Source organism: Henckelia pumila, chromosome 3 (assembly GCF_033568475.1).
Source record: "Henckelia pumila isolate YLH828 chromosome 3, ASM3356847v2, whole genome shotgun sequence".
Taxonomy (NCBI): Eukaryota; Viridiplantae; Streptophyta; class Magnoliopsida; order Lamiales; family Gesneriaceae; genus Henckelia; species Henckelia pumila.
Genome location: NC_133122.1, coordinates 29,505,456 through 29,577,544, shown reverse-complemented (window position 1 = coordinate 29,577,544; position 72,089 = coordinate 29,505,456). Strand labels below are relative to the sequence as shown.

At 36.7% G+C, this 72,089-nt stretch overlaps 5 protein-coding genes and 1 pseudogene across 5 annotated transcripts in view; 3 read left to right on the top strand and 3 right to left on the bottom strand.

The window, feature by feature from the left end:
- LOC140886615 (G-type lectin S-receptor-like serine/threonine-protein kinase At4g03230) overlaps window positions 1–3,453 on the bottom strand; it is a 10,045-nt gene extending 6,592 nt beyond the window's left edge. Inside the window, exons 1-3 of the mRNA XM_073293287.1 lie at window positions 3,248–3,453; window positions 2,942–3,152; window positions 2,718–2,858 (exon numbers count right to left, since the gene is read on the bottom strand). Of these exons, the coding sequence (XP_073149388.1) occupies window positions 2,718–2,858; window positions 2,942–3,152; window positions 3,248–3,379 (484 nt within the window). The 5' untranslated portion in view covers window positions 3,380–3,453. The remainder of the gene's footprint in view (window positions 1–2,717; window positions 2,859–2,941; window positions 3,153–3,247) is intronic.
- A 2,988-nt stretch (window positions 3,454–6,441) lies between these two features.
- Window positions 6,442–10,595, top strand: LOC140888359 (uncharacterized; annotated as a pseudogene).
- A 13,348-nt stretch (window positions 10,596–23,943) lies between these two features.
- On the top strand, window positions 23,944–24,363 carry LOC140888357 (secreted RxLR effector protein 161-like). Its single transcript, XM_073296036.1, has one exon. The coding sequence runs from the start codon at window positions 23,944–23,946 to the stop codon at window positions 24,361–24,363; it is 420 nt and encodes a 139-aa protein (XP_073152137.1).
- Window positions 24,364–43,763: 19,400 nt separating this feature from the next.
- On the bottom strand, window positions 43,764–47,143 carry LOC140887025 (inositol oxygenase 4-like). The gene is made up of 10 exons (XM_073294026.1): window positions 46,984–47,143; window positions 46,735–46,882; window positions 45,621–45,702; window positions 45,299–45,503; window positions 45,055–45,167; window positions 44,614–44,736; window positions 44,437–44,506; window positions 44,251–44,329; window positions 44,061–44,142; window positions 43,764–43,965 (listed from the first exon to the last, which is right to left on the bottom strand). Exons 1-10 carry the CDS (start codon window positions 47,012–47,014, stop codon window positions 43,939–43,941), a joined length of 960 nt encoding a protein of 319 aa, XP_073150127.1. The 5' UTR covers window positions 47,015–47,143; the 3' UTR covers window positions 43,764–43,938.
- Window positions 47,144–51,374: 4,231 nt separating this feature from the next.
- On the bottom strand, window positions 51,375–56,877 carry LOC140890530 (T-complex protein 1 subunit gamma-like). Its single transcript, XM_073298382.1, has 13 exons — window positions 56,803–56,877; window positions 56,574–56,635; window positions 56,138–56,210; window positions 55,917–55,984; window positions 55,595–55,664; window positions 55,024–55,092; window positions 54,862–54,933; window positions 54,397–54,470; window positions 52,813–53,475; window positions 52,615–52,740; window positions 52,010–52,114; window positions 51,850–51,924; window positions 51,375–51,755 (listed from the first exon to the last, which is right to left on the bottom strand). Exons 1-13 carry the CDS (start codon window positions 56,825–56,827, stop codon window positions 51,564–51,566), a joined length of 1,674 nt encoding a protein of 557 aa, XP_073154483.1. The 5' UTR covers window positions 56,828–56,877; the 3' UTR covers window positions 51,375–51,563.
- A 939-nt stretch (window positions 56,878–57,816) lies between these two features.
- Window positions 57,817–63,860, top strand: LOC140891904 (probable DNA primase large subunit). The gene is made up of 19 exons (XM_073300573.1): window positions 57,817–58,053; window positions 58,251–58,312; window positions 58,425–58,528; window positions 58,619–58,700; window positions 58,808–58,867; window positions 59,051–59,108; window positions 59,197–59,216; window positions 59,496–59,579; window positions 59,665–59,729; window positions 60,208–60,256; window positions 60,332–60,379; window positions 60,479–60,568; window positions 60,809–60,868; window positions 61,000–61,059; window positions 61,514–61,588; window positions 62,317–62,402; window positions 62,898–62,991; window positions 63,082–63,189; window positions 63,611–63,860. Exons 1-19 carry the CDS (start codon window positions 57,909–57,911, stop codon window positions 63,629–63,631), a joined length of 1,371 nt encoding a protein of 456 aa, XP_073156674.1. The 5' UTR covers window positions 57,817–57,908; the 3' UTR covers window positions 63,632–63,860.
- Window positions 63,861–72,089: the final 8,229 nt, after the last annotated feature.

The following is a 72,089-nucleotide window of genomic DNA, read 5'->3' as shown; positions in this document are numbered from 1 at the left end:
CTCTGGTAGCAGTCCACTGAAGCTTGATAGGTAGTCAGCATGTCTATCCCCAGAATACAATCGAAATTGTCCATCGCAAGGACCATGAGATTCGCCAACAGAATGTTCCCCTCGAACTCTAAAGGGCAACACATCACTAGACGCTTAGCCAAAGCAGATTGGCCCGTCGGAGTAGAAACAGACATCATTACGTCTAGTGCAATGCATGGTAACTTATGCCTCTTAACAAAACGTGCAGAAATGAAGGAATGAGATGCACCAGTGTCAATAAGTACAAGAGCAGGTATACCATAAAGCAGAAAAGTACCTGCGATGACTTTCTCATTCTCCTCCACTGCCTGATCATGTCTCAGGGCAAACACCTGGCCAGAAGCTCGTGGCCTCAAATGAGAACTCCCAGCAGGCTGTCCCTGCGACCTCTGCTGAACGGTGGCCTGAGAACCAGATCCTGAACCAGAACCAGAACTGCCTCCCTTAGATAGTGGACAATCCCTCCGGATATGACCTACCTCGCCGCAACGAAAACAAGCTCCAGAAGCTCTACGGCACTTGTCGGATGGATGGTTCTTCCCATAGTGATCACACTTGTTCTTCCTACCAAAACGGACAACACCAGCAGAGCCAGAGGAAGAAGAAGTAGATCCAGACTTCTTGAAAAATTGGGCACGGGGACCCAAAGAACTAGCAGGTCTCGACTGAGAGAAAGACCTGTTCCGCCGAATGCTGTCCTCCGCCTGGTGACAACGGCTCACCAAACCCTCGTAGGACATGTCGTCGCCAACCGCCACACGGTCATGGATCTCAGGGTTAAGGCCCTGAAGGAACATGTTATACTTCATATGGGAGCTGTCAGCAATCTCCGGTCAATAAGATAACAGATCGAGAAACTTCTGCTGAAACTCCTCGATACTCATGGCTCCCTGACGCAGACTCAGAAGCTCACCTGCCTTTTCCTGTTGGAGAGCAGGAGGGAAATACATCTTATAGAAAGCTGTACGAAACTCGGCCTAGGTGGCCACTCCTCTAGCCAAAACCAAAGGTGCAGAAGTAATCCTCCACCATCTGTGGGCACGTCCCTCTAGAAGATAGCCCAGTGTCTCCATCTTCTGATCCTCGGTGCAGTGCAATGTCTGAAAGGTCATCTCCATGTGTTCCAACCAGTTCTCAGCTTCCTCCGGAGGCTCACCTCCAACTAAGGGCTTAGGACCCATAGATAAGAATCGACGCACAGTGAAACGCTCTTCGTCATGATGACGATGATGCCGTTCTCGACGACGCTCTCGGTCGGCATCGCCCCAACGACCGCCTCCACTTCCGTGGCTACTCTCATCATCGTAGTTTGCCATCTACAAAAATACCTCATGATGAGACTAAATCCCAAGAATACTTTTGCATGATCTGATACCATAAATGTAGTGACCCTTACCTGGTTCACCTACTAAACAGAACTTAGGCATGCAATTGATTTAATTAAATGGATATAAGAATAAAACTGCGGAAACCATAAACAATATACAATCCCAAGGCAAGGAATCTGTAAATACCCAAATATTATACAACCAGATCGAACAGCTGAATCAATCTAATAACAACAGAATAAAACCTAGGCGAAGCTCCAGCTGGCCAACAACTGCCGAGCCCCTCTTGGATCTACCCGCCTCGTCCAATCGCAAACCTGCCCCATGGAATAGGGTGTCCAGAAACACAGAGTACGAGACGTGAGCATAAAACGCTCAGTACGAGAGTATGAGTATACATGCATGCAAAGTGAATTCCCTATAAACTCGAGGTCAAGGATCAGATAACAGAGACAGATCGGGCCCTGGTATGTAGCACGCTGTGTCGTCGCTTCAGGAGGTGGCTCCCATACCATAATACCAGTGGATATGCCGGACCCAAATCGATGGAAGTCCAACCACTAACAGGATAGGGAAAAACCATACTAACAGACATCTCGAAGGAGATAGCTCAGTATGCAAATGAATGCAGCATAAATCAATCACATATAAATCATGCAGTCACATAATACATGCATACTCAGTCAGGATATCTCGAACAGTACTTTCGTACCTCAAATCAGTGCAAGCTCTACCAACTCTAGGTACACGCCTATAGTCTGCTCTACACTGCCAAATGATACTACTATCATTAAAGTGCTCTAAAAGCCTTAACTAAGCTATTGCATACTCTTAAATATTTGTAGGAAGCAAAAGCTATACCTTCGTCCATCGTTAGCCCTTTGATGTCGATGCCTCCAGAACTTGGGCACCACTCTGCTATGACTTCCGAACGCCTTGACGACTCCCGGGTAAAGCCTAGGAAGGCTAGAATAACTCGAATATGACTAGAATAGAGAGGAAATCCGGAATTGACAATTGAAAATGAATTTTCGGTCTTCTATTTATAGACAACGATTGGAGCCTCCGAACCTCGATCGGAACGTCCGATCCTGCCATAGGAGCTTCCGAAGATCCTGATCTGCCACGTGTCAAAATATCACTTGTTGACTTCGTATAGGGGTGATCGGAGCTTCCGATCCTGATCGGAGCTTCCGATCCAACCACACGTCATGCCTGACGTAATAACATCGGAGCTTCCGATCCTGCATCGGAGCTTCCGATCCTGTTCGGAGCCTCCGAACTCACCTTCGGAGCTTCCAAATTCTTCCCAATTAATTATGATTAATTCCTTAATTACTGATTTTGGTTACGGGCTACTACACAGAATGTTGCTTGTTTTCAAATCCTTGTGAATAACCCTCAACCTTGAATCTTGATGAAGATAAAGAAGCCCTCGAGCGATCCCTAAGATAATCTCGAATCTCTTCTTCGAGTCAAGCAACAACCTGTTTTCTTCATCTGAAAGAAGAAATTATTATTTCTTTGATGCTAATATTATTCAAGATAAGGATTGCTAAAGTACTACTAAGTAAATGTCCTACCAAATATGAAGGCATCCAAGCTTCTGTTGGGCATGTATTCATATAGTAAGATTTTTTCGTGTTTGTTGAGGCTGTATCCTAAAAGTCTCACAAGGTTTCTATGCTGAAGCTTCGAGATCAAGACTACTTCATTTTGTAATTCCTTGACGCCTTGACCGGAGCAAATCGACAACCTTTTCACCTCCATTTCTTGTCCTCCCGGAAACTTTCCCTGTTAAAATTTATACCACTAGCAGCCCTTGTTGCATAAAAAAGAATTGCCTTTTTTTTCTTTCGAATTCAATACTATGAGTAGCAATATCTCACCTTATAGACAGGCCCAAATCCACCTCGCCCGAGTTTATTAGCATCAGAGAATTTATCAGTAGCAGATAAAATGATATCCAAACTATAGAAAGGTACATCAATGGCCTTCGTGCTGTCCTTTTCGATATTCATCAATTCATTTGCATTTCCTTCATATTCATGTGAAAAGATCACTGGATCCTTTTCATTAATGTTCCCTTCATCGTATAGAGAAATGGAATCGTTTTTTTTTTCAAAAAAAAAAAGAAAAAAAGATGGTAATAAGCTCGCATTATTTTCTTCTATGAGATATTTTGTGCTTCAAGGCAGAGTACTATTCATTCAACATTCTATGTTCAACTTATGCGAGAAATCAAGAAATGAACCATTACTGAAAATTCTAACACTTACCTTTTCCTTTGAACAACCAGCTTGTTCGACGCACGATGATGATGCAGCATAAAATAAGTAAAACCCCGACTACAGAAACGATGGAAACAATTACCTTCTCCTTTCTTCGCTCATTGTTTGTTGATGCTGAAGAGTTTCCAAATTCAGTAGTTAGAAAAATTTCTTGAAGTAATAATCCAACAACATAATACTGATTCCCAGTACACCTACTGATGCGATTACGGATAGCTCGCATGTTGATCACATGGTTAAGGACCCGATGGAGATGCCTCGAGGACCAATTACGAGAGGTCGAGCTAAGAAGTTCAAGGAAGCACTTTAATCATTGATGATGAAATGTCAAGAAAGCATTGGAATGTCTGAAGAATACTTTGGGGAATGTTACAATCATATTGAAGTTCAAAGAAGTCAAGAAAGTAGAGAAAATATCAAAGAAAACACAAAAATAGGTGACAGGACCCGAGAGGCATGCATGTCCGCACCATTTCCAGCGCGCCCGCGCGCATCTGTGTGAGTTTTGAAGAGGATGGACAGAAGCCCATGCGCGCCCGCGCCTTCCTGACGTGTGCCCATGCCAGACAGACAGAAGCCCATGCGCGCCCGCGCCTCCTGACGTGCGCCCGCGCCAGAAGGACAGAGAGCTATGCGCACCCACGCGTATTCCTTGCATGCCCGCACCTCGTGTTTTTACACACAGTTCGGCATGTTTGTGTGTGTGCGAGACTTTTGATATTTTTGGCATTATTTTCTTATTTTGAGTCTTTTATTCCTACTAGGAAACTTTTAGGAAGACATGCGCGCCCGCGCGCATTTGTATGAGTTTTGAAGAGGATGGACAGAAGCCCATGCACGCCTGCGCCTTCCTGACGTGCGCCCGAACAGAAGCCCATGCGTGCCCGCGCCTCCTGACGTGCACCCGCGCCAGACGGACAGAGAGCTATGCGCGCCCGCGCCTCGTGTTTTTACTCACAGTTTGGCATGTTTGTGTGTGTGCGAGACTTTTGATATTTTTGGCATTATTTTCTTATTTTGAGTCTTTTATTCCTACTAGGAAACTTTTAGGAAGACATGCGCGCCCGCGCGCATCTGTGTGAGTTTTGAAGAGGATGGACAGAAGCCCATGCGCGCCCGCGCCTTCCTGACGTGCGCCCGCGCCAGACAGACAGAAGCCCATGCGCGCCCGCGCCTCCTGACGTGCGCCCGCGCCAGATGGACAGAGAGCTATGCGCGCTCGCGCCTCGTGTTTTTACACACAGTTCGGCGTGTTTGTGTGTGTGCGAGACTTTTGATATTTTTGGCATTATTTTCTTATTTTGAGTCTTTTATTCCTACTAGGAAACTTTTAGGAAGATATTATCATATCTTTAGATATATTTTTAAGTTATTTCGCGATATCTTTTATTATTTGTAGTTGTATTATAAATACAACAAAAACATTCATTAATGAGATAAAATTCAGATTTTGATATTTATCAATTAAAATTCTCTCTAGAATTTTATTAAGCTTTTGCTTACCCAAAAATCCAACTTATCAAAGTTTTCAACTTTGTGGCGTTTGTCGATTGATTATCCTCGTGGGTTGTCAGAAACAGGTTTTCTGAAAGTTCCGTTGTGATCAATTGTTTTTCTCTTCGTGATTGTTTGTTGCTAGTTTCAAGTAAACTAGATGAATAATCCAAAACCTTTACTTGTTTTAAAGATTGGGCAATTTCTTGATTTCTTTTATTATTGGATTGAGGGTACGATTTTAATATAGTCGTGTTTGCCTTCCATACATTAATAATTCATATCATTTGGTATCAAAGCCAAGGTTTTGAATCAAGTAAGTATCTATATTCATCTATCTCTGTTCTTCGCGTTCTTCATTCTTCTTATCCGTTCTTCATCGTTCTTCATTGGAATATTTCCTTCGTCGAGTTTCTGTGTCGTTTCTTTCAAACTTGTTATCCAAGTCTCGTGTCTTGTGCTACAAGTTATAAATTCAAAAAAAAAATGATTTGAAATCGGTCAAAAAAAAAAATAGAGACCGAAATTGTCAAAAAAAAATAAATAAATTGAAGAAACAAGATAACTTGTGGACAATTTTGTTCTTGTTCATCCTTGGGTGCAAGTCAAAAGTCGATCATCCATAATCTCTTATTCTTGTTTTGTCAATCTTCGAGAGTCGATCTTCAAGCGGCTAAAAGTTGTGCACTTGAGAGTTTGATTCACTATTATACCAAGCAAAAGCCTAAAAAATTGTGAGTGGAAAGAAAAAGAGTGATTGAGTGAATTCATTTGGAGGGACTTGTGAGAACTTGTGTGAGGAATTTTATTACTAACTTTTTCTTGCAGGTACGATGAGTTCTAATAGTCAAAATTTTTCAAAGGAAGATTTGAGTATGATGATAAGGAAAGCGATGAGAGCTGAGTTGGAAATGATGCATGAAAGAATAAGTAAATTTGAAGTTAGTGAGGATGATGAGAGTTTTGGTGAGAATTCGGGTAGGAATAGGCGAGGTCAGGAGGATGGAAGAAATAGAAGAGAAGAAATGCGAGGGAGATATACTGAAGGGGGTAGAGAAGATGGGAATATTAGTGGGATTAAGATGAAAATTCCATCGTTTCATGGGAAATCTGATCCGAAGGATTATTTGGAGTGGGAGATGAGAGTGGAATCGGTATTTGATTGCCACAACTACAGCGATTCGAAAAAAATAAAGTTAGCAGTTGTTGAGTTTGTGGACTATTCTCTAATTTGGTGGGATCAGCTTGTTACAACTAGGAGGAGAAATCGTGAGAGGCCTGTTGAAACAAGGGAAGAGATGAAGCAAATAATGATGAAAAGGTTTGTTTCTAATTACTATTATCGTGATATGTTTAAGCGATTGCAGAATTTGAAGCAAGGCTCGAGAAGTGTAGAGGACTATTCCAAGGAGTTGGAGCTTACTATGATTCGTGCTAACATTGAAGAGGATAGTGAGGCAACTATGGCTCGATTTCTGTGTGGTTTGAATAGAGATATTCAAGACCAAGTGGAGCTATGACATTGTGTGGATCTTGAGGAGATGGTACAATTAGCTATGAAAGTGGAGCTACAGCTTAAAAGGAGAGGCATTGGTCGAGTGTCCTCGGGTGGTGGAGCTACTACACCTTGGCGTCCAAACGTTGGCAAACGAGAGAATGTCAAGATAGTGTCCAAACCAAAAGTTGACACCAAGCAAGAAACGCCAAAACAAGAAGTTCAAGGTAAATCTGAAACTCCCAGTAATCGTTCTAGGGACATTAAATTCTTTAGATGTCAAGGTCTTGGTCATATTGCTAGTCAGTGTCCTAATAAAAAAATAATGATTGTGAATGATGGTGGTGAGATTGAATCAGAGAGTGAGGAGGAGAAATGATATGCCTGCATTGGAGGATCCCGATGACGAGGGATGTAATGCAGTTGTTGGTGAGTTGTTGGTAACTAGGAGAGTGTTGAATGTGCAACAAAAGGAGGAGGAAGAAAATCAAATGGAAAATTTGTTTCATACTAGATGCTTTGTGAAAAACAAAGTGTGTAGTGTCATCATTGATGGGGGTAGCTGTACCAACGTCGCGGGTAGTGAAGTTGTTGAAAAATTGAGTTTGCCTACTTTAAAGCATCCTCAACCATATAAATTGCAGTGGTTTAATGATAGTTTTGAAGTGAGAGTGACTAGGCGAGTTGTGGTGCCTTTCTCAATTGGTAAATATGAGGATGAAGTGATGTGTGATGTTGTTCCTATGCAAGCCTGTCATATCTTGTTGGGTAGACCGTGGCAATTTGATAGGAAGGTGACACATGATGGTTTTAAGAATCGTTATTCTTTTACTATGAAAAGAGAGTCTGTTGTGTTGTTGCCTATGACTCCAAAACAAGTATTGGAGGATCATTGAAAAAGAAAAAGAGAGAAGAGGCCGAAAAAAAAAGAGTGAACAAAAAAGTGAGATGACCTTAGAAAAAAAAATGAAAGAAAAAAAGATGAAGAAAAAAATGAGAGGAAAGAGGCCGATAAAAAAATATATATGGCCCAAAAGAGTGAGTTGCGAGAGATTTTACATGTGCATACCCCACTTGTGTTGATTTTCTATAAGGAGATTCTCCTTAACACAAGTGATATAGCCGGAAATCTTCCGAGCAGTGTTGTTTCTCTCTTGCAGGAATTTGAAGAACTATTTTCGGAGGATCTACCTCAAGGATTACCACCTTTGAGGGGAATTGAGCATCAAATTGATCTTGTGCCTGGAAGTGCATTACCGAATCGTCCAGCTTATAGGAGTAATCCGGAGGAAACAAAATAGCTACAAAGGCAGGTAAGTGAACTTCTCGATAAGGGATTTGTGCGTGAGTCTATGTCTCCTTGTGCTGTACCTGTTTTGTTAGTACCTAAGAAAGACGGTTCATGGAGAATATGTGTTGATTGTAGAGCCATTAACAATATTACCATCAAGTATAGGCATCCTATTCCTAGACTAGATGATATGTTGGATGAATTGCATGATTCTAGCATCTTTAGTAAAATTGATCTTAAGAGTGGTTACCATCAAATTCGGATGAGAGAAGGTGATGAATGGAAAACTGCTTTTAAAACTAAGTATGGATTGTATGAGTGGTTGGTTATGTCATTTGGGTTAACTAATGCACCGAGTAATTTTATGAGGTTGATGAATCATGTTTTGCGTGCTTATATTGGAAAATTTGTTGTGGTGTATTTTGATGATATTTTGGTGTATAGTAAGAACTTGAATGAGCATGTTGAACACTTGAGGATTGTGCTAATCACACTAAAAACTGAACAATTGTATGCTAATTTGAAAAAGTGTGTGTTTTGTACAAAAGAACTTGTATTTCTTGGTTTTGTTGTGAGTGCTCAAGGTGTCAAAGTTGATGAGGACAAGGTAAGTGCAATTTGAGATTGGCCAACGACTACTTCTATTGGTCAAGTTCGGAGTTTTCATGGTCTTGCAAGTTTCTATAGGAGATTTGTAAAAGATTTCAGCACTTTGGCGGCTCCTATGACTGCGGTGATCAAGAAGAATGTTCCATTCCATTGGGGCGAGGAGCAAGAGAAGTCTTTTGATATTATTAAGCAAAAATTAATTAATGCTCCTTTACTTGTACTACCTGATTTTGCTAATACTTTTGAAATTGAATGTGATGCATCAGGTGTAGGAATTGGCGGTGTCTTGATGCAAGGTGGGCGACCAATTGCATACTTTAGTGAGAAGCTAAGTGGAGCAGCGTTGAATTATCCTACATACGACAAGGAGTTTTATGCCTTGGTTCGCGTGCTCGAGACGTGGCAGCATTATTTGAGGCCAAAAGAATTTGTGATTCATACGGATCATGAGTCTTTGAAGCATCTCAAAGGACAACAAAAGCTGAACAAGAGACATGCCAAGTGGGTGGCGTTTGTAGAAACTTTTCCCTACATTATCAAGTACAAGCAAGGGAAGAAAAACGTGGTAGCAGACGCTCTATCATGTAGGTATGTGCTTCTATCTACTCTAGATTCTAAGTTTTTGGGATTTGAGTATGTGAAGGAGTTACTAGTGATCTTGATTTTGGAGAGATTTATGCGTCATGTTTACATGGTCCAAAAGATAAATTTTTCGTGCATGATGGATATTTGTTTAAGGAAGATAAGTTGTGTGTGCCTAAATCGTCCATACGTGACTTATTTGTTAGGTAATCACATGGGGGTGGTTTGATGGGACATTTTGGTGTGGCTAAAACTTATGATACTTTGCATGAACATTTTTATTGGCCACATATGAAGCATGATGTTGAGAATATTTGTGAGAAGTGTGTGACTTGTAGGAAAGCTAAGTCTAAGACACAACCATATGGATTGTATACTCCACTTCCTGTTCCTAGTGAACCGTGGGTAGATATTTCTATGGACTTTGTTTTAGGACTACCAAGGTCTAAGAAGGGGAGGAATTCTGTGTTTGTGGTGGTTGATAGATTTTCTAAGATGGCTCATTTCATTGCGTGTCATAAATCTGATGATGCATCCCATGTTGCGGACTTGTTCTTTAATGAAATTGTTAGATTGCATGGCATGCCTAGGAGTATTGTTTCTGATAGAGATACTCGTTTCTTGAGCTACTTTTGGAAAACATTATGGTGCAAGCTTGGTACTAAATTACTGTTTTCGACTACATGTCATCCTCAAACGGATGGTCAAACTGAGGTTGTTAATAGGACGTTAGGAACTTTGTTGCGTGCTATAATTAAAAAGAATTTGAAGAGCTGGGAAGAATGTTTGACATTTATTGAATTTGCTTATAATCGTAGTGTGCATTCTACTACGAGGTATTCACCTTTTGAAATTGTGTATGGTTTTAACCCATTGACTCCATTGGATTTGATGTCGTTACCTATGAGTGAAAGGGTTAATATGGATGGCAAGAAGAAAGCTGAGTTTGTGCGAAATTTGCATGAAAAAGTTAAGGCAAACATTGAAAAGAAGAACTTGCAATACACGAAGCAAGCAAATAAAGGTAAAAAGAAGGTTGTATTTGAACCGGGTGATTGGGTTTGGTTGCATTTGCGGAATGAGCATTTTCCGGAAAAGCGGCGTTCTAAGTTGTTACATAGAGGCGATGGATCTTTCCAAGTCTTGGAGCGGATCAATGATAATGCCTACAAATTAGACTTGCCAGTTGAGTATAATGTAAGTACTACTTTTAATGTTTCTGACTTGTCGTTGTTTGATGTAGGTGGTGATCGAGATTTGAGGACAAATCCTTTTCAAGAAGGGGAGGATGATGCGATTACGGATAGCTTGCATGTTGATCACATGGTTAAGGACCCGATGGAGATGCCTCGAGGACCAATTACGAGAGGTCGAGCTAAGAAGTTCAAGGAAGCACTTCAATCGTTGATGATGAAGTGTCAAAAAAGCATTGGAATGTCTGAAGAATACTTTGGGGAATGTTACAATCTTATTGAAGTCCAAAGAAGTCAAGAGAGTGAAAAAAATATCAAAGAAAACACAAAAATAGGTGACAGGACCCGAGAGGCATGCGCGCCCGCGCGCATCTGTGTGAGTTTTGAAGAGGATGGACAGAAGCCCATGCGCGCCCGTGCCTTCCTGACGTGCGCCCGCGCCAGACGGACAGAAGCCCATGCGCGCCCGCGCCTCCTGACGTGCGCCCGCGCCAGATGGACAGAGATCTATGCACGCCCGCGCGTATTCCTTGCGCGCTCGCGCCTCGTGTTTTTACACACAGTTCGGCATGTTTGTGTGTGTGCAATACTTTTGATATTTTTGGCATTATTTTCTTATTTTGAGTCTTTTATTCCTACTAGGAAACTTTTAGAAAGATATTATCATATCTTTAGATATATTTTTAAGTTATTTAGCGATATCTTTTATTATTTGTAGTTGTATTATAAATACAACAAAAACATTCATTAATGAGATAAAATTCAGATGTTGATATTTATCAATTAAAATTCTCTCTAGAATTTTATTAAGATTTTGCTTACCCAAAAATCAAACTTATCAAAGTTTTCAACTTTGTGGCGTTTGTCGATTGATTATCCTCGTGGGTTGTCAGAAACAGGTTTTCTGAAGGTCCCGTTGTGATCAATTGTTTTTCTCTTCGTGATTGTTTGTTGCTAGTTTCAAGTAAACTAGAGGTGAATAATCCAAAACCTTTACTTGTTTTCAAGATTGGGCAATTTCTTGATTTCTTTTGTTATTGGATTGAGGGTACGATTTTAATATAGTCGTGTCTGTCTTCCATACATTAAGAATTCATATCACCTACCATCGATACAACTTACACTAGATCCTTCCCATTTATAGCCTCGATTGCAATAGCATCTTTTCTGACCATCACCCTTGTCCTGGCAATGTGAATCAGGCCAATCTTTACAATCTCCCGAATAATTTCACGTTGGCTCCGACGGCATCCTCCAACTTATTTTGATCTGATTTCCAACTTGAACATCTGGATTGGCGTTACCAGTTTCTATGTAGCAGGAGTTAGTCACCGTGAATGGTGATGATTGGTCAAGCTTCAAATTTTGGATCGATATGTTTCCTGTTTTACATCCAATAGCTCCTTCTGAGTTGTATCGAATAACAAAACTACTAATATTTTTGTGAATTCCAATCACTGGATATTTGCCACTCAATGCGAGGAATCTGATTACACCGGTGGCGTTATCACAGCTGAAACTACGGTATAAAGGATCGCCACAGTCTGGTTCGGTGCTCAGGGGATAAGGTATCTGGTTCAGAAGACATGGCTCACAGTTTCGCGTGGATCCTGCAACAAACACATTGAAAAGTGATTATAGTTTCGCATGGATCCTGCAACAAGCTGAAATGTTGCAGCTTGGAAATTGTGGGCAGCAATATGTACGTGACTTTGCTATCTGGCGGCACAACTTGGTATATTGTATAGTTTGAACGGTTTGAGTTGAAATGCGCTTATTATCTTACTAAAACAAAATATGCTCATCAGCTTCACATCCAGAAATTTGAGTTGAGATTTATACTATTCCATACATTTTTCTTTAAACTTTAGCATATTTAATGAGGTGCATAAACATTAGAGCTAATGTGATTCAGAATCACCTGTGCCTGATGCGCGAATGGAGATCATGTTATCATCAAGATTGTCACCAATCTGAAGATTTGTAAGATCTTGCGTCCATATCCAACAATTTGGATGAGCATTGCCTGTTTCCCTACTCGTGTTATTATCGCTTCTGTGCAAATACGCCCTGCATTTGCAATCACTCAGACACTCCCTCTCGCATGATGTCCTCTTCCCAGCTGTGGAAGACTAATATTGACTTGGTATTAAGTTGCTATCAATGGTTGAGATCAGCCAAATAGAGTCAACCATGATCCAAAGGCCAGGATTGCTCAGTTAGTTAGGACGGTTAATTAAGCTTGATTAAAAGAAGCTGGATCTGAGATAAGCAAGATGACTTCCTGAAGAACTCTGAGCTATCGATATCTTTCTTCTCTCATGTTCATATTCTCAAAAATAACACTGAAAGGAATTCTTCCAGATTGAAGATTCAAGATCGGAGGGCATCTTAATAGAGCTGAAAACTTCGAAGATCTTATAGTCTGTGTGTTCTTGTTAATGTTTAACACAAGTTTTTGATTAGCTTGTGATTATTATTTCTGAGGATTGTATTGAACGTGATTTTGGTTGGTGATTAGTGAATTCATATGGGTGAATCCCAGAACCTTGGATGTAGGATTTGATCATCCGAACCAAGTAAAATCTCTGTGTCTTTATTGTTTGTGCTTTCTATTATCTTACTTGGTGATTTCTTGTTCATTGTTGCTTCGGGGATTCTGGTCATTTGTCCATTGGATTTGGGTTCTGCGTGTAGATCTTAACAAGTGGTATCAAAGCCTCAAGGTTAAGATCTTGGGGCTAAAGAATCTGATAAGTGTATTCTACTTCTTCTCGGCTATAAAGTCTTTCAGTCATTTCTCTGATTCCTCGTGCGTACTATCCTTGAAGAATGTCTTCAGGCAAGGGTCATTCATTAGCAATGTCTACATCGAGGTTTGAAGTGGAGAAATTCGATGGCAAGAATGACTTTAATCTATGGAGGGAGAAGATGATTGCTCACCTGGGAAATCTAGGATTAGATGATGCACTACTATGAGAATCCAAGATTCTGGATACAAAAGAGAACAAGTCTGAAATTTTGAAAAAGGCCAGAAACACGATTGTTCTTAGCCTAAATGATCAGATTCTTCGGAAGGTGGTGAGGGAGAAATCAGCTGCTGATATGTGGCTCAAATTGGAGCAATTATACATGACAAAAGCACTGCCTAACAGGATATATTTGAAGCAGAAATTTTACAGCTATAAAATGGATGAAAACAAGTCCATTGATGATAATATTGATGAGTTCACTAAGTTGCTATCTAACCTTGAAAATATGGAGGTGAAAATAGATGAGGAAGATCAGGCCATATTTCTCCTGAATTCCCTGCCAAAAGCTTTTGATCAGCTGAGGGATACTTTGAAGTATGGCAGGGAAACTCTTACACTTGATGAAGTCACAGGGGCTGCATATTCCAAAGAGTTGGATTTAAAAGCTAATGGGAAGTCTCAGAAGTCTGCTAGAGAAGGCTTAAATATGAGAGGAAGACCATTGGAAAGGAAGGGATCGACTAACAGATGGAGATCAAAGTCCAGATCTAAGTCAAGACCAAGAAGTACATGTTGGTCCTGCAAGAAGGAAGGTCATATCAGAAGATTTTGCCCTTTGAGGAAGATAGGCCAAGGACAGGAAACTACAGCTAATTCTGATACATCTAATGTGCATGAGGGATATGAAGAAGCTGAAGTCTTGACCATCTCCTCTGATGATCCCAAGGAAGAATGGATACTAGATTCTGGATGTACATATCACATGTCACCTAGAAAAGATTGGTTCAATGAATTTCAAGAGTTATATTCTGGTTATGTACTACTTTGGAACAACCAAACGTGCAAAATTAATGGGATTGGATCAATAAAACTTAGAATGTGGGATGGCTCTATCAAAATCTTGACTGATGTAAGATACATCCCTGATTTGAAAAGGAACCTAATATCTTTAGGTACCTTAGATCAGAAGGGCCTAAGCTACAAAGCTCAAAGTGGCATATTGAAAGTGATAAAAGGTTCCCTGGTCATTATGAAAGCTAGTTTGAAACAAGGTCTGTATGTACTTCATGGAGCTACCTTATCATCTGAGATCAATGTAACCACCACTGATAAGGATCATACACTGCTGTGGCATCAGAGACTCGGCCATATGAGTCTAAAGGGACTTCAAGAGCTTAGTAAACAAGGGTTTCTGGATCAAAAACAGATCAATAATCTGGAATTCTGTGAGAGCTGTGTTCTTGGGAAAACTCATAGACTGAAATTTAACACAGCTGCTCACAATACAAAGTTTTCCCTGGACTACATACATTCTGATCTTTGGGGCTCTCCACAGGTACCCTTATCCCTATCAAAATGTCAATATTTCATTTTCGTTATTGATGATTATTCCAGGAAGGTCTGGATATATTTTCTAAAGTATAAAGATCAAGCTTTTAGTAAGTTTGTAGACTGGAAAACCTTAGTAGAAAATCAATTAGCAAGAAAAATTAAGACCTTAAGGACTGATAATGGTTTAGAGTTTTGCAACCGTGAGTTTGATGATTATTGTGTTAAAAATGGGATTGCTAGACATAGTACTTGTACTTATACACCACAGAAAAACGGAGTTGCAGAGCGCATAAATAGAATAATTATGAACAAAGTAAGGTGCATGCTTAGTGAAAGTGGTATGCCACCAAAATTCTGGGCAGAGGCAGCCTCAACTGCCTGTTATTTAATAAATTTGTCACCTTCCTCTGCTATTGAGTTTATGGTGCCTGAACATAAATGGTCTGTAGTAACCCAGATTCCATTTTAAGATAATAATATGTTAAACATGATTTAGGTTTGGTAATTAACCGATTCCGGGGCTTAATCGAACTTCAGAATCAAGAATTGGATTTTCATTTTCTGAGCCAGTTCGGACGGTCCGAAGAGGACTTCGGACGGCCCGAACTCAGCACACCGGGGGCTCCGAAGGTGAGCTTATTGACTTCGGAGTTAAGGCAAGTTTGGACGATCCAAAGTAGGATCGAACGGCCCGAACTTCACCTGTGCCAAGTAGGCAGGATTACTCAGCCATGATTTTTGACAAGTGTCGAATTTAGGACACTTCGGACGACCCGAAGTGGTGATCGGACGATCCGAACTCGACGTGTCTCGCATGCAGGCAGTGAGTTGGATCGGACGATCCGAACCCCAGTTCGGAGGGCCCGAACTCGTCCGAAAATTTTCCTATAAATAGGGGTCTTCAGATTCATTTCTGATTACGAATTCTCGAGTTTCCTTCTCCAGTTATATAGTGTGAGTTATATACTTGAGGGCCCTATCGGTTATAATAGAGGTTCTGGAATAACCAAGGAGTGGTTATAGTCATCCGGGACTAGCAACTTCAAAGGGCTATCGACGGACGAAGGTATGGTCCGGGAATCTATTTAAGTTTTGGGAGTACTTATTAGCTTAGTTAAGGCTTATAAAACTTGTGTAGTGATACGATGAACTTCTGAATATAGGCTTGGAACCTAGGATCCTACTATACTTGAACTAGCTTAGAGATACGTACACATTGACTGAGATTGCCAGCGAGTATACATGTTTATATGTTGCATTTATTTGGCATTATTATATGGCATGATATATGATTTACCGCTTTCTATATTCATATGTCATGTGCATATACACGTTGAGACTATACCTTGATATACCTGATTATAGAGCCGCTCAGCTCTATACTCGATAGTCTGTCATTGAGAGTACCGCGACGGCGGGGACATTTATGTCTGAATACTCTGGTGTACTTGACGAGTGTGGTTGCACCCAAAGGTTGATCCGTGCGGTGGCAGCACTCATGTGGCGCCGATACTGAGCATGACTTTTCAGATGACCCTTTACCAGTCATCATGTTGCATGCACTATATACATATGTTTACTCATGTTTATGTACGGGCGTTAGCGCTCACGTCCTAGTTATTATCTTGGACACCCTATTCCATGGGGCAGGTCGCAGGATGGACGGAGCTGGTAGTTCAAGGCAAGACTAGGAAGCAGGAGCCTTGAGGAGTTTATTATACAGTAGGATTCGATATAGGTGTATAATGTTAACTTTTAAGTTTTTCGATATGGTTGTATCACTATAGTATTAAGCCTGGATATATTTTACTAAGCTGATATGTAATTTATGGATTATGTTTCCGCACAGTTTACTCTGTTAAGTATTTTGCTGTATTAAGTTTAATGCATGTTATTAGTTGCCAGTTAGTAGGTGATTCCATGCAGGGTTACTACATTTTTTGTATCAGAGCATGCATAGATTTTGGGAATTAGTACTTGGGATTTACTCTAGTCTTAAGTAATAATTGCGCATTTGGGATTTTAATGTGCAATTTTTTCAGGATATGGCTGACGAGAGTCATGGTAGTGTTGGCCAGTGAGGTGGTCATCATCGTCATCATCGCCATCGTGATGATCAGTTTCATCCTCATGAGGGTAGACATCGCTATACTATTAATAAGTTTATGCAAGTAGGACCGAAACCCTTGGTGGGAGGCGAGAATCCTGAACAAGCAAGAAGTTGGATGTCCAAACTCGAGAGTGTTTTTCGAGCTTTCGATTGCACTGAGGAGCAGAAATTGGAAGTTCTAGAATTCGTTCTAGAGGATCGAGCATGATTTTGGTGGGATGCCAAGGCTGCTCAGGCACATACTGAGAGAGAACAGGTGACCTGGGGAGATTTCTGTCAGCAGTTTCAGAAATTGTATTTTCCTCCAGCTATTCGCCAGGCACGATCGATGGAGTTGCTTACTCTGAGGCAAGGATCAATGACTATTGATCAATATCAGCAACAATTTCTTGATCTGTTACCTTTCAGTCCTCATATCAGTGACAGTGATGCATCCAAGTATGATATCTTTCTGCAAGTCTTGAATCAAGATATCTACTCACAAATTGTCGTCTGTGATGATCCGACATCTTATGAGACTTTGGTAAACCGTTGCCGTCTTGTGAAGACCAGCAACAGGCGGGCACAGTTGATGATGTCAGGACAGCCTAGTGGATCTTTTGAGTCTAGAGCTCAATCTTTTGTGAAATCTGGACCTATGTCTTCTTCTACTCCTACTACTTTGTCTGGTTCTCGTGGTTCACGAGGTACATTCCGTTTCGGGAAGAAGAAGAAGAATAAGAAGAAGGAATTTTGCAGCCACTGTGGAGGGAAACATCCTGCAGCTTCATGTCGGAGGGCTACTGGTGCTTGTTATATTTGTGGTGAGCAGGGACATCTGCGGAGAGATTGTCCTCAGCGTATGGGTTCTGCTAGTGGATCGGGATCACATGTTGGATCTCAGGCTTCTACTTTTCCACATCAGCAGCCAGCACCACAGAGTTCTTCTGGTTACCGTCCACACTCACAAGGGCAGGTGTTTGCTCTGTCTCAAGACCAGGCTACTGAGGAAAGCGATCGCATGTTGGCAGGTACCTTTTTGTTATGTGGTATTCCTGCACTTGTTTTAATTGATACTGGAGCATCGCATTCCTTTATTTCTAGCCATTTTTTTAAGAGACATATATTACCTTATGTATCATTAGATATGGATTTAGTTGTATCTACTCCGCTGGAGCAGGAGGTAGTGACTAAGCGTCTAGTGATGGGTTGCCTTCTAGAGTTTGAGGGTCACGTGTTGTCTACTAATCTGATGATTCTAGCGATGGCAGATTTTGGGAATAGATATGCTGACTTTGTATCACGCTACTGTGGATTGTTATCAGCGTCTGGTACAGTTTCATCCGGATGAGGGTGATAGCTGGTACTTTTATGGTGAGGGTGCGCGACCTCCAATGCCACTTGTATCGGCTCTGAAGGCATGTCATGTCTTGGAGTCAGGTGGGGAGGGCTACCTCATTTATGCCGTTGATATGTCCACGAGTAGTTCGAGTATTGATCAGCTACCGATTGTCAGCGAGTTTCCTGATGTATTCCCTGATGAGATTCCTGGTTTTCCTCCGGTTCGAGAGGTTGAATTTGGTATTGATCTAGTACCAGGAACTACGCCTATATCCCGAGCACCTTATCGTCTGGCACTGTCACCATCAAGAATAAGTATCCTTTGCCGTGGATTGATGATCTGTTCGATCAGTTACATGGTACTTCTGTTTACTCGAAGATAGATCTGAGATCTGGATACCACCAGATGCGGGTACGAGACTCAGATATTTCTACGACTGCTTTCAGGACCAGATACGGGCATTATGAATTTTTGGTGATGTCATTCGGTTTGACGAATGCACCGGCAGTCTTTATGAATCTGATGAATCAGGTATTTTGAGAATATCTGGATAGATTTGTCATCGTCTTCATTGATTATATTCTTGTCTATTCTCATGATAAGGATGAGCATGCACAGCATCTGAGAATTGTTTTACAGACGTTACGAGATAAGCAGCTGTATGCGAAATTAAGAGAGTATGAATTCTGGCTTGATCGGGTAGTGTTTCTCGGTCATGTAATTTCTAGTGAAGGGATATCTGTTGATCCAAGTAAGATAGAGGCAGTGCTGAATTGGTCTCGTCCGACGACGGTTGCTGAGATTCAAAGTTTCTTGGGTCTAGCAGGTTATTACCGTCGGTTCATCGAGAATTTTTCATAGTTGGTCAGGCCTTTGACACAGCTTACACGGAAAGATGTTGCCTTCATATGGTCCTCGGATTGTGAGGAGTCATTTCACGAGCTACATAGACGTATTACTACTGCACCTATGCTAGCTCTACCTTCTGGATCAGGAGGTTATGTTGTCTATACTGATGCCTCTGGTCAGGGGTTAGGATGTGTTCTTACACAACATGGACATGTTATTGCCTATGCTTCTCGACAGTTGAAGACGCATGAGAATAATTATCCAGTACATGATCTCGAGTTAGCCGCCATTGTATTTGCACTCAAGATTTGGAGGCATTATCTTTATGACGAGAAATTTGAGATATTCACGGATCACAAGAGTTTGAAGTATTTATTCACTCAGGCGGAGTTGAATATGCGACAGAGACGCTGGATGGATCTTCTGAAGGATTATGATTGTGAAATCAAATATCATACAGGTTCTGCTAATCTTACTGCTGATGCCTTGAGTCGGCAGGTGAGACTGTCTGCACTTCAGACTAATGAAATATCTCATATGATACAAGAGTGATGTTCATTGAGTTTTACGCTCAAACACAGGAAAGGGAGAATTGGATTCGATTGTATACTATTCTATCTGAGCCAGCATTGTATTCTCAGATCAGAGATGCTCAGATATCTGATGTTAAGACTCAGTGTTTGGCACGTCTAGCCAATGGGGTTAATACATCTGGATTCCATTTTCAGGCAGATGGATTATTGTGCTTATCTAATCGAGTGGTTTTATCTGATGTTGCGGAACTCAGGAACGATATTCTTTCTCAAGCTCACAGGAGTCGATTATCAGTTTATCCTGGAAGCATGAAAATGTATAAGGACTTGCGAACTAAATTCTGGTGGAAAGGGATAAAGAGGAGTGTGTATCAATTTGTTTCGAGATGTTTGGTTTGTCAACAGGTCAAGGCTAAACATCGACGACCAGGTGGATTACTGTAGAATCTTGAGATTCCCGAATGGAAGTGGGAGCACGTGACTATGGATTTTGTCACCCACTTGCCTATGACTTCACGTCAGTGTGATGCTATCTGGGTCGTTGTTGACCATTTGACGAAATCAACACACTTTATTCCTTACAACCGGGAGTATTCTTATGATCGCATGGCACGCTTATATGTCCAGGAGATAGTGCGATTGCATGGAATTCCAGTGAGCATAGTTAGTGATAGAGACCCGCGATTTACCTCATGTTTTTGGGGTAGTTTTCAGCAGGCTTTGGGTACCACTCTGAGTTTGAGCACTGCATATCATCCGGAGACTGATGGACAGTCAGAGCGGACAATTCATACGCTGGAGGATATGCTACGTTCTTCTGTCATGGATTTTGGTTTTTCTTGGCAGGATCAGTTACCTTTGATCGAATTTGCCCACAATAATAGTTATCATCGTAGTATTGATATGACACCTTTCGAGGCATTGTATGGTCGACGGTGTCGTACTCCGTTATTCTGGAATAAAATAGGAGAACGACAAGTCGAGGGTCCTGAGTTGGTGCAGCAGATTGTAGATAAGGTAGATTTGATCAAGCGGAGGATCAAAGCTGCTCAAGATACACAAGCCAGTTATGCTAATATTCATCGCAGGCCATTGCAGTTTGAGCCTGGTGAATATGTGTTCCTACGAGTATCACCTTTCAGGAAGGTGATGAGATTCGGTGTGAAAGGCAAGTTGTCACCTCGTTTCATTGGGCCTTTCTAGATACTGAAGAAGATTGGAGATGTTGCTTATCGTTTGGCATTACCATCATCTCTTTCCAGTATACATAATGTTTTTCATGTGTCGTTACTTCGACAGTACATAGCTGATGAATCACATGTAATTCAATCTACTGATGTTCAGCTAAAGCCAGATCTGTCGTATGTTGAACGACCACTCCATATCCTAGACAGGAAGGAGAAAGTTCTTCGGAACAAGACTATACCACTTGTGATGGTATAGTGGCAGAGCCGAGGCGTCGAAGAAGCAACTTGGGAACCGAGAGCCATATGCGTGCAGAATATCCTAAGTTGTTTGCTGTGTATTTTTTATTACCATGTAAAGATGTAATTACAGTTGTTGTAATAAAATATGGTTTGATGTTTCATATTATTATCTTGATTTTTCTTTAGATTTTATTTCGCGGACGAAATATCTAAAGGTGGGGAGAATGTAGTAACCCAGATTCCATTTTAAGATAATAATATGTTAACCATGATTTAGGGTTGGTAATTAACCAATTCCGGGGATTAATCGGACTTCAGAATCAAGAATTGGATTTTCGTTTTCTGAGCCAGTTTGAACGGTCCGAAGAGGACTTTGGATGGCCCAAACTCAGCACACCGGGGGCTCCGAAGGTGAGCTTATTGACTTCGGAGTTAAGGCAAGTTCGGACGATCCGAAGTAGGATCGGACGGCCCGAACTTCACCTGTGCCAAGTAGGCAGGATTACTCAGCCATGGTTTTTGACAAGTGTCAAATTTAGGACACTTCAAACGACCTGAAGTGGTGATCGGACGGTCCGAACTCGACGTGTCTCGCATGCAGGCAGTGAGTTGGATCGGACGATCCGAACCCCAGTTCGGAGGGCCCGAACTCGTCCGAAAATTTTCCTATAAATAGGGGTCTTCAGATTCATTTCTGTTTACAAATTCCCGAGTTTCCTTCTCCAGTTATATAGTGTGAGTTATACACTTGAGGGCCCTATCGGTTATAATAGAGGTTCTGGAATAACCAAGGAGTGGTTATAGTCATCCGGGACTAACAACTTCAAAGGGCTATCGACGGATGAAGGTATGGTACGGGAATCTATTTAATTTTTGGGAGTAATTATTAGCTTAGTTAAGGCTTATAAAACTTGTGTAGTGATACGATGAACTTCTGAATATAGGCTTGGAACCTAGGATCCTACTATACTTGAACTAGCTTAGAGGTACGTACACATTGACTGAGATTGCCAGCGAGTATACATGTTTATATGTTGCATTTATTTGGCATTATTATATGGCATGATATATGATTTACCGCTTTCTATATTCATATGTCATGTGCATATACACATTGAGCCTATACCTTGATATACCTGATTATAGAGCCGCTCAGCTCTATACTCGATAGTCTGTCACTGAGAGTACCGCGACGGCGGGGACATTTATGTCTGACTACTCTGGTGTACTTGACGAGTGTGGTTGCACCCAGAGGTTGATCCGTGCGGTGGCAGCACTCATGTGGCGCCGGTACTGAGCATGACTTTTCAGATGACCCTTTACCAGTCATCATGTTGCATGCACTATATACATATGTTTACTCATGTTTATGTACTGGGCGTTAGCGCTCACGTCCTAGTTATTATCTTGGACACCCTATTCCATGGGGCAGGTCGCAGGATGGACGTAGCTGGTAGTTCAAGGCAGGACTAGGGAGCAGGATTCTTGAGGAGTTTATTATACAGCAGGATTCGATATAGCTGTATAATGTTTACTTTTAAGTTTTTTGATATGGTTGTATCACTACAGTATTAAGTCTGGATATATTTTACTAAGCTGATATGTAATTTATGGATTATGTTTTCGCACGTTTTACTCTGTTAAGTATTTTGCTGTATTAAGTTTAATGCATGCTATTAGTTGCCAGTTAGTAGGTGATTCCATGCAGGGTCACTACATGGTCTAACTCTAAATCGAATTATAAGCACCTAAGAACCTTTGGTTGTGTTGTGTACATTCATGTTAATCAAGGAAAGCTAAGTCCTAGAGCCAAGAAAGGTATATTATTAGGTTATCACACAGGTGTAAAAGGTTATAGAGTTTGGCTCTTGGATGATCTAAAATGCATTATCAGTCGAGATGTAATTTTTAATGAATCTGAATTTTATAAAACTAACATGCATGCTCCTAAGCCAGCCAGCCCTAACAAGCTGAGCAGGATTCTAAGATTACAGATCAAGAACAATCTAATGACAGTATCTCTGACAAGAAAGGAGGTGGAGCTGATCTTATTACACCTGAAGATTTCTATGATATTAGCCATAATGAGAATCAAATCTCTCATCAAGCTACTTATGCATTAGATGAGAACAAAGATGAGCACAGTGATGATCTAAGACAGGAACTGAAAATGGACGATTATATGTTAGCAAGAGACAGGGTCAGAAGAGAAATTAAGATTCCATCAAGGTTTGCATCTAATGAATTCACAGCTTTTGCACTAAATGTGGCTGAAATAATGGATTTGGAGGAGCCAACAACCTATGAAGAGGCTATGCATAGCAGAGACCGTGCACTATGGCTAAAAGCTATGCAAGATGAGTTCAAATCACTGATCAAAAACAATACATGGGGATTGGTTGATAAACCAAAAGACAAAAGAGTGATTGGTTGTAAATGGATATTTAAAAGGAAACCAGGAATTCCAGGAGTTGAAGGGCCAAGGTTCAACGCCAGATTAGTTGCTAAGGGATTTTCTCAAGTAGAAGGGATTGATTATCATGAAGTGTTTTCTCCTGTGGTTAAGCATTCATCCATCAGAATCTTACTTGCTATTACTGCAATACAAGACTTGGAGCTTGAGCAATTAGATGTCAAAACAGCTTTTCTACATGGTAATCTTGAAGAAAAGATTTTAATGACTCAACCTAAAGGTTTTGAAGTTGGACATAAATCTGGAAAAGTATGCTTGCTCCAAAAATCTCTATATGGTCTAAAACAGTCACCTAGACAGTGGTATAAACGTTTTGATGACTTCATGCTACAACAAGGCTATGTTAGATCGAAGTATGACAATTGTGTGTACTTCAGGAGACTTCTAAATCAGTCTTACATCTACCCATTAATCTATGTTGATGATATGCTTATAGCCTGCAAAGATCCTGAGGAAATCCAAAAGTTAAAGCTTCAGCTCAATAATTAATTTGAGATGAAAGATCTTGGCACATCAAAACAAATATTGGGAGTTGAAATTATGAGGGATAGACAGCAAAACTTTGTTATTATCACAAGAGAGGTACATAAACAAGGTTTTAAATCTCTTTAAAATGGCTGATGCAAGGGCAGTAAGTACTCCTATCGGTGCACATTTCAAGTTAATGGCAGTAAAGGAAGATCAAGAGGCACTTGAAGCTGTTCATATGAAAAATATTCCTTACTCTAATGCCGTAGGGAGTATCATGTATATGATAGTCTCAACAAGACCAGATATCTCATATGCATTAGGACTTGTTAGTAGATTCATGAGTAAACCCAGTCGAGAGCATTGGCAAGCAGTTCGATGGCTATTGAGATACTTGAAGGGAACTACTAAGCTAAAGTTAAAATACTCGAAGTCCAATACAAACATGTGTGAAGTTATTGGTTATTGTGATTCTGACTACGCAAGTGATCTTGACAAGAGAAGATCCATTTCAGGTTATGTGTTCACAGTTGGTGGCAATGTAGTAAGTTGGAAATCACATTAATTACTTTTACGAGTGGGGACTACTGGCCAGTATGCCGGGAACTCAAATCCAATCGGGTATTTCAAATGGTACCCGACACCAACTTGAAATACAAAGTCGGGTTTGGGTTTCTACCAAAACACGACATTTTCAAAAATTAGCCAACCCTGATTGGGTCGGTTCGGGTACCTGATACCCGAACCCAAAAGTCCACCCCTAATATTCGATTATCCATAAAGCTAGAGAGTAAACACACACAAAAATAACAATTTTCAGGCTCAACTCTCAATAGAATTAAAAATGAATCAAGTTCAACAGCCAACTAGCTTTGACGACAAATTTCAATGCTTGTAAAAGGAAAACATATCGACTGAACAACTTAAACATCAAGATGTCGCTCCCTTGGGTTTTGAAATAATTTTAGTGCAGAGTTTGAATTTCAAGAGAAAAAAACAATGATCCTTGCTTATCCATAAAGCTAGTGAGTGAACATACACAAAAATGACAATTTTTGGACTCAACTCTCACTAGAATTAAAAAAGGAGTTCATCAACCAACTAGCTTTTGACGACAAAAATCAATGTTTGTAAAAGAATATCATATTGACTAAATAACTGAAACATCCAGATGCCGCTCCCTTGGATTTCGCAAATTATTTCAGAAAACAGTTTGATTTTCAAGAGGAAAAATCAATGATCCTCGCTTATCATAAAGCTATTGAGTCAACATACACAAAAATGTCCATTTTCGAACTTAACTCTCAACAGAATTAAAAAGAAATCAAGTTCATTGATCCTCACTTATCCATACAGCTAGAGAGTAAACATTAAAAAAAGGGCAATTTTCGGGCACAACTCTAGGTATAATTAAAAAGTATCAAGTTCAACAGCCAACTGACTTTTGACGACAAAAATCAATGCTTGTAAAAAGAAATCATAACTTGATTAAAAATAAATAAATCATAACGACTGAATAGCTGACACACCCAAATGCCTCTCCCTTGGGTTTTGCAAATTATTTCATAACAGAATTTGATTTTCAAAAGAGGAAAAAAAAAACAATGATCCTTGCTTATCCATAAAGCTAGCGAGTAAACTTACACAAAAATGGTAATTTTCAGAGAGTAGAACTAAAAAGGGATCAAGTACAACGGCCAACTGGCTTTTGACGACAAAAATCAATGCTTGTAAAAAAAATCATATCAACTTAATGGTTGAAACATTCAGATGTCGCTCCTTGGGGTTTTGCATATTATTTACAGAGTTTGATTTTCAAGAGGAAATAAATGATCCTCGCTTATCCAGAAAACTAGCAAGTAAACATACACAATAATGGTAATTTTGGGACTCAACTCTCGGTAGAATTAAAAAGAGATCAAGTTCAACAACTAACTAGCTTTCGACGACAAAAAATAATGCTTGTAAAAGGAAATCATAACAACCGAATAGATGAAACATCCAGGTGTCGCTCCCTTGGGTTTTGAAAATTATTTCAAAATGAAGTTTGATTTTCTAAAGGAAAAAAACAATGATCCTCGCTTATCCATAAAGCTAGCGAGTGAACATACACAAAAATTGCCATTTTCGGACTCAACTCTCAGTAGAATTAAAAAGGGATCAAGTTTAATAGACAACTGGCTTTTGACGATAAAAATCAATGCTTGTACAATGAAATCATATCGACTGAATAGCTGAAACATCCAGATGCCGCTCCCTTAGGTTTTGCAAATTATTTCAGAACAGAGTTTGATTTTCAAGAGGAAAAAAAACTGTAGTGACCCTTACCCGGATCACCTACTAAACAGAACTTATGCATGCAATTTACTTAATTAAACAGATATCAGAATAAAACTGCGGAAACCATAAACAACATACAAGTAAAGGAATCTGTAATTTATCCAATAATATACAACCAAATCAAATAGCTGTATAAACCCAAACAACAGTAATAAAACCTAGACGAAGCTCCAGCTGGCCAACCACTGACTAGCCCCTCCTGGATCCACCCTCCTCATCCAATCGCAAACCTGCCCCATGGAATAGGGTGTCCAGAAAATACAGAGTACGAGACGTGAGCATAAAACGCTCAGTACGAGAGTATGAGTATACATGCATGCAAAGTGAACTCCCTATAGACTCGAGGTCAAGGATCAGATAAAAGAGACAGACCGGGCCTGGTATGTAGCACGCTGTGCCGTCGCTTCAGGAGGTGGCTCCCATACCGAGATAACCGTGGATACGCCGGACCCAAATCGATGGAAGTCCATCCACTAACAGGATAGGGTACAACCCTACTAACAGACATCTCGAAAGAGATACAACAAGATGCAAATGAGTGCAGCATAATATCATGGCATATAAATCATGCAGTCACATAATACATGCATACTCAGTCAGGATATCTCGAACAGTACTTTCGTACCTCAAAACAGTGCAAGCTCTACCAACTCTAGGTCCACGCCTATAGTCTGCTCTACACTGTCAAATGATACTACTATCATTAAAGTGCTCTAAAAGCCTTAACTAAGCTATTGCATACTCCTAAATATTTATAGGAAGCAAAAGCTATACCTTCGTCCGTCGTTAGCCCTTTGATGTCGATGCCTCCAGAACTTGGGCACAACTCCGCTACGACTACCGAACGCCCCGCCAACCTCCGGACCAAGCCTAAGAAGACTAGAACAGCTCCAAAGGACTAGAATGGAAAGGAGAACTCGGAATTGGCAAATGAAAGTGAAGTCTCGGCCTTCTATTTATAGACAACGATCGAAACTTCCGATCCTTGATCGGAACGTCCGAACCTCAATCGGAACGTCCGATCCTGCCATCGGAGCTTCCGAAGATCCTGATCTGCCACGTGTCAAAATATCACTTGTTGACTCCGGATAGGGGTGATCGGAGCTTCCGGTCCTGATCGGAGCTTCCGATCTTGCCACACGTCATGCGTGACGTAATATCGATCGGAGCTTCCGATCCTGTTCGGAGCTTCCGATCCTGATCGGAGCTTCCGAACTCGCCTTCGGAGCTTCCGAACTCTACCCAAGTAATTATGATTAATTCCTTAATTACTGATTTTGGTTACGGGCTACTACATTCTCCCCCACTTAAGATATTTCGTCCTCGAAATCAGATCTTAAGTACCGAATGCAAATACAGAATCAGAAACATTCTTTATTCAAATCAAACGTTTACAAAGTTTGCAACTGAATACAACTTTAAAGAATGAAATCAAAACAACTCAGGATGGTCTTTACGCATCCTGTCCTCAAGCTTCCAAGTAGCTTCCTCAGTGCCTCGGCGCTGCCACTGAACTAAAACCAAAGGAATGACTTTGTTCCGTAAAACCTTATCCTTATAATCCAGGATACGAAGAGGTTTCTCAACATAAGTCAAATCCTTGTCTACCTGAACCTCAGATCGCTGCAGAATATGAGATTCATCCGCCACATACCGTCGCAACAGAGATACGTGGAACACGTCGTGAATACTGGATAGATACGGTGGCAATGCTAGTCGATAAGCCAAATCGCCAATGCTCTCCAAGATCTCAAACGGACCGATAAATCTGGGAGACAACTTGCCCTTAAGGCCAAATCTGAGAATCTTGCGGAAAGGTGACACTCTCAGAAACACTTTCTCCCCGACCTCGAACTGCAAAGGCCTACGCTTGATATTAGCATAGCTAGCCTGACGATCCTGTGCAGTCTTAATCCGTTTCTTGATTTGATCAACAATGTCTATCGCTTGCTGGATAAACTCCGGTCCCTCAGCCTGTCTCTCCCCCACTTCTTCCCAGAAGAGTGGAGTACGACAACGTCGCCCATACAACGCCTCAAAAGGTGCCATCCCAATACTAGTGTGATAGCTGTTGTTGTAAGCGAACTCGATCAACGGCAAATGATCCTGCCAGGCTGAACCAAAATCCATGACGCACGCTCTAAGCATATCCTCTAACGTACGGATAGTGCACTCTGACTGACCATCAGTCTTCGGATGATAGGCTGTACTTAAACTGAGAGTAGTACCCATCGCACGCTGAACACTCCCCCAGAATCTAGAAGTAAACCTGGGGTCCCGATCACTGACAATGCTCACAGGCACTCCATGAAGTCGGACGATCTCCTAAATGTACATCCGTGCCATGCGATCCACAGAGTACTCTCGGCTATAGGCAATGAAATGCGCTGACTTGGTGAGTCGGTCCACCACAACCCAGATAGCATCACAGTTCTTCGGGGATACCGGCAAATGGGTCACAAAGTCCATAGTGATAAACTCTCATTTCCATTCAGGAATAGGCAGACTGTGAAGCAATCCTCCAGGTCGTCGATGCTCTGTCTTGACCTGTTGGCACACCAAACATCTCGAAACAAACTGATAAACACTGCGTTTCATTCCCTTCCACCAGAAACGAGTACGTAGATCCTTATACATCTTGTTGCTCCCAGGATGAATACTCAACTTAGTGCGATGCGCCTGAGACAAAATCTCCTCTCGCAACTCTTCATCCTGCGGAATCACAAGCCTACCAAACAAACACAGAAAGCCATCTGACTGATAATGAAATCCAGATGAGCTACCCTCGTTAGCTAGACGAGCTAAATGCTGGGTCTTCGAATCAGACATCTGAGCATCTCGGATCCGCGAATACAAGGATGGCTCAGATAATATCGCAAACATCTGGATACTCTGCATACCTTTCTTATGCTTGAAGGTAAAACCTGAAGTACAACAGTCACTGATCGCACTAGACATCGAACAAGTCTGAAGTGCGGATAGTCGCACCTTGCGACTCAAAGCATCAGCGGTGAGATTAGCAGCTCCTGGATGGTACTTAATCTCGCAATCATAGTCCTTAAGCAAGTCCATCCAACGTCTCTGCCTCATGTTCAACTCTGCCTGAGTGAACAAATACTTGAGACTCTTATGGTCGATGAAGATCTCAAATTTCTCGCCATATAGATAATGACGCCAGATCTTCAAAGCGAACACAATGGCTGCCAATTCCAAATCATGGACTGGGTAGTTGTCCTCGTGAAGCTTCAGCTGTCTAGAAGCGTATGCGATCACATGCCCATTCTGAGTCAGGGCACAAACTAACCCCTGAAGAGAAGCATCCGTGTAAACTACATACCCTCCAGATCCTGACGGTAATGCCAACACCGGCGCAGAAGTCAACCGCCGTCGAAGCTCACGGAAATTCTCCTCACACTCGGAGGACCACTCAAAATCCACACCCTTGCGGGTAAGCTGCGTCAACGATCGAGATAACTGAGAGAAGTTCAGAATGAAGCGACGATAATACCCTGCTAGACCCAGAAAACTACGGATCTCAGCAACTGTCGTCGGACGCGACCAATTAAGTACCGCTTCAATCTTGCTTGGATCAACAGAAATCCCTTCCCTGGATATGATATGGCCAAGAAAGACCACTCTATCCATCCAGAACTCACACTTGCTCAGCTTGGCGTACAACTGCTCATCTCGAAGAGTCTGTAGTACTAACCGCAAGTGAGAAACATGCTCTTCCGTATTACGCGAATAAACCAAGATGTCGTCAATGAAGACCACGACAAACTTGTCCAAGTACTCCCTGAAGACACGGTTCATCAAATCCATGAATATAGCCGGCGCATTAGTCAAACCAAATGGCATCACTAGGAACTCGTAATGCCCATAGCGAGTACGGAATGCAGTCTTGGCTACGTCCTGATCACGGACTCTCAACTGATGATACCCAGATCTCAAGTCAATCTTGGAGTAAACTGACGTGCCCTGCAGCTGGTCAAACAAGTCATCAATACGAGGCAACGGATACTTGTTCTTCACAGTGACTCGATTCAGCTGCCGATAATCAATGCACAGCCGCATCGACCCATCCTTATTCTTCACGAAGAGAACAGGAGCTCCCCAAGGAGATACACTAGGACGAATGTACCCCTTGTCCAAAAGATCCTGTAGCTGATTCTTCAACTCACGCATCTCTGACGGAGCCAGACGATACGGTGCTCTAGAAATAGGTGAAGTACCCGGCATCAACTCTATGTCAAACTCGACTTCCCTAGCAGGAGGAAAACCCGGAATCTCATCAGGAAACACATCTGGAAATTCATCCACAACAGGAATGCTCTCTATCCCAATACTCTCAGCGGACAAATCAACTGCATAGATAAGGTAGCCTTCCCTGCCAGACTCTAGAGCTCGACAGGCTCTCAAAGCTGATACCAAAGGCATCGGGGGTCGCGCTCCCTCACCATAGAAAAACCAACTCTCACTCCCCTCTGGATGAAAGCGTACTAATCTCTGATAGCAGTCCACTGAAGCTCGATAGGTAGTCAACATATCTATTCCCAGAATGCAATCAAAGTCGTCCATCGCCAGGACCATTAGATTCGCTAACAGAATGTTCCCTTCGAACTCTAAAGGGCAACCCATCACTAGACGCTTAGCCAAAGCAGATTGGCCCGTCGGAGTAGAAACAGACATCACTACGTCTAGTGCAATGCATGGTAACTTATGCCTCTTAACAAAACGTGCAGAAATGAAGGAATGAGATGCACCAGTGTCAATAAGTACAAGAGCAGGTATACCATAAAGCAGAAATGTACCTGCGATGACTTTCTCATTCTCCTCCATAGCCTGATCATGTCTCAGGGCAAACACCTGGCCAGAAGCTCGTGGCCTCAAATGAGAACTCCCAGCAGACTGTCCCTGCGACCTCTGCTGTACGGTGGCATGAGAACCAGATCCTGAACCAGATCCAGAACCGCCTCCCCCAGGCAGTGGACAATCCCTCCGGATATGACCAGTCTCTCCACAACGGAAACAAGCTCCAGAAGCTCTACGGCACTTGTCGGATGGATGGTTCTTCCCACAGTGATCACACTTGTCCTTCTTACCGTAACGAACAACACCTCCAGAACCAGAGGAAGAAGAAGATCCAGACTTCTTGAAAGTTTGGGCACGGGGACCCAAAGAACTAGCAGGCCTCGACTGAGGGAAAGACCTGTTCCGCCGTATGCTGTCCTCTGCCTGGTGACAACGGCTCACCAAACCCTCGTAGGACATGTCGTCGCCAACCGCCACAAGGTCATGGATCTCAGGGTTAAGGCCCTGAAGGAACAGATTATACTTCATCTCTGAGCTATCAGCAATCTCGGGGCAATAGGATAGCAGATCAAAGAACCTCTGCTGATACTCATCGATAGACATGGCTTCCTGTCGCAGACTCAGTAGCTCGCCTGCCTTCGACTGACGGAGTGAAGGAGGAAAATACCGCTTTTGGAAAGCTGTGCGAAACTCGGTCCAGGTGGCCACTCCTCTCGCCGCAACAAAAGGTGCAGAAGTAAACCTCCACCACCTGCGCGCACGCCCATCCAGAAGATAGCCAAGGGTCTCCACCTTCTGCTCCTCGGTGCATTGGAAAGTCTGAAAAGTCGTCTCCATGCGGTCTAACCAGTTCTCCGCATCCTTCGGAGACTCACCTCCAACTAAGGGCTTAGGACCCATAGCTAAGAATCGACGCACAGTGAAACGCTCGTCGTCATGATGACGATGACGCCGTTCTCGACGAGGCTCCCGGTCGGCATCACCCCAACGCCCACCAACACTGCCATGAGAACTCCGGTCGTCACGATTTGACATCTACAAAAATATCTCAAGATGAGACTAAATCCCAAGAATTCTTTTGCATGCTCTGATACCAAAAATGTAGTGACCCTTACCCGGATCACCTACTAAACAGAACTTATGCATGCAATTTACTTAATTAAACAGATATCAGAATAAAACTGCGGAAACCATAAACAACATACAATCCCAAGTAAAGGAATCTGTAATTTATCCAATAATATACAACCAAATCGAATAGCTGTATAAACCCAAACAACAGTAATAAAACCTAGACGAAGCTCCAGCTGGCCAACCACTGACTAGCTCCTCCTGGATCCACCCTCCTCATCCAATCGCAAACCTGCCCCATGGAATAGGGTGTCCAGAAAATACAGAGTACGAGACGTGAGCATAAAACGCTCAGTACGAGAGTATGAGTATACATGCATGCAAAGTGAACTCCCTATAGACTCGAGGTCAAGGATCAGATAACAGAAACAGACCGGGCCCTGGTATGTAGCACGCTGTGCCGTCGCTTCAGGAGGTGGCTCCCATACCGAGATAACCGTGGATACGCCGGACCCAAATCGATGGAAGTCCATCCACTAACAGGATAGGGTACAACCCTACTAACAAACATCTCGAAAGAGATACAGCAAGATGCAAATGAGTGCAGCATAATATCATGGCATATAAATCATGCAGTCACATAATACATGCATACTCAGTCAGGATATCTCGAACAGTACTTTCGTATCTCAAAACAGTGCAAGCTCTACCAACTCTAGGTCCACGCCTATAGTCTGCTCTACACTGTCAAATGATACTACTATCATTAAAGTGTTCTAAAAGCCTTAACTAAGCTATTGCATACTCCTAAATATTTATAGGAAGCAAAAGCTATACCTTCGTCCGTCGTTAGCCCTTTGATGTCGATGCCTCCAGAACTTGGGCACAACTCCGCTACGACTACCGAACGCCCCGCCGACCTCCGGACCAAGCCTAAGAAGACTAGAACAGCTCCAAAGGACTAGAATGGAAAGGAGAACTCGGAATTGGCAAATGAAAGTGAAGTCTCGGCCTTCTATTTATAGACAACGATCGGAACTTCCGATCCTTGATCGGAACGTCCGAACCTCAATCGGAACGTCCGATCCTGCCATCGGAGCTTCCGAAGATCCTGATCTGCCACGTGTCAAAATATCACTTGTTGACTCCGGATAGGGGTGATCGGAGCTTCCGGTCCTGATCGGAGCTTCCGATCTTACCACACGTCATGCCTGACGTAATATCGATCGGAGCTTTCGATCCTGTTCGGAGCTTCCGATCCTGATCGGAGCTTTCGAACTCGCCTTCGGAGCATCCGAACTCTACCCAAGTAATTATGATTAATTCCTTAATTACTGATTTTGGTTACGGGCTACTACAAAAACAATGATCCTCGCTTATTATAAAGCTAGAGAGTCGACAACATACACAAAAATGACAATTTTTGGACTCGACTCCCAACAGAATTAAAAAAGAATCAAGTTCAACATCCAACTTGCTTTTGACGAGAAAAATCAATGATTGTAAAAAGAAATCATAATGACTGAATAACTGAAACATCCATATGTCGCTCCCTTGGATTCTGCAAATTATTTCAGAAAAAAGTTTAATTTTCAAGAGGGAAAAAACAATGATACTCAATTATCCATACAACTAGCGAGTAAATATTAAAAAAATGATACTTTTCGGGCATAACTCTCGGTAGAATTAAAAAGGTACCATGTTCAAAAACCAACTGAATTTTGATGACAAAAATCAATGCTTGTAAAAAATAATCATAACTTGATAAAAAAAAAAAAAAAAAGGAAATCATAACGACTGAATAGCTGAAACATCCAAATGTCGCTCCTTTGGGTTTTGCAAATTATTTCACAACAGAGTTTGATTTTCAAGAGTAAAAAAAAAAAAACAATGATCCTTGTTTGTCCATAAAGCTAGCGGTTAAACATACACAAAAATAAAAAATTTCAGAGTCAACTCCCATTAGAACTAAAAAGGGATCAAGTTCAACAGTCATTTGGCTTTTGTCGACAAAAATCAATGTTTATAAAAATAATCATATCGCCTGAATGGTTGAAACATCCAGATGCCGCTCCCTTGGATTGCATATTATTTCATAACAGAGTTAGATTTTCAAGAGGAAAAAAATGATACAACTCGCTTATCCATAAAGCTAGCAAGTAAACATACACAAAAATGGTAATTTTCGGACTCAACTCTCAGTAGAATTAAAAAGAGATCAAGTTCAACAATCAACTAGCTTTTGATGACAAAAATTAACGCTTGTAAAAGAAATCATAACTGAATAGTTGAAACATCCGATGCCGCTTCCTTGGGTTTTTCAAATTATTTCAAAACAGAGTTTGATTTTCAAGATGAAAAAAAACAATGATCATTGCTTATCAATAAATCTAGCGAGTTAACATACACAAAAATGATAATTTTTGGATTCAACTCTCAATAGAATTAAAAAGGATGAAGTTCAACAGCCAACTGGCTTTTGGTGACAAAAATCTTCTTGTACAAGGAAATTATAACGATTGAATAGCTGAAACATTCAGATGTCTTACCCTTAGGTTTAGCAAATTATTTCATGATAGAGTTTGATTTTCAAATTTCAAGAGAAAAAAACAATGATCACGAGGATGCCCATAAAGCTAGAGATCGAATAAACATACACAAAAAATGGCAATTTCCATACTCAGCTCTCGGGAATTAAAAAGGGATAAGTTACAAAATTATTTGTTTAAAAAGTAAACATACTTATCCCTTGTTTTTTCATTTTTTAAAGATAGATAGTAGTTATAAAATTAAGTTAATGTTTAAATGGGGTTAATGTTTTAAAATTAGTTTAAGATTGATTTGATGATTTAATAAGTATATTAATAACGACGTTAATATTTTAATTATATTCATAAATAATTAAGATTTATATTTTGTTATTTGAAGTAAATATAGATAATAATTTTATTTTGTTCATATATAATTTTTATAAATAAAATAATAGGGAATATATTTACAGTTAAGTTAAGTTAAGAGTTGATTAGTTGAAGAAGTATACATTTAATACAAAATTATATAATTTTAAAGTTAAAGTTAAAGCCCAGGCTCCGGCCCAATTACATAGGTATAGTATATATATATATATATATATATATATATATATATGTTGAAAATATATTATATTATATTAGAATTGTTGAAAATTGAGTTGTATTATTTTGAAAATTAGTGTGTGATGATGTAGATGATGATGATTTAATTTTTGGACTAATCTCCCATTGAGATCTATAAATAGGTCTCTCCATTTGTGTAGAAAAACACAATTTGAGAGAATAATTTAAAGCGTGGAGTTTGAGAATATTTTGAGTTTTTGAGTTTTATAAATTTTACTTTTCACAACACGTTATCAGCACGATCGCTCGAAGGTTCTCTATAATTTTCGACGCTCCAAAATACAAGAAGAAGTCAAATATATTCAACAAGTAAGAATTTTTATTTTACTGTTTATATATTTTTATTGTGTATATATTAATATATAATATCATGTTATGAATTTTTTTAAAAAACTTGTTATAAATCCTGGGAGGATGTTAAAACGACATCCCACACTCCCGGTAAGGGATACGACAAGTATAAAAGCCTCTAAGGTTTTTAAATATTATAATCATATTTGTATAATGTCATGTTATTATATAAAAGGTTTTCTATGACACCGATCTTATAATAATGTGATATGATATACTATACCTGACTTTATACTAACTATATTGGTATAATTTCACAATATTATATAAAAAGCTGTCTACGACACCGATCTTATAATAATATGATATGATATACATAATTATTTAATTGTGATTATCATTATATGCATTGTATCATTATCACAAATTTTTATTCAACACATACTCGATTTTTATTTACCCCCAACGGTCACAAACGGCTAGTTTTTGGCCTATAAATATTTTCACTCAAACTCATTTTCAATCACACCAAAATTCATTTTTCATCTCAAAATATTTTCTCCTCGGTTTTTTTCGAAAAAGAAGATGGAATTTTTGGTTTTTCTAAGGATATTTTTCATAACGATTATGATCATCATGCTCACAAGTTTTGTACTCACCAGCGATTTTCCACCACATGCTTTTTCTCTATTTGTACACTTACTTGTACTCATCGTTTATCCATTATTTTGTATTGTCATATTAATGGAAATTAACTAATAAAATGCATTGTTATTTTTCTAGTACCACCATGTCAAACTTGGCAAAGCTTGAATTCGTTGCACTCGATATCACTGGATTATATGCTATGGACTCTTGATGTTGAGATGCATCTTGAGTCATTGGGTCTAAGTGAAAGCATTAAAGAAAATAATATATCAACCTCACAAGATAAAGCAAAAACTATGATTTTCTTGCGCCGACATCTTGATAAAGGGTTGAAATGTGAGTATCTCACCGAAAAAGACCCAATGACTTTATGGAAAGGGCTGAAAGAAAGATTTGAGCATATAAGGGAAGTGATACTCCCGACCGCCCGTGATGAATGGAATACGTTGAGATTCCAAGAATTTAAAAAAGTCAGTGATTATAATTCTGTGATGTATCGAATAGTCTCGCAATTAAAATTCTGTGGACTTGAAGTCACAGAGATGGAAATGCTTGAGAAAACATTTTTCACTTTTCACGCATCGAATATAACTCTACAACAACAGTATAGAGTGCGTGGATTTTCGAGATATTTCGAACTAATCGCATGTCTTCTTGTGGCAAAAAAGAACAACGAATTGTTATTAAAAAATCATCAATCCCGACCCACTGGATCAATGGCATTTCCTGAAGCAAATGTCGTAATGAAAAATGAAAACCAAAATCAAAGGAATAGACCAGATTTTGGTCGTGGACGAGGACGTGGGCGTGGACGTGGACGTAGAAATGACCGTGGTCGTGGACGCAGTCGTGGATATGAAAATAATCGAGATAGTTATTTCAGTAACTCATCTCAAAAGAGCGTCACGCACCACCCACTAAAAAGGCAGCATGAAAACATGAGTGAAAATGAAAATCACTCAAAAAGAATCGAGAGTGTTTGTTATAGATGTGGCACTCCGGGACATTGGTCACGAACTTGTCGAGCCCCCGAGCACCTTTGTAAGCTCTATAAAGAATCGATAAAGGGGAAAGGAAAAGAGACCAATTTTGTTGAAAATAGTGACCATTTAATTGGTTCAACTAGTTTCAGTGCTGCAGATCTTTTGAATGATTTCGAAGACATTGATTAAAAGATTGGTGGGACTAGATTGTAACAAATTTGTATTTTTCATGCATTTTTGTATTATAAAGCATGTTATATTTTACATTTGTATTGTACTTAATTTTTCTTTATTACATTTTTGTGAAGTTTGATATGGAAAATGCTATGAGCAAACATGGAAATAATATAATGGAAATTTGCATACCGGATAGTGGTACAACGCATACTATTCTGCGAGATGAAAGATATTTCTTGGAACTAAAACCAACAAAAACAATGGTGAATACAATATCAGGTCCTGTAGACTTGATTGAAGGTTTTGGTAAAGCGAAATTTTTGTTACCTAATGGTACAAAATTTTTGATAAATGATGCTTTATATTCACCACGATCGAAAAGAAATTTGTTGAGTTTTAATGACATATATTCTCATGGGTATGATACTGAGACAATGACTGATGGAAATCAGAAATATATGTGTCTTACCACATATAAGTCAGGAAAGAAATTTGTAGTTGAGAAACTACCAATGCTCCCTACTAGATTGCATTATACACATATAAGTCCAATTGAATCAAATATGGTGATGGATAATTCATCAATATTAACAAATTGGCATGATCGATTGGGACATCCTGGTTCAACAATGATGCGAAGAATTATTGAAAATACACATGATCATCCACTGAAAGACCAGAAGATCTTTCAGAATAATAAGTTTCAATGTAAAGCATGTTCACTTGGAAAACTTATTATAAGACCATCACCAGCTAAAATCCAAACTGAATCACCCATATTTCTTGAACGTATTCAGGGTGATATTTGTGGGCCAATTCATCCACCATGTGAACCATTTCGATACTTTATGGTATTGATCGATGCCTCTAGCAGATGGTCACATGTATGCTTATTGTCAACTCGGAATGTGGCATTTGCAAGATTGATGGCTCAAATAATAAAATTGCGAAATCAATTTCCCGATTATACAATCAAGAAAATAAGACTTGATAATGCTGGAGAATTTACATCCCAGACTTTCAATGATTATTGTATGTAAATGGGAATCACTGTTGAACATCCTGTAGCTCATGTTCATACGCAAAATGGATTAGCTGAATCATTGATTAAACGTCTACAACTGATTGCTAGACCAATGATTATGAAAACAAAACTCCCTATTTCTATATGGGGACATGCAATTTTACATGCTGCGGCATTAATTCGCATCAGACCAAGTGCATATCATAAATTCTCCCCATTGCAACTTGCATTTGGTAAAGAACCAAATATCTCTCATCTAAGAATTTTTGGATGTATGGTGTATGTGCCTATTGCACCACCTCAACGATCAAAAATGGGTCCTCAAAGAAAAATCGGTATTTATATCGGTTATGATAGTCAATCAATCATTCGATATCTTGAGCCTCAGACAGACGATGTGTTTACAGCACGCTTTGCTGATTGTCATTTTAATGAAGAAATATTCCCAGTGTTAGGGGGAGAAAAGAAACACATCGAAAAAGAAATCACATGGTATGTACCATCATTGTTACATTTGGATCCAAGGACCAAACAATGTGAAAAAGATGTACAGCAAATTGTACATTTGCAAAGAATAGCAAATCAAATGCCAGATGCATTTGCAGACACAAAAGGGGTGACAAAATCATATATACATGCTGTAAATGCCCCAACTCGAATTGAAATTCCAAAGAAACAGATTGAAAACACTCATGATGTCATGAAACGCCTGAAGCGTGGAAGGCCAGTCGGTTCCAAGGATAAAAATCCTCGGAAAAGAAAAGGCATAGAGAAGCACGATGATCATAAAATAGAAAATGGTGTTCCAGAAGAAACACCTGATGATGAAAATGTTCTGTCAGAACCACAAACTGACGAGAATTGTGAAATCTCTATCAATTATATTAATACTGGAAAAATATGGAACCGAAAAGACATAGAAGATATTGATGAGATATTTTCTTATAATGTGGCTTGTGACATCATAAATGAAAATGAGGATCATGAACCAAAATCTTTTGGTGAATGTAAAATTTGTCATGATTGGGCCAAATGGAAAGATGTCATCCAGGTTGAATTGGATTTCCTGAATAAACGTAATGTTTTTGGACCTATAGTCCTCACACCTGAAGGTGTAAAACCTGTTGGATACAAATGGTATTTTATTCGAAAGCGAAATGAGAAAAATGAAATAGTCAGATATAAAGCTAGACTTGTTGCACAAGGTTTTTCTCAAAGGCCTAGAATTGATTATGAAGAAACGTATTCTCCTGTTATGGATGCAATTACGTTTCGATATTTGATTAGTTTGGCAGTTTCTGAAAATTTGGAAATGTGTCTTATGGATGTTGTTACAGCTTACTTATACGGATCACGTGATAGTGATATATACATGAAAATCCCTGAAGGATTTAAGATGCCTGAAGCACAAAGTTCAAAACCCAGAGAATTTTATTCTGTAAAATTGCAAAGATCATTATATGGGTTGAAGCAATCAGGCCGAATGTGGTATAATTGGTTAAGTGATCACTTGATGAAAAAGGGATATGTAAATAATCCAATATGCCCTTGTATTTTCATCAAGAAAACAACATCCGGATGTGTAATTATTGCTGTATATGTTGATGATTTAAACATCATTGAAATGAATAAAGAAATTCAAGAAGTTATGATGTACTTGAAAGAAGAATTTGAAATGAAGGATCTTGAAAAAACCAAGTACTGTCTAGGTTTGCAAATCGAACAAAAAGAATGTGGAATTTTTGTTCACCAGGCAAATTATACAGAAAAGATCTTTAAACGTTTTAATATGGATAAATCAAATCCATTAAGTACTCCAATGGTTGTAAGATCATTAAACATAGAAAATGATCCATTCCGTCCATGTGAGGATGATGAAGTTATTCTTGGTCCAGAAGTACCATATCTAAGTGTCATTGGTGCCCTTATGTATCTTGCAAATTGCACTAGACCTGATATATCTTTTGCTGTAAATTTATTGGCAAGATTCAGTTCATATCCAACAAAGAGACACTGGAACGGAATTAAACATATATTCCGTTATCTACGAGAAACGACATATTTGGGACTTTTGTACTCAAAAGATACCAATCAAAGTATCATTGGTTATGCTGATGCTGGATATTTATCTGATCCACATAAGGCACGTTCCCAAACCGAATATGTATTTACTCGTGGAGGCACCGCAATTTCTTGGCGTTCACAGAAACAAACACTCGTAACAACTTCATCAAATCACGCCGAGATTATTGCATTACATGAAGCAAGTCGTGAATGTGTGTGGTTAAAATCAATGACACAACATATCCAAACTTCTTGTGGATTATCAGTAGACAAGAAGCCTGTGTTGTATGAAGACAATGTTGCATGTATTTCTCAAATGAAAGAAGGATACATCAAAAGTGACAGAACCAAACATATCCCCCCAAAGTTCTTTGCCTACACTCAAGAGCTTGAGAAGAATAAAGATATTGATATCTGTTACATTCAATCAAGTGAGAACTCATCAGATCTCTTCACAAAGGCACTTTCCACGACTATATTCAGAAAGCATATATACAACATTGGGATGCGCAATCTACGGAATATGTGAAGAATCACTCATATTAACATGAGGGAGAGTTTACGTGGCTGCACTCTTTTTTTCTTGCTATGGTTTTTATCCCACTGGGTTTTTTCTAGTAAGGTTTTTAACAAGGCAGCATAAAATACGTAATAAAGACAATCATCATATGACGATCATCATCACAAGGGGGAGTGTTGAAAATATATTATATTATATTAGAATTGTTGAAAATTGAGTTGTATTATTTTGAAAATTAGTGTGTGATGATGTAGATGATGATGATTTAATTTTTGGACTAATCTCCCATTGAGATCTATAAATAGGTCTCTCCATTTGTGTAGAAAAACACAATTTGAGAGAATAAATTTAAAGTGTGGAGTTTGAGAATATTTTGAGTTTTTGAGTTTTATAAATTTTACTTTTCACAACAATATATATATATATATATATATATATATGAGAGAATTTTTAAAATGACCGTTTATAAGTATCTATAATCAATTTTGGCCTTAATTTAGCTATTTTTTCAAATTAGCCTTTTAATCATCTCAAGTTACAAATTTATCTCTTAAACCCTATTATCACTTACTATCACCGATTTATCATTCTTATTTTTTTTCTCTTTGCTTCCACCAACAAAACATTAAATCCAAGATACGAAATCTCATGTTTTGTGGTTTTGATTTTTTATTTATCTTATATTTTATTTTAGTGTAGTGAAAAAGTCACAAATTTCATTATATTATCTTCTCCCTCTCCTAGACTCTCACCGCCAACCATCAAATCAAATCAAGGGAGGTAATCTCTTTTTCTTTTTGCATCATTTTTTATGTGTTTTTATATCATGTTTTAATGTATTGAAAATTCATGATGAATATCAGATTATATAATTTTTTATGAAATATTGATAAGTATATCACACAAAGCTAATTGTTAGAGTAATGTTATCTACGTGCAGTAATTAGTAATTGGAGAGTAGAGATTGATACATTGATATAGTTGTGGGGTTCGGCTCTAATAGCGGTGTTGAATCATATGCATATTGTGAAAAATATTGTGTTAATTTAAAAGACATTTTAAACAATATTTTTACGAGCCAATTTTTTTCCTTCCAAATATAGTGTTGTAAATCTCTCTTAATTTATTGAGTGAGTTATAGTAATAGAATCTACTAATTTAGAACATGTTTAAAAGGATATTTTAGGATTTTAAATTTATGGAAGGCTATACTGCAAAATATTTGATGAACAAGGCTATTTTTAAAAATATGGTTTGGAAGTAGGCTAGAATCCTTAAATTCTCTATATATATTTATGTTTAGCCCAAATTTAAAATAGTCTAGCCCAAATATAATTTTTGATTTTTTTTTAACTTGGGCTCTGCGGAACAAAACATTCTCTGCTTCTTTCAAAATTGCTAGTATGCGTCTCTGCAAGAAGAGGAGAGAGTTTCGATTTTTGAGGAGATAAAACCATTGAAGCTTTCGGTTTTGAAAAAATTTAGCCACCCCTTATTTATTTTCTGGCTCCGCCCCTGACAGATATATTGAGAAAATAAAAAGAAGAAGATTCTATCAAAAGTACATTAAGTTACTCATATACATGTAATAATATAACTGCTTCGAAATAATTAACCGACTCCTAACTATATCCATGAACCAACCGTCTCCGACTATATCTATTAACTCTAATAGGTTGAAAATCACTTAACTAACATGACCCAATTTCATTAGTTAAAGTACACTCAAGAAATTGAAATCGGGCTAGTCTTCACTTCATTTTTTTTCCTTTTTAATATATATATATATATATATATATATATATATAATTATGATCCTGCACATATATATATATATATATAATTATGATCCTGCACACTAGTGTGCAGGATTTCATGTGCATCACGTGATGTTCGCGCGAACATCTTGACTTTTTTTAAAAAAAATGGACGTCAGCGTGATGCTAGCGCATGTGCACGGCATGATGTTCGCGCGAACATTATGCCGTGCACATGCGCTAACATCACGCTGTGCAGGGAAACATTACTATATATATAGAGAGAGAGTTTTGCTATGCTGCCCATCTACGGTGCCCACCTTCATGTCCACCTATTAGGTGGCACTCATCCATTGGATGAACCATTTGTATATGATTCATCTCATCCATTGGATGATTGACACCTCATAGATGGGCATGAAGGTGGGCACCGGAGGTGGGCAGCATAGCAAAACTATATATATATATATATATACACATGGAGATCTTTATTAAGGCTATTGCCCATTAAACCAAGGCAAGGTCCTATAGGGCCCAAGCCTTATATCTCAAAAATTTATGTCATTCTCAATATTAGCTTTCAATTTTATATTCAAGCACTCTTATACATCTTTGCATTTTCTTTGGTGTATAATTCATTGATTTGCATTAAAATGTTTTCACCGGGTGATCTTTGATGTCTTTGTAACTATCCACCAAGATAGTTCTTTAGGTTCATTGAAACGATCATTCTTTGAGATCAAGACATCGTAAAAGATGAAACACGCGTTACTATGAAATGAATGATGTACTAATGTTATTTATTTTTATGTTTATTTTGGGACATTTAGATTTTAATATCCATAATATAACTTTATGTTTCGATTCCAGTCAAACTTGGACATAAGATGTTGATAAAAAGCTGGACAAGTGTACTATGGACCCTACTAATCAATTTTGAGCATTTGGATTTTCCTTTAGAATATTATACTTTGTGCTAACATGAACCTAACCGTTAATACACATAAGTAAATTGTAAACTTCAATCAATTTTTGGAATTCCTTTCACCTTTCACCATGGTATATCCATTTTATGCGAGTGCATATGTTTGTATGTAATACATATAATAAAGGGGAGAATGTGTAAAAAAACAAAAAAAGAAATTCATTACGAAATAAAGAATTACAAATCCGGAAAGAGATCTGCAGTCTTGCGATAAATAAATCTTCTTTCACGAAATTTATTTACATAAAATCCTCATGAGTCTTGCAATAAATAAATATATATATATATAATCACATTGCTCTTGCCAATGAATTTACCATCGAAGCTTGGCTGGAAAATACTGCAATAAATATGTAGATTTGATACAAGTTAGAGAGAAGAAAAATCAAAGTTCATAATTATAATTTAAGTTGCAAAAAAAATTTATTTGTTTACCTTCTCAATAAGTGAGAGGTAGTATGGTTTCACTTTTTCCACATCAACTCGAACTTTGCTCTTACTGTACAAGTCATACTTGCTGCAATTTTATTAAATAAATGTTAAAAAAATTGCCTTCAATTAAACCATATTATATATAATAGTAATAATAATACTAATAATAATAAAAAATTCCCAAAAATCTTACTTAAAAATATGCAGCCATTTCAGGTTCTCTTTATCCTCCTCATTCATCAAGTGTGTGTATGCTCCAGCTCTGTGCAAGGCTGCAACCATCCATGCCAATAAATCAATTAGAAATCTTTTAATAAATTAATCAATTGCAAATTTTAAATTTTCATTAATTACATAAAAAAGATGATGTAATTCTTACGATAAAATGAATGGTATCGGATGACGAACAATGCAGCCGAAGGTAGAGTGGTTCCATTTTCCTTAGCCACCTAAAAAATTTTTGGAAAAAAAAACTCATAAATCGCAATTATATAATTTATCCGAAATTTAAAAATTTTGGCGACAAATTTATAAATTTTTCGAGCATAATAATTACCAAATACATATAGTCGTCGTGCCCAAACGACATCAAGACGTTCTCTAATCCACAACCCTCTTGATAAATTCCATTTTTGATGTTGTAAGTAGGGTTCTGAAGGTCAGGATTTGTCTTGAAATACTGCATCAAATCGAGTTGATATTTTAATTATTAATCATACTAGAAGCCAATAATTGAACAATAACTAATTTTGGCGCGTGGAATTAAATGAAACCATATATAAAATAATTTCGTTTTCTCCTACGGGGTAGGAGAGAATACGATCTAAATTCGGTAGAGATCCACAATAATCCAGTGATTTTTGTGAAGGAAAAACCGAGCAGCGCTTTTTAAAAGTTCTTTCAAACACTAACTTAGTGTTTGTAACCTCGATGAAAAAATTCATAATCGAGATAGATGGGACCACAACAATCCAATGGTCGATAGCTTAAAATTTACCTTGTGATGTACAATGGATTCATCAAAGGAACAGCCAACAGGGAAAGTGTCACCAACAACAGCCCATTGAGGCAGGGCTCCAAATCTAGGAAGAAGCAGCACTTTTCCAAGATCTGCATAAAATGGTTACCATTCATCAATTCTAAGCTGTATTCATAAAAAGTTACAAGTTACACTGCATTATAACATATTTTGGTGTCGAAAATCAAAATCCGGCCTATGTATGCATAGACTGAATACGTACCATGAATGAGGGCGGTCAAGTGCAACCAGTCGTCGTCGGGGTAATCTTTCCTGATTGCCTCGGCAGTCTGCAGCAGATGCTCGATTTGGGGCTCGTCCAAATCGGGATCGCTATCGTCCACCACGTCGTTCAGAAGCTCACAACATTCCCATATGCTCATCTCTAGCTTGTCGAGTTTGCTATATTCTTCTCTCATTTTCTTCACCTGCATCGATCATTTGTAAATATTAATTAATAACTTCAGCCATCTAATGTACATACGACAAGTAAACGTCACTTCAGCGATGTTCACATAGACGTCTACATGTATAAACGAACTTACGAATTCAACTGTTTGATTAATGTGGTTGACGCGGTAAAATTCCTCCACGGTCTTTTGCCTTTCACTTTCAGCATTGTAGTCCCTGCAATTAGGGAAAGCCCATTTGAGTACATCACCTAAATATGTTAAGATATTGTATTTAATTTATTTGACACTATGTATAGATATATACTAAATACGTCATTTTTCTTTTCACAATTTTTCTACCAAAATACTACAATATAATTTTTTAAAAAAATTTAATAATAGTTAATGCGGCCAAGTGGCTCAAGCTAGCTAAAGAAGATAGAGTTTTTCATTCACAAAATTTTCACTCTCCCAAACACTATTTAATTTAAATATTGATAAATGCTATTTGCTAACTAAGGTAGAGCTTTTTCTTTAGTGATAAATGCTATTTAAATAGTGATAAATGTATGGCCCACATTATTATGAAAACAGAATATACAAATTAAATTGTTGTGATCCTATATTCCTATGGTATCATAAAAAACTTATCCATCATCCATGTCCCACGTAATCTCCTTGATAATATATCTACATCTCTTTCTTTCTTTTTTTTTTTTTTTTTTTACAAAAAACATATCTCTTTCTATCTTATTAAAATTAAACAATAGTTATTATCAAATTTTAAATTGCAAATTCAAAATGAAAAATTTATCATGTTGCCCGTCTCCAATTTCTTCGTGTTTCTTTAAAAATGTCAAAATCAGAGTTTTTATCCATCCTTATCTCTCGAAACACTTTAAAATACCGTACGATACCGAAATTTTTTAGATTTTTGGTATTTCGGTATACTCGCGATATTCGTAACCACCCCACACTTCCATACCTCCACCCACCCCCTAAAAAAAATGCATAGTACATTATAATATTTATGTACCATATTGCACTCATATCGAGTATAGATTGGAGGCTAGCATATATCGGCAATGTCGTATATTTTTCTAGACACCAAATGTGAAACAGATAGATACATAGATAATAAACCCCATTTTTTAAAAAAAAAAAAAAATTTGATATACACATTGATTCTGAGTTTTTGTGAGTTTATTCAACACCTTTTTTTTCAGAAAAGTAAATAAATATGAATCGAACATATAAAAAAAATGACCTGAAAGATTTGCCAAAAGAATTGATTTCGGGCGCTTCGAATTTCAAATCCGAATCCAATTTGGGCATCACAAACCCTCCATCCAACACGAGGTCATTCGCATCATCATCATCATCGCATGGGACTTTCTTCTCGTCGATGTCGAACTCTACATATGAAACAATTATATATCATCAATTAATCAAAATTTAAAAAAAAAATGCATGTATATGACTATTATAATTATAATTATTATAATCAAATGTATACCAAGAGGAGGCTGCTCGATGAGGATCGTCATCGTCTTAAAGAAATAGAGACCAACAAGCGAAAATGGACAAAAGGAAGAATACCTAAAAATGTATGTATAAATACTAAAAAAGAGGGGTGCGTGTGGGATGGGGAGAAAAGAGAGGGGGGATATTTATAGTGGGATACGAAATGTCCTTGATTGACAATTTTTAAGGTTTCGAGTCCTCAACTCGAATATCTTAGTCAAAATTTATAGGTTTCCCCCAAAAGATATGACGTCACGGTCTCCCAGCCTCTAGGGATCCGCGTGTGGAGCACCGCGGGCGTGGAGAGACGAAGGTGTAGTTCACGCGCGTTTTCGTGCGTGGGGAGAGATGGGGAGATAATAATTGGGGGTGAGTCAGATGAACGTGTACTGATTGTTATGTTTATCGAAATTACAGCATGGCCTGACGCGGAGTTGAGTCATATCCGACGTCGTTTCGCGGGGGTAGGTGATTCAACGGCTGAGCTGTGACCCGCTCATGGGCATTCGACGATCCTCGTTGCGCCACGTCATTTGTTACTTCGAAATTCTTTTTTTTTTTCACAAAATATACTATCTGGCCACGGACGTTCATTTTTTTTAATTGGTGAAAATTATTATTTTAAAACGTGAAACATGAGATGAGAATAATGTATGCACAATATATATATATTTTTTAGAACAATGAAAGTTATAAGAATTATTTAGTGTTTTTATTAGAGAAAAATGCTTAAAATATATGTTTGGATAAGCTTTTTTTGTAAAATGATTTTGAACAATAATGAATTTACTAATATTTTTAGAAATATAATGAATTTTTATATTATTTCGAATTTTTCGATATGATAAATTATATACCAGATAAATGTGAAAATAATTTATAACTTTTTTACTGCAATACTTTATTACTTCTCTATTTTGTTTTGTTTTGTTTTTTTGTTTTTTTTTTTTTGTTAGTGTTATCGTTTCGAGACGAGCCTTAAAATTTTTTTACCACCTGTTTTGTCCCCAGCAAAGACAATATCTCCGTTAAAATCTGGGTTCCTATTTTAAGATCCACCAAGCCAACCTTACATTTACATACTAATAAAATATCTATATATACAACTAAATTTTTTTTATAAAACTATATTAAGATTAAAAAAAAACTTTAAATAAAATTTAATATATTTAATATATTTCCATTATTCACTAATCTCGAAATCCTGGACTAGATTCTATTGTAAAGATGATAATTTTTTTACATGTTTAATGTGTAAATTTAGTTCGATAATTTTATCATTCGAAGTTAAAGATATCTATATTATTATTATGGCAAACACTTGTATGCAACCGTTGCACGGGTCATATTCGTGTGACGGGTCTCTTATATGGGTTATCCATTAAAAAGTATTACATTTTATGTCAAAAGTATTACTTATTATTATAAATATGGATAGGGTTGACCCGTCTCACGAATGAGACCGTTGCACAGGAGTGTTACTCATTCTATTATTATTATTATTATTATTCTATAATAGATGAGAGGATTATAATAACCGTTTTTGATGTGTCAAATCACAGTAATTTTTTTTCCGTTTTATCCTTAAATTTAACACATATCTTCTTTAATTTATATATGACTAATGTATCCTCATTTTTCTCTAACATCCTTATCTTATTTTTTCAAATTCCATTATCTATTTTTATTAAATTATCCAAATACATTTTTACATTATCTTTACTTTTAAAAAATCATAACTTTTTCTCTATTATAATTATAATTTGTTAAATTTTTTTTTTCCAAATAATTGAATTCGACCACGTGAAAATCACGTGTCACGGTTGCTAGCAAGGGTGCAAACGAGTCGAGCCGAGTCGACTATCGTACTACTCGAGCTTGAGCTCGACTTATATTTGTCTACTCGATCGAGTAACTAATTTCATACTCGAAATCGACTCATGTATATTTCGAATTACTCGAGCTCAAGCTCGAAAAATAAATAAATATATTTAAATAAATAAATATGAATTAATAAATAAAATATATAATATTATATGCATTATATTATATATATTTATATTATATTATATATATATATAATCGAGTAGCTTGACAGCTACTCGAGCACACATATTTGATACTCGAGCTCGAGCTCGATTTATGTTCGAGCTACTCGAACTCGGTCAAACCGAGCTCGAGCCGAGTTTTGACCGAGTCGCTCACGAGTAGCTTGACTCGTTTGTACCCCTAGTTACTAGTAATAGTAATATAAAGATAAATAATCTAATATAATTAAAAAAATGATAGTTAATATAGCATTTGGTTTGTTTGATAAATGATACTTTATCAAATTTGAATGATTAGATTTAAAAAAAAAAAGATAAATTACTGTTTTGTTTTTTTAAATCTTAATAAAATATGAATAATATTGTTTATTAATCAAGGATAATATTATAATTTAAATTCAATAATTTGATTGATTTAAGATAATTAATTAATGATTTAATTATTGTAAGATAAATAATTATTTGATGAATGAATAATATGATCAAATATTATTAATAAACATGAAATTGGATAAAATAATTTATCAATTGAGTGCTTTAAAATATAAAATAATTTTAGTATGAAATTATGGATGACTAAAAAATTGTAAATTGTTGACTATGTTGCGAGTAGGTAACTGAAGATATCCTGAGATGCTTTTGGAACTTTCAAGTTCTTGGGAGATGAAAACTTTCACGGGATCACTGCAAGTCTGTTGCGATTCAGGATATATAATACTATTTTATTGTGATGACGATTGGCAATTTTGTGGATGATAATTGACAAGGTAGATTCAACGTCTCCAAATGATTCGAAGACTTCGGTAATATTTTTTTGTAATATTTCTGATTAATAAATTGTAATTTTTAAAATCATTCATGATCAATAGGTAATATATTTTTGGATTATTCTATGTTATATCTTAATACTTTTTTCATGATGTGGTCAAATATCAATCATTGGATCATCAAGGCATATGTCAATTTTCATAAAAATATATGGGTCTCACTAACGATATTAAAATAGGGAAAAAAACACTCCCGATGTAGCATAGATTGTTTAGGAAAGGCAACGAGGCATGACTCAAGACCCGTCTTTCTTATTTAGAGCTGTCAGACGAGTCAACCCATGACGGGACAGATCGATCCACCAAAAAACCACCGTTTGACGGGTCGAGAGCGAGCCGACCCACCATCTCGACGGGCTGAAAATTTTCAACCCAACCAAACCAACCCAACCCAACTCAACCAAGGTGGGTTGCGGGTTAGACGGGTCGACCCATGGGTTGGCTTATTACAAATAAAAATAAATAAATAAAATAAAAATCATTATAATTAATTATAAATTTAATTTCATAAATAAATATTAATGAAACATATTAATAAAATTTTTAATTATTGATTTCATACGTGTAAATTTTATATAAAATAATTAATATAATAAAAATCACAACTTTTCATTAAAAAATATGCATGTATATATCACCACAAAAGTTAAAAAAAAAAAAAAAAATCAGGCTTGGCCTGCCCAAGCCCACGACCCGCGCTGGTTGACCTGTGTAGGCCCACCTTCAATTGAGTTGAAATTTTTTTAACTCAACCTACTTAAATCGTATGGGGGCGAGCTGACCTTACAATCTAATCTAACCCAAAGCGACACTCTAGTCTCATCCCACTTTATATTTCACCTCGGCCCGCCCTATCCCCATCATAAGAGTAGAATTAAAAAACAGAAAAGAAAAGAATTATTAATAATAAAAAGTAAAAACCATAATTTGGTGAAAATTTTTCACATTTAAAAAATACCCTTCTAACTTTCCATTATCCACATTTCCTTTCTGTTTTTCTTAAAAAAAAAAAAAAAAACTCATCCAACCATATTAATCTGCATATTCCTTCCTCCCACAATTCTCATTTAGTCATATTACTCATTTTACACACTTAGCATCTATATATATTTTGACAGATTAATCGCTTCATCTATTAGTGGATTTCAAATTATATAAATAAAATTTTATCTTAATGATGTAATATTAAATTTTATTAGATTCGAATTTAGTTTTTATATAAAAATAAATTGCACAAAATCCATTTTTTTTTAAATAAAATAATTTTAAAAAATAAAATAATCCAAGCACACGCGTTGCGTGTATATTATCGGAATTTATTTCACTAAATAACCTTCGTTTGACCATGATTTGGAAATATAAAATTGTCAATTTTTTTTTTTATTTTGTTCTTGCATTCCCTTTGTATTTGAAGGTTATTTTTTCCCAATAAACATATTTAATTTGGATAAAGAAATACAAATTAAAAATAAAATTCGAAAACGATTTTTTAATTTTTTTAAAATACAAAAACGCAATAGTTGATTACCATAATTTCCCCCTCCTCAAAATTTTGAAGGGTCAAATATTAGAGGGTTAAATATACAAATTCAACCATCAAAATTTAACCCCAAAATCTTTTAGAAAAAACTTGACTTGCCACCAACACCACACAATTAAAAAAAACAGCATCCCACACGCTATACCTGCATTTCCTCTCACTCAGGAATCATCTGCTCGTTATCGGCATCACCCTCTTCCTCGATTTTTGGCTTTGATGGAGCCTGGCCAGCTCCTGGAGCCTGCTTCTTCTTAATCCCACTAACTATGTCATCGATTCTCAAAAGCATGCAGGCAGCTTCAATGGCTGTCTTGAATGCTTGTGCCTTCACCGTGTAGGAATCCCATATCTGAGAACAATTCAGTATACCACAGAAAGGAATTATAATTGGAAAAAAATTGATAATATGAACATCAAGAAAAGGTAATTCTCAAAATTCACACCTTCCGCTCTTTCATATCAGCAACTTCACCAGTATTTCCATCTATGCCAATCCACGCATTCTCACCATTTGCATGCTAAAAGGATTAAAACAAATAAATAACACGGTAATATGAATAGCTTTTTCACAGATTCACGAATGCAGAATAAAGGAAATTTCACCTTTCCTTGTAAGGCAGTCATAGTCCTGATCACATTGACACCACAGTTCTGAGCCAAAGTTCTTGGAATAGCTTCAAAAGCTATTGCCGCTGCTTCATAAGGCCACTGTTCATGATGATGCATAAAACTAGATTTAAATTTCTACAAGTTAGATATCCTCAGGTAAAAGACGCACTGTTAGCTGAAAAGCAGGTTTCATCATGCGAAACATGCTAATCTTGATAATCAATGCAGAGGTTTCTTATCCATAGAGAACCCACTATCTTTTAATTGTTTTGAGTATACCGACACCACAAAATATTGCAATGACAAATGAAAAATATTACAACAGAATTTCTAATTCCATTAGGTTGTTAGTCGGATTACCTTCAAACAATTTTTAAGAATATGAAGCTCATTTGACAATTTTAACTCACAATCACATCTTGCAAGTCATTTGTAAAATTGAATTCAGAAAGAACTCGAACTTGTCTGTTATGCAGCCAAAACAAAGTTGGAAAACGATAATGTTCCAATCTAGTGTAGATAGCATCTGAAAACCCATATCCAAATAACAGAAATTAACATAGACACAACCTGAGAAGTACAGGCAAGAAATTGTTCACCTTTTCAATGCCTTCAATGGAAGAACTCTTTTGTTTTAACATAGCTGACACAGTCAACTCCGTAGCACCTCCACCAGGAACAAGTTTCGGATTTTTAATTATATTTCTAGCTACAGACATAGCATCCTGTGTACAATCATGATTTAAATCAGAAAAACCCACCACACAATCTCAAGGGGCATAAAATCTCACAGATACCTGCAAATTTCTTTCCACTTCATTCAGAAGATCCTTGCTGGCACCCCTCAAAAGTACGGTGCATGCTTTTGGATTCACGCAGTTGACAATGAACGCAAAGAACTCATCCCCAATTTTCCTCACCTCAAACAGTCCGGCACCAGTACCAACATCAGATTCTTGCAACTCATCAGGTCTATTAACAATAACCGCACCACATGCCTTTGCGATTCTGTTATTGTCAGTCTTTCTTAACCTTCGGATTGCACTGACACCAGCTTTGCTAAGATAATGGCAAGCCAGATCGCTGAGACCCTTTTCAGTTATCACTAAATCTGGTTTGAACTTCAGTATCTGCACACATAAGCTCTCAATATACTCCTCTTCCATTTTAAGTAATACACTCCAATCTTCTTCCCTCAGCAATTCAGCATTGGTTTGGTTCTCACCTTTCTTGTACTCGAGAGGACAATCAAGGAGTATAATTCTAGGATTCAGTATTTTTCTTCTCATTTTTCCAGGAGCAACAACATCCTTATTAATCATTACTCCTTTTAAAACCTCTGAGTCCTCCAACTGACCACCAGGAACCTTCTCGACTTTGATGTACTTTTTGATATCCACCTCACGCATTCCTTCACCAAGATCAACACCAACAGTGCTTGTGGCATCGATGGCCAAGTCCTGGGAGGTTACCACAGAATAACCCGATTACAATTCTGATAACCACGTAACTGACAGATCATGCACTCAAAATCTTAGTTGTCTAAAATCTTCACAAAGTTATATTTCTATAATGAGGTTCCACTAGTAAATGCAATTAAAATAATTTCACTAGGGTCTAGGTTAGGGGACAATTTGATGCATACATATCGTTAGTTCACAAAGTTATAATTTCTATAATCAAGTATTCAAGTTCCACTAGTAAATGCAATTAAAACATTATTTCACTAGGGTCTAGGTTTGGGACAATTTGATGCATACTTATCGTTACTGCTATGAACCATGATACATGATCAACCTGGCATACATATCAAATAATGTTCAGAGCCCTCTTTGTGAAGTACCATAAAACTAATTAAACTTTAATTTTAGTGTTTTTCAAATTTTACTAGATTGTCCACTAATTCATTCCACGACGACTAGTCACAAAACAAACATTCATCTTAGAACAAAAAATTTTCTTTACAATAAACATAGTTTCTTCAATGATAATAATAAATTAAAATGTGCAAATGTAGGATAAGACATCCATCCAACCAAACTTACAAAAAAAACACACACACAAAAGAACACAAGCAAACAAATAAAAAAAAATCAACAATCCAATTTGGAAGCCCAATCTTGATTTGAATAAATTACATAATTATACTTTCAGCTTAGTATACGTCGTCTTTCAATTAATAATGAACTAAAAACTTTCTTTAAGATCTTTGTTCAGATATATTTCAGAGTGACCCTATATTTGATATTATCTCATAGTTTCTAATCCATTGACATGTCAAAATCATAATAAAAAAATATACGATTGTGTCATGGAAATAAAAGGTAAGGACTGGGGGAACAACCATATGGTCGTTAAATGGCAAATCATAAAATACTTACGGCGATTATATCTCCAAATTGACTAGTAAATTTTGTGCCGATACAACTCTTCACAAGCCCTAACATAGTTGAACCTGCCACGTGAAAAACGCAGTTTAAGAGCCAGAAGAATATGAAGGTTATTGATGTTATCATAGAGTTTAAAGAACAATCACTCTTCCATAAAAAGAAGGCAGGCTTATCCCGGTGCTTTTATTTATTCCCTACACTGGCCAACCAGGGGATGAAATTTTAGGGTATTTAAAACCTCTATTGTTCAATACCGGAGCATATGCCATATTTCAAGTAGAAAATTTCCTGAACAAGAAATCAAGATATGTCCAAAGTGGCTGTTCTCTTCACAAGCTCAAGTCCTGTTCACAAAGTGCTGTGCAAACAACCCATATCACACTGGTACAGACTTTACAAGCCACCAGAAAACAAGCAATAGTCAAACATAAGGCACAGGATGTAAAGAAAACTTACGATCCTTAACATCTACAGTCAATGCAATTTTTTCAAGCACAGAAAGAGCATCCTCTAGGGCTTTATTATACGCTGCAGCACAATGGAAGGGAACTTGTTATCACCCATATACATAAATCCCCAAAGCAGCAACATTGAATAATAAAGAGTAACTGATATTACCTCGACAGATGACAGTTGGATGATAGTTCTTATCAATGAACGCTTCTGCAACATGGAGCATCTCACCAGCTACATTAAATAAATAACAGAAAATAAGGAAAGTAAAATAATCACAAAAAGCAAATAATCACATCAAAAACAAAACTAGAGCAGTTATCAAAGAGTGATAATAAGTTAAAAGTGAGTGAAGACTCTCTCTTTAATCAATGAGAAACACATGATGTCATGATCATTTATTTAATTGCCTTAAACAAGAACTCTCTCAGCTATAAGCCTATAAATAAGCAACCACCATAAAGATATGCTCATATGCATACAGCAGACAGTGGCACACAAACACACACTTCACAAGAATACAGATAACAGTACACTAACATTTCAAAACATATACAGCTGTGCACATACATACACCCCACAATAGGCAGTTAGGCACAAAAAATTGTATGTACAGTATATCTGAAGCAAATGCACAACATAATTCATCAGAAATTCAGAATGATAAAATTAGCTCTCAGAACACATGAAGAATCATGAGAAAATTAACTGAATAAAAATTAACCTCAATCCATACCAAGGACAATGACAGATGTGGTTCCATCTCCTACCTCCTCATCCTGAGTTCGGCTTAGTTCAATCATTGACTGCAATCATTTAAAGAAAGCAGATCAGAGTGCAGTAAAGTGATAAAAATTCAGCAAGGTGCTAATCCACACCTAGATGGAAAATACTATCAGTTTCACAGTCACAGAACTCTGAATTAAAAACAAACATTAAGTATTGTGATAGTATAGAAAATAGCGGAATTGCGAGGCACAGTTAGTAGATGCCTTTTATAAAAGATCAAACACCGCTGTTGACTAACTTAAGAGTAAAAGTTAACAAAGAAATTTTGCCTTAGCTGCTGGGTGCGCAACATCTAATTCACGAAGAATGGCATTGCCATCGTTTGTCACTACTATCCCTGTAATTATAAAAATAATATATTAGCTAACAAAAAAAGCAAATTAGAGAAGTTCACCAACAATCTCTCACCGAATACTTTTTCTTTCATAGATTTTATAGAGTCGTCCTTAAACAGTAAACATAGTTCATGTTAAACAAACAATAAAATCACCTCCTCCAGCGTCAAGCAGCATTTTCAACATTGATCTTGGACCCAAAGTGGTACGTATAATATCAGCAACAGCCTATCAAGAGCAACCAAAATAATAGTGTTTGACAAGCAAGACAAAATACTTCCAGGAAATCATATCAACCAAGTTAAACCACCAGCCTCCCCTTCCCCAAGGAAACCACGTGCCAATATAAATGGAAAAAAAAATCAAAAATTTGCATGCTCTAGTAAGGCACTGAAGCAATGCAGTTATCCAAGACCCATTATGTTCCACAATGACCAATATTTTTCTGTTTCAATAACTTCCAGAATCCAACCCTAAACTGGCAGCGACAATTTCATCAGGCTAATTACATATTCATTAACAAAATGCCCATTGAAGGCCCGAGTGAGTACGTAAGCTAGAAAAAGCAAGACGGAGAAGAGAAGGAGGTACCTTGGATGCTTGGATATTGGCATGGTGCACCTTGTTTCCAGACTCCCGCTTCAATGAATCCTCTGTTCAACCAAATCACGACATCATTCAAAACGAAAAACAAAGAAATGAACAGATTTGAGTTCACATTTCTCTTTCCCATAACAAAATCTACTACATCCAACATGTGATAAAACTGGAATCATCAAATGAATCTTCATTCATGGAGCTGAAAGAGAAACAGACTTACTGAGAACCAGCACAGGAGCGTTCATTTTGGGGAAGAAGAGCAGAGATCGATGGGGTTTAGGGATCGTACAGCTTTTATAAATTGTTGGGCCGGGTTGGGTTTATAAGCAGGTAAATTACAATTTGAAACTAATTAATTTTACGATATAAATATATTTGCAAATTTAAAATATGAAAATCAAGATTTATTTTTTTACCTGCCGAGAGATGTTTGATCATTCGAGAAATATAAGAAAAAAAACATCTCAATTGTTTTTTTTAAAAAGATATACTTAGAGAATATTTTTTAAAACAAAATTTACAAAATTTTTATCCAAACACATACTATAAATTTTTATCACTTATCAAACACTAAAACGATTCTAAAGTGCATGTACAAATGTAGGCTTATTATTTAATGTTTTTACATTGCTACAAAATTATAATATCCAAAAGTATTTGGGATGAATCTATAATATGAGCATAATTTATTACGAGAGAAGAATAACATATTTAAGTTTAAATTGAAGACCGGATTTGTAGTTCAATTGGTCTAATGACGGATACTCGAGTTCGAATTCTTCCTCCTATTTTGTAATAAAAAAAGGTTTAAATTCAAATATTATACAACTCGATCAAACACTAGATGAAATAAGGACACAACTTTTCATTCTTGGCAAAATATATATATATATATAGAGGATTTTTCAACTGCCCAATAATATTTTTCCACCTCGTTTAGTTGTTTTTTTTATTTTTTACATAACTAAAACACGGTACTGAGTTTTAGTGGTCGAAAACAAATTGAACATCATTGATTGGATAGCTGAAAATTTCTCAATATCTATATATTTTTTTCCTTTATAAAAAACAATTTTTGTAGGCATGACCTTCACTGTTTACTGGACTGCTCCGCTGGACTTATTTTCTTTCAACCCAGCCCAAATGAGAGACCCGGCCCATCAACTGAATTATTCTTCCTTGCCCGATTAATTATACCCATCTGCGATGCGCGCGCAGAAGCCAAGGAGTCAATATTCCCGCCATTTTTGTTTCCTGCCGTAGATTCCTTCTACTGCGAATTCCCCAGAAAGCAAATACAGTGGAAGAAGAATCAAAGGAGTAAAAATGGAAATTGTGAGGCGTAACAGAGCATCCTCGCCGGGATCTGCGGAGGGCGGCGCCGTTTCCACCATCCCGCTGTACCGTTCTGCTCCGGCAATCGAGGTTCGGCTCGAAGATTTCGAGCTTTACGCCGTGGACCGTCTCCGAGGTATCTCCGCATTTCACTCTTTGATGCCCACTCGATGGATTTGTGCTGGCGGTATTGAAATCGACAGAAATGCCATGTCGCACAATTTTATTTATAGTTTGTCCAGTACTTTTTTTTAGACCATGAGTTGTAATTTGCACAATCATTCCAAGTCTTTGTTATTTCGTTGATGGTTTTCGATTTTTTTTTTGATGAAGTTCTTAAAGGGATATCAGATGGGTTGTCCCGCGGGAAAAAGGTCAACGAGATGGAAAAATTGGTAGGCGATTGGCTTTTCCCTGTGTTGCGTGCCTTCCATGATTTTAAAGTAGCACAAGTTGCTATCTTTTCCTTGCTGTGTTCGCTGCTCAAAATTGGTATATTTGGTGCAGGTTAAGGAATTATGGAGGACACATATGATGCAAGTAGAAGCATCTGAGGCTGTCAACAAGGATGTCATTTCACATTTCGTGCTGCGCCTAGTCTACTGCAGAGAGTAATACATACATTTAATTTGCTCCCTTTCTGTTCTTTTCATATTTCTGTTGTCTTGTAATTTTCTTTAGCTTTTGTTGCTCTATGGTAGGGAGGAATTAAGGAAATGGTTTCTTTCCATTGAGTCTACACTATTTCGTTATCGATTTCAACTTGAAACTCCTGAAGCCCAGGTTTGATTTCACTACCTGTAGTGATAGGTTATGCTGCCAGTGCTGGTATTCTCAGTTTTTCTCAGATACTGACTAACCGATCTTTGTGGGTATTGTTTTCAACACAGAGGGCATTGTTGGTAGAGTTTGACCTGCCTTACAAAGCTGTAAGCAGTGCTGAATATGAGGTACTCTATTTTATTTTCATGTTTTTGAAAATCAACAACTGTTTCTGTGAATGCTAAGTTTCTTGATCCAAAAAGTTATAGCCATAGGTTTTATAAAAAGTTATAGCCATAGGCCAATCTTCCTCTTTAATGCGTGAAAACAAAGACTGGGTTGATATGTAACTCTATACTCCATTTTTTCAGAGTGTAAAGGACAAATTGAACCAGGTGGTGCGCTCCAATGGACAATCCTTATCCACTGGTAGAAGCCTGATTACTTCACTTCTGGAACATTTAATTGGCATTTAGATTCGTTTCTGATCACTTTATTTTCCCTCCTTTTATTGCAGCTGATACAATATATTACAAGGTAATACATACACTCCATTCCTCTCTATCTGCACCTGCTCGATGGATGAGTATGCACTTCTTGAAATCATTTTGAAATAAAAATGATTGTTACACCCTCGTCCTGCACCATAACCCTAATATTCTTAGAAAGAAATAGAACTACATTTTAGGAGTACTTAAAAATCACTCCTCTGCCCAAAGAACGAATTTCAAAACTATCAATGCGACCATGCATCGGACACAGTTTCTTGTTGACTTGCATTTTGTTGAACTCTTTTCCCTCCTTGTGTAAATGAAGGTACCTTTTGAACAAGTTCCTGATCTTGTGGCAAGTCGGCGAGTGTTTCTACTAAAGGGGTATGCTTATGTTGCAACAAATCAGGTCAATATGCTTGATCCACCAATTTATTTACACATCTGAACTTCTTTTCAATTAGTTCATGATTTAATTTTAAGCTTTTCTGTAGGTGGTTTCACTTCTCATGACACAATATCGCAGTCATTTGTCAAAAGCACTTGTATTGACAAACAGGTTTCTTGAAATTCTTGCTATGCATGCATTCTTTATTTTTCCTTCAGCAGTGTGCATACTATGTGTTGATTGATCAGCCATATAGTTTCAAGTACCAAACAAATAGTTGGGGAAATTGCAATGAAAGTTATACCATTGACAGGCTTTGATATTATAATAAATAGTTATTTGGAGATTGAGTTGCGTCAGAAAGGACAATTTCATGTTTTCACTTTAAAAAGTCAGTTGATGTGCTTTGAGGTGTAATCCACTTTGATTTGGGAGTTTCGAAACATTCCAATTCATCTGTCTTTCATGGACATTCAGTCCAAGTTTTCTTTCGCTCCAGTTAACACAGTGCCTTGGCATAATTCTGAAAATTCAAACTTTCAAGAGACATTTTAGCCTAAAGTTGTAACATATTGCGCATCCACCCGAAAATATATGCATATGATTTTAAACTCTCTGTCATTTCATGACATACCATTTTGTCTGTTAGAAAATGGACTTCGATGATTAGAGAGCAAGAGAAGGACAGACTAACTCCGGTAAATACCCAGAAGTAATTTCAATACCATTTGTCTCTGAATTTCATGATTACCAAAGTTCTTTGCTTTGTTTAGATCATTGAAGCTCTATCGACAAGCTATTTAGGTCCTGATTATAGCCAGGTAACTTGGAAGGACAACATGATTAATTAATCTGTTTTCCTTCTCCTGAAATTTTAGAACTCCTTCTCTGTTAGTTGACTTAGTGAAGTTCCATTACAGCCGAAAGAGTCCGCAGAAATAACATTGAAGGATATTGATCAAGTTGCCAAAAGCTCATTCCCTCTCTGCATGAGTCATTTATTTGCAAAGGTGACCATTTCAATTTTTCTTTTTGTCTTTTTAACAACCACGTGTTTTATGGGATTCGAAGCCATGATCTTTCTTTGAAAGACAACAACTCTACCTAAGAGCTAAGGGGTTGGCCACAAGGTTTTTCCCTCTTCTAGCTAGCTGTGGTTGCAACATTGGTGTACTTCATACCTTAGTTTGCAACTACCAGAGTCTTGGATCTATTTCCTTCCATTTTACCACTTATACTTCCATTCGCAGCTTAGAGAGGATCATCACTTGAAGCATGGAGGGCGGATGCAACTAGGTCTCTTTCTCAAGGTCATTTACTTCCAAAGTAAACACATGTTCAGTGATATGCTAATTTGGATTTTAAAATAGGTTCCTAAGAAATTGTTTTAAGTTGCCTGATTGTTTTCTTGGGCTGAAATTTTGTACCATTGTTCTTTTAGGGTGTAGGACTTAACTTGGATGATGCCCTTGCATTCTGGAAAGCAGAGTTCTCCAAAAAGGTTATCTTTGTGCTTGTGTTGTGTCTTTCGTTGCTGCTGATCTGTATCGGTTGATGAAAGAGAGCGGAGGGCATTTAAGCGTGCAAAACCACAAGTTCAACCATAATTACGTTGGAGAAAATGCTTCAAAACCAATATCTGTTGTCTTTTAACTGTGCAAGTTTGAATCCCCGGCATTAAGAGAATGTGTTGATTTTTATTCATGGCCTATCATACAGACCCGTCCACAAGTTAATGATAAAACTCCTGTAAATTAGTAAATCATACTGGGCTATGCTGCAATAGCTATTTTGCCAACATGTTTTTTTTTACAAATAATTTTGACAGAGTGAGAAGAAACTATTGCAGACAAAGACCAGTTAAAATTGTTTTCTCATCGTGTTTCGTTTGCCATGCCTCGTGGAATTCATAAACCCTTCTTTTCCTTCAGAAATGAGTTATGCAAATTTTGTAGGTTGGTGCTGAAAGATTTGACAAAGAATATGCATATAGCATACGCCACAATTATGGGAAAGAAGGGAAGAGAACGGTATTTCATCTCTGACATGCCTCATATTCCGTTTGTGCCATAGGAATCCATCGTATAAACTTCATTGGCTCAAAATATATCCTTCCTGACCTTTTGACAGTTTAATGAGTTTTGTTTACAGTGACAGATGAGTTCATGCTTGTATGAACGTTTTAAACGACTTTAGTTGTGGCTTGTTATATAGTGTCCAGTGTCATTCACAAGAAGTCTAGAACATTTTAAGATAATGTTTAAGAAAGGTTGAAAAGACTAATAATCAAGCGTATCATATTGGCAATTGATTTCTTGTTTCCTAATGTTAACAAAAGAGTTACAAAAGTGCCAACAATCTGTGACCAGGCTTTGAAACCTACTCATCTATTCCTTTTTCAGAAGAGAAAAAGGAAATGTCTTGGCATTCGTGACTCCTGCTCCATATCAAGTTTTGTGAATAGCTCTGGGGTATAAGGAGAAAAGGGTAATTTAAGTACTGTTTTTTCATAAACAAGGGAGAATAAGAACATGACTTGGAATGATCTAATCTTGTTCTTTTTTTGTCGTTCGATAACTCGTATTGTTATTAATGGGTCTTTACCATAATCTATAGATGCCGCATAAATGGTTAAGGCAAAGCCGTGGATGAAAGATTACTAAGCTTATCACTGGTTTCACAGCTCAGAAATAGTAATTACTTTCGCAAAATTTTAGAATATTACGATTTCCTTCTCACCTTCTTTTTCCTGGTGCAGGATTACACGCCCTATTCATGTCAAAAAATAATATCTTCAACACCAGGTGTTGGGGATCATCATGGGTGTCCTTATCGTCATTTCAGGTCAGTTCTCCTTAGTGGCAGCAGCTGTCCTTTCTATTTTAAAACACTGAACTGCATCTTATAATGTTAGCAATTCATCAAATGATGCACCAGTTAGTTTTGTTCAAGCAAGCAAGTTCTTGATGACTTGATTAGACTTCCACTCTAGCAACCTCTGCTGTGATAATGTTTTGCTGGAAAAATTTCTGGAGATAAATAAAAATTGTTGTGATAGCCGATCCTCTTGCAACTATACTATGGATGGAGCTACTTTGGCAGTTTTCAGTTCTTGATAATTGGTTTAGTTATCTAGTATCTGAAAATATGCAACATCAATTGCATAATTTTTATTGAGCAATTATCTCATTACATGAGATAATACGGAATTCATATTGAAGGCTGAATATTTCTATACTGAATAGGCTGAACCGACATTATTAACTCCTATATCGTGCTTTCTGCTCGAAATTTCTTGATGATTCAATCTATCCATACTCATTATTACTACTAAACCAGTGAGGAAAACTTGAGAGCAGCCCTTGGTAAGATGGGAGTAGGCAGTCGCCCGATGGAGGAGGTCATTGATAAAGTGCGGAACAGACACTATCAGGTCATTGTTTCTCATAATCTTTTTTCTGTTATGTTGCCATAAGTTTGTCCTTCTAATGGTTATTTTTATCCTCAAATGTTGGTTATGCAGTTGGCATGCACCTTGACTTTTGAAGCTATTCATGGGGAATTTTGTGACGCGGGAATAAATCATCCGAACCAATATTACAGTGACAGCAGAAAGATTTTGGATTCCAAGGTAATGCTTGTATGATTAGTCCCAACATGTACATTCCTAATTTCCTACTATCCATTAGTGAGACGAGGATATCCTTGTCTTCCTTTAAATTATTAGATTGGAATTTCGTATAGGATAATATGGCTGGTGAATTTCAATGGTAATTTGCTTTTGTTATATCTTTCATCTGTGAGTATATCTGAGAAATTGTGTTTTATTTGATGTTTCTTTCATTGGGTTTTCTTGTATTCGTATCTAAGTTTTTGTCATAATTTATATCGTGGTGTTGTTATCAGATCACAGCTTATCCTGGTACTGATTGGGGATGACGAATATAAATCTTTGAAAACTCATAGATAGAAAATATTGTCTCCTGTTTATTCAGCCAACCATGCTTGCTGATTCAAGTATTTTTAACAAATGTTTGCTTGATGTTCTCCAGAACAAATCTAGGGGTAGTTAGGTGACTAACTCCTTCAGCATTGGAAGGATCATGGTGCTGTTGCTTCATGTATGATGTATGCGTAAGTATTTTAATCCCGAGCCGTTGCGAAATCGTTATCTATGGAAACATGATCCTTGATGGAATTTGTACCAGTTTCATTTGATTATAAATTATATACTTTAGAACAAATTGTAGAATATCGAGCCATTAAGGCGGATAACTTCCTTTAAAATTTTATTGTGGGTATTTTGTGCGAACTCATTGTAAATATACTAGAGATGATGTATTTCAAATCTGTTGATTTCAAATTATTCAGCGTGTTTCGATAGACAAATTCAGGGCTAATTGCATTCACCCCATGTGAAAAGTCTAAAAGACATAAAACCCATAAAAAATATTAATAGGCTAATGCATCCCTTGATTTTTTAAAATGTAGCACATTTCATCCCTATGTTATACAAACTCGGGCACATTTATATCCTCTCATAGGGGTTTTTATGCTAATTTTTTTAAAACATAAGGTCTAACATGCTATTAATTTTACATAGGGTGCTTTATATCTTTTAGATTTTTCACAGGGGGTGAATGCAATTAGCCCGACAAATTCAAGTTGATCAAATTTGTTATTTAAATTTCAATCCGTGTTTCGATGGACAAATTCAAGTTGATCAAATTTGTTATTTAATTTCAATCCTAATTTTGGTGAATTTTAACTACACCTTAGGTAGTTATAATTTGAAATCCATTGTTTAAATCATATCCTCCATCCAAGAACAATCTTAGCTACTAATTTAAGTAACATTAACCTTTTCTTTTGTGTGTTTCTTTCTCTCTTTTTTGAGCAACTATTCGCAAATGGAATCCTCTCTTACATGTTGTTGATACTTTGTCCGACATTTTTAAATTTAGTAACTAAATAGCTTATACTAACTATTAATCAAATTACTCCACTACTTTTCTTTCACTTACATTTTATTATAATCCAAGAATATCTAGTAGTACTATGAAAATCTAAAATTAAAACTAAAATCATTAAATTATACATTTTTTCTTTAAATAAATTTTACTTTATTTCAAACTACAATCTTGTAATAATCTTTGTTTTAAGATATATTGGTGGTTGGTCCGACCTGTTTTGACGACTCTTGTTTAAACCGACCAAAACGGTGCGCTAACCCGTCTCTGTTGATGCTGGACTGAGACCTGTCGTGATGGGTGGTCCAACTCATTTTAACGGCTCCGGTTCAAAGTGTATATATTTGGGTTATAGACAATACATGATTTATCATTTGTCGTCTTCCATTATTATGGGTTGACTGACTCTTTGCGCACGTCCTTCCTTGAGATTATTGTAATTTGTACCACTCCCATGTATTTGGTTCCGATTGTTTTTACACTCCCGACGATTGTCTATGGGCCATATCTTGTTTATTTGGCTCAGATACATTGGACTAGTTCGTGTATATATATATATATATAAATAATATCAATCTTAATTCTATATCATTAGCTTTTTAGAAAATTTTTAATTATCATATATTTTCCTTACTTTAACCTAAATCAAATAAATTTAATTAAAAAAAATTAGATTAAGCTCCAAAGAAAAAATAAAAAATTGTACAAGCATGCAACACGTGAACTCATATACTAGTACTATTTTATGGATAAGGATCAAGGACTTTTTTGGTGTGTTAGTGTGACCTTTTTTCCCCGTCTTTTGATATCTATTTACGAAAATGTCACATTTGTAAAATTGATGCAAATGGTTGTCGTTTATTTATTTACAAAATTGTCATTTTCCAAAATTGCGGCATAATCTATCATTAATTTTCATGATTATGATATTATTTTTCTTTTAATATAAAATTAATTTTTTAAAAAAACTGTATCACTAGTTAATATCTATGTTTTTTTCTCTCAAAACGATATTTAAAATTATGAGGAGAGTAAGCATAAGATTTTTGTGAAAACGTCAAATGAAAATTAATGATCAATTCAATCAAGAAAAACTACATTATTGCTTATTCATCTTTTTTCTTTTTTCTTTTTGTGAAAACAACGATGTGTACACTGGGCACTTCTTTTTTTAAAAAAAGAAAATGAAAGAAAAGAAATGCACAAGTGCACAGTTAACACCATAGTCCATGTATATATATTTAATTATTGTGGTATTTTGCTTGGTAGAAAATTTTTGAAATAAATTGAAATCCTTAAACCTTGTATTAAAAAATTTTAAAAAAAAATTGGTCGGTTAATAAATCATAAAATATTATTTAAAATCTTGGTCGGGCCGCTTAGGGGTGGAATCGGGTCGGGACCCGTCCCGTAACCCTTTTACCCGATTCTCGTCCCGATAGAAATTGAGATATTTTTTTTCTTTCGATCCCGCACCCGAAAAGTGTCGGGACCCGAATGTTCGGGATCCCTTCGGGTCGGGAGAGGGTAATCCCGAATAATATTTTTTTTAAAAAATTCTATGAAAATATTTTTTAAAAAAAATATGAAGAAATCAAACAATTTCTTAATACATTACAAATAAATTAAAATTTCTTTGTATATAACCATTAAAAAACTAAAACATCTTTTTAATACATTACAAATAAACTAAAACAACTGCTTGATTAATAAAAAAAACATATAATTGTTCATAATAATAAAAAAACAAAATAAAAATTTATAACTCAATGTTAATATTAAAAATGATAAATATAAAAAAAATTATATGGTATATAATTATAAAACATTAATATTAAAACATAAAATTAAAAAAAATTATTTTTTAATTAAAAAATATTATTTTTATATTCGAAATGGGTCGGGAATCCCGTCGGAAAGAGTTGTCGATCCCGATCCCGATCCCGATCCCGAAATTGATCGGGTCGGGATCGAAAAAAGTTCGGAACGGAAAAAATTCGAGATGAAAACGGGTTGGGAATCGGGACGGGTCAGGATTTATGTGAAATTTGCCACCCATAGGGCCGCTGCACAACATTTTGTACATGAATCATGATTTCAATGTAATTGCATAATGTAACAACTAAATATTTACCGACTTCATGCCTAAATTTTGCAACTATGAACTCATGAATAATAATTCACATCCCTTCGATAAATATAAAATCTATTATTGGTAATGGTAATATACTAATATTGGCGTTGTAATGATTAACCAATGTTAGGTGGAAATATATATATATATATATATATATATATATATATATATATATATATATATATATATATATATATATATATATATATTGGAGTAGTAAATGATCGCACTTAAGTCCCAACCTCTAGATTACATGTCTATCTAACATTATTGAATATTATTATTCTTATATTAAAGCTCTTCAATTTGAAAAAAAAAAAAAAAAAAAAAAAAAAGGAAATCACAATTTGTCTCATTTTAAATTTTTCAAAAAAAAAAAAAACTCTCTCCTTTATATCACATCAGTTCTAACAATGACAATTTTCTATATAATATATATATATATATATATATATATATATATATATATATATATTTTGGGGTATTACATATCATACTTTCATTTAATAATTTTTACATACAAATTCGAAACGTCAATTTCGGTTCAAACTTTGCACATATGATAATTTTCCACCGATGATGAAGGGCGTTGTCGCTTTCATCATTTGAAATTGAGCAAGGTCATAAACACATCACGTATTTGAATTGTAAATTGTAAAATTGGTCATATTGTTTTACGTTATTTAATTTCTTGTGTAGTTGATATGTTTTATAACTCATCTGATATAAAGATCACAAGTTGATGCCATGTTTTAGATCCAAAAAGTACTTTGTGTCAAAAAGTTGATACATGATCCATCGGATGCTTTCCATTTCGGGCGCGAAAGTGTAAGTGTTGAGCAGTTGAGGCCCGAGGGTTCAATAACCACATTCCATGCACCAATGTGCACTAAACTAAATGATACATAATGGAAGAAGAAATATGACGCACCTTTGGCTCTAATGATAGAATGACGGAGAATGTGTAATATATCAATTTTTTTGTAAAATTTGAGACAATCTTGTACGATAAAAGTTGTTTTCATTCAATATATTGTTCGTTTATGTTATTGCACACTTATTTGTCGATTTCGTTCAAGCATAATTAAGAATAACATTTGGAAAATAGAATTTGAAGACTGCCTCGCTCCTATAATTGCGATGCCCTCCTAAGTTCTATCATTGGCAGAAGATAAATGAAATGGGCCAGTCTCATGTCGTTATGCATATAAGAGACATACATTTTATACTGGTCATATAATCTTCTATGAACAATTCAATAATTATACATCCTCAAGTATATATGTCACTCGACATGATAAACTACGTGAATATATGCATTATAGATACCATTTGCTACAAAAGACGAGGTGTTTGTGGATCGAGTATGCATTTTTCTTTCATTCAATGTTTGGCTCAAAATTTAATAAAAGATTAGAATTATAAATCAGATAAAACTGCAACAATAGTATGGTATATTTGTCTCATTCTGATTTTGGTCATTTATTAGTCAAATTATATTCTTAGTCCTCTACATCTTTATTATTTTACCATTTATAATCATTTTTTCGGCATAATGTTAATTAATGTGACAACATCTATGTAGTTCCGACATCAAAAGTGTCATGTCAGCACTTCAAATAAAAAATAACTAAAATTGCTTTTCGGAAGGGTGTCTGAGTTGGTAGAGTATCTAAGCTCTTAACAATAATGGGTCGGGAGATCGATTCCTTTTATAACCAACACTTTCTTAGGACGAGAGTGTAGTCTGTCGCACAGAACTTTTCCAGTACGATTATTAGCCCGCATGTTTACCTAGTGCGCACCGAATGGTAGCGTATGTGGGTTTTCAAGTCACAAAAAAATTTAAAAATGACTAAAATTGAACCAAAAAACAAAACAAAAAATGAAAGAAAGATGACTGAGATTGAAATTTGTCACCAAAGAGCACAAACATACATAACCAAAATCACATTCTTTTCATATAAATCATTATCTTATCCATACACGTTGATTTATCATATATATAAAACATAAAACTTTCATAATCTCATCTCACGAATCATATGCTGTTCGCAATAAATACACATCATTTATAATATTGGTATTGATTCTTTACCACATGAAACCATTAAACCCACGTTCAAAAAGAAAAACAAAATCCATTAATAAAATCCCTTGTAAACACAGAAAAAGACAGCATGAAAATCACTTGGTTCCATCAATTTTTTTTAAAAAAAAATAAAAATGAATATATATATAGGGCATGTGACTGCGGAATAAAGAGGCAGGCCAGATGTAAGAAGCAACACCGTCAAAGTGTCTCTCCTCTCCCACAAGAGATGTTGCATGTCACGTGGGGATGGTGGATACGTGTAGCATCATCGTACTCCCTCGCATGTGCAAACATCACATTACGTGACCCCGACTCTTTACCTTACCTTATTTCACCAATTATGTCCCCTCTCTCCCCTCTCTTTTCATTTATATTTTTCCCCATTTTCACCTACACGTGTATGGCCCCAATCCAAACCTCACTTCTTTTGTGCAGTAAACTAATTATATCTTGCATATGACTATGCAACAAGTACTTTGCACGACTCATAAAAGTAATATTAGAAAAGCCTTTTAAAACACTAACCGACCCTCGCCCCCATTCTTTAATTTTGAGGACGTCAAGTTAATGGGATTGCATTCATTCATAAGCATTGCATATCTGTATATCGCCTTTTTGTGTGAGGATCATATCCTTTTATCGTCTTTACATGTTTGTTGTTGTTTCGAGTGTTTGGTGTACTGTTTGATGAAGTGTCATGATATATATATATATATATATATATATATTTTTTAGTCACTCTTCATTTTTAAGTCATACCATGTTTATCGACTAGGATGCATGCGTTGTGACGGCACTATATGTGTATGTTTTAGATATCCTGATATGATATTGATAACACAAGATTAAATATGATAAAAATGAAAATGGACAGTTATATAATTTGACAATCATGGTTGATTTAGGTTTTGTGATGACGCTTAAGGTATTATAGATATGTATGTTATACAATCAAACCAAACAATATATCGTCCATGTTTATACATTATTTATAATCTCTATTTTGTCGTAGTTATTATTCGCGTACCCATCTCATTCATAGCACAAAATGTTCGATTACAATCAACTACGAATTATTGGGCATAAATTTTTATGGGGTCAAAAATATTTGTATCCAATAAATTATCTCGATCGAGAACCAAAATTTTTCAATAAACCGAATCGAATAATCTCAAAATATCTTTGTGTAACAAAAACGTGTGAAGGCGTATAAAAGTGTACCTTAATTAATAAGGTTATAACAACTCTTTGGCTCCGTTTGGTAGCTTATATTATCATAATTTTATTATTTACACAAAAAATCTTATGAGACAGTCTCATCTGTCATTTTTGAGAGCCGTGGGGGTCTATTATTCGAAGAGATCTATGAAAATGCCTTATTTTTTATATCAAAAATATTATTTTTTATTGTAAATATGAGTCGGGTCGACCCGTCTCATGGATATAGATATGTGATATTAACTCATAATAGACTTACTCATTTATTTATTATGTGTATAATTTAGTAACTTCAAAAACATTCTTAGAAACTACTGTTTTGATTTATTTTTAAAAGATTTTTAGTTTAAATCAATTGTTTGAATTTACTGAATCTACACAATCAATTAAAATGCGATATATATCAGCGTGATATTTATTAAAATATTAGAAGTTTTATATTATATATATATATATATATATAGAAGTTATATTATATATGACATTAATAATTCTATCATATAAATAATAATTCTATCATATTATTTATTATATATATTAATAGGAGAAGAATGTAGCAAAATTTTAATTTTATGGCTATTGATAATTAAAAAAATCTAAACTATTTTTACTTGAATAACTAACGTACATAGGATACAGGAATTAAATTTCCATTATTGAAGGCAGTTGGATCAGATTTTATTTTCAGCTATTAACATTTAATAAAGATTGGCCCCACATTTGGTATAGATATAGTTACTCATACCCACATGTAAGATTTATGTTTTAGGGTACCGAATATTTTCAATGCCTACCAAATAATCTATACGTGTACCCTAATATTATGTGAAGTTATTATTGTTTTTAATTTTTTCAACATAACAATTTTTTTTTTAGAAGAACATAACAATATTTTAAGGTGTATGAGTTTCTTGTTAAACGATCTTGCGAATCTATATATATAGTGAGATGGATCGACCAAACCAATATCTATATTGAAAAGTGATACTTTACTAAATAATATTTTTTCATGAATCGGGTCGAATATGAGATCCAACGTTTTATAAAAATTGACATGTTATAAAATCGTCTCATAAAATTATGTGTATTTTAAAACGAAGCAAGGACTACAAATTACAAGGATTAAAATCTGAAGCAAAATAAATTTCATCCAAACAAGTGACAAGTCTAGTAATTAAGTTAAATATTAAAATTTTTCGATCAAGCGTTTTATAAAAACTCAACATTTTAACAATCGACTAAAATAACAAGTCATCGAGAGACTTACACCAAGTAAAGTATAAAACTGATGTATTATATTTTAATTACTCAAACATATACATAATTAACAATTTAAATATTCTATATATATTTTTTAGACTAAACGCGGCTTTTTGTAGGCTAAAAGTTATAGTTGGTGATAGCAATATAATTTAAACATTTTAAATCGTACAACAATTCAAATATCATGTTTTTTATTGTTTTTTTTACAACAAAGACAATTGTTACATCTCAAAATACATGTATATATTATATAACATGGTAACCCAAAACATTCTTACATAATAGAATGTTTAAAATATAAAAATACACTATGATAATTGATATAGTGTTTTTAAAAAATGGTCTCAAAATTTAAATATACATCTAAAAACTAATCAGTTCCCAAAATAAAATCATAGCCTTACTTGTTGCGGTCCTCAATTATTGAGCTATCTATAGCTTATTTAATTCAAGGAGAGTTGCATTTTAACGTGTGTGGCTTCTAATGCATTTTCTATAACACGTACGTACCATATTATACACACCACCCATTATTTATTTATTAAAAATATATTATATTGATTTCTTCAATATATATATATATATATATTATATTGATTTTTACAAGTATATATTTTATTCATCTACATATGTAGATGGAGAAATATATTCAAATCCTAATTAGACAATAAATTATGAGAGGCAGAGAAGACAGAGTCATTACTGTCTAAAGTCAACTTTATATTAATTATATCATATAATATTTGTTACGTATTAATTTATTTTCGTAATAACCATTGAAGGAAATTACATACACGTTCACAATTTGACAAAATTTAAAGATTATATCAATTAGCTAATAGAGATAG

What these genes read in the sequence shown, in the direction of transcription:
- LOC140888357 (XM_073296036.1), top strand. Translation starts at nt 23,944, where the DNA reads ATGGCTGATGCAAGGGCAGTAAGTACTCCTATCGGTGCACATTTCAAG.
- LOC140887025 (XM_073294026.1), bottom strand. Translation starts at nt 47,014, where the DNA reads ATGACGATCCTCATCGAGCAGCCTCCTCTTG. An exon ending in CTTGACCGCCCTCATTCATG is followed by an intron (nt 45,168 to 45,298) that starts GTACGTATTCAG and finishes CATTTTATGCAG; the next exon opens with ATCTTGGAAAAGTGCTGCTT. An exon ending in AAATGGCTGCATATTTTTAA is followed by an intron (nt 44,143 to 44,250) that starts GTAAGATTTTTG and finishes ATAAAATTGCAG; the next exon opens with CAAGTATGACTTGTACAGTA.
- LOC140890530 (XM_073298382.1), bottom strand. Translation starts at nt 56,827, where the DNA reads ATGAACGCTCCTGTGCTGGTTCTCA. An exon ending in CCAATATCCAAGCATCCAAG is followed by an intron (nt 56,211 to 56,573) that starts GTACCTCCTTCT and finishes TGCTCTTGATAG; the next exon opens with GCTGTTGCTGATATTATACG. An exon ending in TCCAACTGTCATCTGTCGAG is followed by an intron (nt 54,934 to 55,023) that starts GTAATATCAGTT and finishes ATTGTGCTGCAG; the next exon opens with CGTATAATAAAGCCCTAGAG.
- LOC140891904 (XM_073300573.1), top strand. Translation starts at nt 57,909, where the DNA reads ATGGAAATTGTGAGGCGTAACAGAGCATCCTCGCCGGGATCTGCGGAG. An exon ending in TCAACGAGATGGAAAAATTG is followed by an intron (nt 58,313 to 58,424) that starts GTAGGCGATTGG and finishes TATTTGGTGCAG; the next exon opens with GTTAAGGAATTATGGAGGAC. An exon ending in TGGACAATCCTTATCCACTG is followed by an intron (nt 59,109 to 59,196) that starts GTAGAAGCCTGA and finishes CTTTTATTGCAG; the next exon opens with CTGATACAATATATTACAAG.